The following is a 72,089-nucleotide window of genomic DNA, read 5'->3' as shown; positions in this document are numbered from 1 at the left end:
ACGGACTGGTTCACAGCTAGGGCAGAATATACTTCCCCCTCTCTTGAAAAACAATTATTCCACCCTTATTCACCAGCAGCGTTGTTGCATGCCCCAATAAGGTTAATACCCAAACCAATCAGAGATCTAGTTCTATTTAGGGACACTTACAGGTCCTGGAGGCAAATTAATAAAATATTGCACAGACAATATACATCATCCCCATTTACAACTTTATGGGGGAACCCCCAGTTCCTCCAGGGACTTGATAATGCTGAGTTCCTTGGCTGGAGAGACAAGGGTATAACTAATGTTCGTACATTATTTGACCCGGGAGGCTCAATACGCCCATACCCTGAATTAGTAGAAAAATTCGATCTACCTAACAGACAATTTTACATGTATCTCCAGTCAAGGCACTTTGTGCAGTCTCAGCCACCCTCCATGAGTTTGACCACTCAGACAGACCCAATTGTATCTTTAACACGCCCGGATTATGTGTTGGGCTATAGGATCAAATATTTATATTCAGAACTTATTTTGGCAGGGAAGGATTTCCAACTTCAAAAACTACACACTAGATGGCTACTGGATATCCCCGACCTTCCAGAGGCAAATATTTTATATAACAAATTATCACTCTCCATGAGGCATCTGCAGTCGGCTGCTTTGCAAGAAACCCATACCAAATTTATAAATAGAGCATATATGGCTCCAGCGCAGAGAGCACACTATGTCCCTACTGATACTGGGGCCTGTTATAAGTGCCAAAAATCCAATGCCTCATACATTCATAATTTTTGGGAGTGTAGGAAAATTAGATATTTTTGGGACAAAGTCATCAATTATATAAACGGTATTTATTCCCTGAAACTGCGAAAGCACCCGACTGCATGCCTATTTTTATGTTTTCAGGTCTGGGACCTCGGCCCTAGGAAACCCCAGATCATACCTGTTTTGTCCATTATTCTAACTCTAGCCAAAAAATTGATTCTTACACATTGGATTCATGGAGTTGGTCCCTCTATCACTGAGTTAAAAAAATCTATACTGAATACCCTATTTTATGAAAGACAAGCATTGAGATCGGATTTGGAGAAAGGGGCTCCGCGCTTTTATAAAAAATGGGAAATTTATGTATTGAGCCTTGACCAGCAGGTACAATTACAAATACAAAAAATGTTTGAGTCCACTACCTGGTTTCTTCTTCGACAGATATAGCTTTTATCCCCACTCTAATGTGATGTATGTTGACCCAGAGAGATCTATTTATTATTAAAAAATGTAGACAATATGGAGAGAACCGAACCTTATACTGGAAATTATGATAGGTTTTGTCTTATGTCTCCCCCCCCCCCCCCCCCCTCCATCTCCTCCCTCTTCTTCCCTAACCCTACCTTACCCATTTGTTACTATAATTAGAGTGATGTTTAGAATAATGCTAATATGTTAAGAAGATCTCACAGAGATGACATGACATTATTTTTGTATTTTATAAATTCTTTATTGAAAAATACGCATACTCCAACATTTGAAAACTTGTCATACAACCGTATTCATCTATTTATGACATTTGTTGTGTGTATTGTTCTATTCTGCTCTATTTTGCAAAACAATAAAAAATTGTTTAAAAAAAAAAAAAAAATATAACCAGAGTGACGATAAGTGAAAAGCGTTGGTTACGTAATAAGTCCGCAACCAACGTACCCTTTATACCTAGCTACGTGCGAACAAAGCGTAGCGCAGCGTAGCGTACCTTTTATTGTATTATGTATACCAAGAACCAATACCTTAATCAGAGATTCCTTCGCAGTACTTTGTCTCTAATCTGCGAATATACCTTATCGGACTATGTCCGCAATATACCTTATCGCTATTATGCGAATAAACAGACAACGACCACTGTATAGAAATATGGAGATAAGAGCTCCGTAAAAAGATTGTATTTGAGTCCCTAATGGACAAAAGGGGGTTACAGAAATAAGAATAAACAGGTATAACAAGTAATACAATATACTAACAATGAATACTAAACAGACTCTACTAAGGGGAGAGAAAACAGATACAAGACACAATCAGCCAATCAATACAATAAGGATAACTACCGTTAATGCAACCGTTACCGTTCTCATCAAATATGCGAAGTGTAGTCCGGTCAGAGCTCACTATCGTTCAGGGATGAACTATAGTCCGGTGGTCAGGTCAGGGAAAAGTAGATGTGCCGAAGAGAGTTTGGCTGCTCTGGGTCGCCTATCTTATAGGGTCAGAAAGGGGAGGTCAAAGGCCGTTCTCATTGGTCAGGGGTCGAATGTCAGGTCAGCTGTGATTGGGGGGTAAGCTGATACACCTGGTTTGGCTAGGTCCAGGGGAGTGAACTTTAAGAGTCCTTTGTTCGGTGGTTTCGGCGTCAGCAGTGATTAGAACTGGTTTCATCTGGATTTCTTTGTTACATTCTTTCAACAGAAACTGTCCCTGGATTATGGATTATGTCCATAACTATCGGGCAGTGTATATTGCGAAATATTCGCAATGACCGGAATACTTCGCATAATGAACTGAACAGAACGGTACTAAACACGATACAGATAGATGTATGCAGGGCTAACTAAGCTATGTGTGGCGTTCTAAACCTTTAACTATATTTTACTTAGGGTCAGTATGTGTTTATGAATTTATGTGTGATAGTATGGCTACTCTTCTGGTCCACTTTGCCACGCATACTCGGGTATGGAAACTTTATTTGCGCAACTCTGCGAACCAAAATGGCGGCCATACTATCCTAAAATGGCGTGTGTGTAACTCGACTTCCATAGTCCACCCTTTAACAGTAATTACAAAACTGTTACAATACAAAACATTTCACACGAAAATACAGAAATTCATAATCCTAACAGAGAAATTGGGATACATGAATTAAACATATAAGGAGAGTAAACCATCTGCTCTCGGCCGATCCAGGATCATGGATAAACGATGGGCCGCATTTATCGAACAACCTACTCAGGGTCACGAAGGATAATGTACAATTTTGGGATAAAAATAAAAACAGGGGTGGTTACAACATATACACGTTCACAAATATGGTTTCTTTAAAGGGAGGTGGTTTCGATTTTAGGGTCATATACCAAACCCTGGTCTTCCTCTGTATCTCTCGTTCTTACACTCATGATTTCGGTACGTTTTGTCTTTCCCCGGGTCACCACCTTTAAACATTTGAACAATAGCACAAAGACTATGATGGCACCACCGATACAGAGAAGGAGTTTTCCTATGCTAGCTATGATCCCTTGCGCCCATTCTCCTAAACCAGAGAACCAGTGCATTGGATTCAACCAGGAGGTCCATTCACTAACTTTGTTACCTATTTCTGCCAGGCTGATATTATGTTCCCTTCTAAATTCCCATTTAAGCTGAAGAATCTCATCCATCCGATGATCGATGACTTCTTCTGGGTCTTCAGTATTGTTGGTGATATATGTACAACACTTCACCCCAAACTGGGTAGAGAGGGTGACACAATATCCTCCTGTCATAGCTGTCAGATAGTTCAGCACCATCCGATGTTGGACTAGCTCTCTTTTATATGCTTGCAACTCCTTCCCAGTGTATCTAAAGGTGTCATCATAAATCTCTGTGATGTTATCTACCAAGCTGGCCAATGCTTGTATATATTTAAAATTTATGACTCCTCTGGCGGTATGGGTGATATCTAAAGCAATGAGGAGTTGGATACCGAACGACTCGTGTATCATTTCAGAAGCTAGGGGTTCTTTCTTGATTGTTAAATCCCTTTTATGGATTTGGTCATAATGGGTATGAGTGTAAGGAGGAGAAATACCTCTGTGTATGTTCATCATCTCATCATGTGTGAGGGTCATCACTTCCGGTAACACTCTGCCTAGATAACAAATACCAACGTAGTTCATGGAGAGCCATTTGTACGCCCTCCTACCACAAATATAATAAACATCGTCAGGGAGAAAATAAGGGACAGAGTATTTCATGATCTTGTCACACATTATCCATAAGAACATCCCCGTCCCCTGTTCCCTGACTTGTTCCTCACAGATTTCTGGCTGTAGGGTTACATTACAGTAGCCGGCTGATACTCTGCCGGCCATCATTTTACTTCTCTTCACCGTGTAGACATATTTATAGTGTCTCCCACTGGTTCGGATTTTTAACAACAATTCTTTATCAATAGGCTCTCCATCTGGACGTTGGGAGTAAGTTATTGTCTGGTTATGCCATGTCACTTCCCAAGTACCAATCGCTCTGGAACTCAAGAAGTTCATACATACCAGGGATTTATCCACTTGGTATGGGTGTAATCTAAGACTAGGGGACCTGGTATACAGGTATCTCTTATCCAATGGCCTCCCCTTATTTAATACGCTTATCTCTGAAATGTTAAGCGGGTATGGGACTAGGCCTACACTACTCCTTTTATGTAGCACTTGTGAACACACCCAGCATTCTGTTTGGTTTAAAACCTTACCCACTAGTGAGTGGTAATCACTCAAGGGATGTCGGCCGGTAGTTGCCTTACTTGTCGACTGACATCGCTGGATGCATTCTTCTTCCATTTTAGGTTGACAATATCTACAGACACAGTACTCACCAGACAATAACTCATCACATAGCCCTTGAACTACGTTTCCCTCATACCTTTTACCTTCTCCTGTCATGGGCAAAGTGTCAAGCTGGTTTAGGGATTCTACCTCACCCATATCTGGGTCCATTATTACACTGTCAGAACTCCGCTCCGATCGCTCTAGGATGTGGCAGCCACCGAGTATCTTTGGGTGAATAAAAGAACACAGAAAGAAAACAAAGACATATATGCATAGCTGTGAACCTTTTGCTTGGAGTCCTTCCATCATCTCTACCAGGGGACTTTTATTTTGCTCTGCTCTTAGACCTTTGTTCGCTCAGGTTGCTCGACCTTGGCTGCTTCTCAGTGTTCCCGAAACAATGCTTCTAGCGACACTTCTTCTCTCTCGCTCTCTGCACACTGGGACTCTGGGTTACTGGCTTTCTTGCAGTGGGACGAATGTATCCAAGTCTCTCTCTCTGCGACTTTAATTGATGTAGTGCTGGTCAACAAAACTTGGTACGGTCCTTCCCAACGGTCTATCAAACAACCTGAGCGTAAAAAATTTCGGATCATAACAAAGTCTCCTGGTTTAAGATTATGACAATTCTCTGTAGGCATATCAGGGTTCAGTAATTTCAGCTGCTTTTGTTGCTCCCTTAGCTGTTTGTTTAGCTTTAGGAGATACTGTACAGTTAGCTCATTGTTACATTTGAGATCATCCTGTGGGTCTATCATGATGTGTGGCTGCCGACCAAACAATATCTCGAAGGGGGACAAGTTGAGCGGAGTCCTGGGAGTGGTCCTAATGCTATACAGCACAATAGGCAATGCCTCTGGCCATAACAACCCTGTTTCAGCCATAACTTTACCCAATTTGTTCTTAATAGTACCATTCATTCTCTCAACTTTGGCGCTCGCCTGGGGACGATATGGAGTATGAAGTTTACTATTAATCCCCAGGAGTTTACACATGATTTGGAAGACCTCTCCTGTGAAATGAGTGCCTCTGTCACTCTCAATGACCTTTGGGATACCATACCTACAGACAAACTCCTGACATATTTTCTTTGCTGTAAAGGTAGCAGTGTTGGAGGCAGCGGGGAAAGCCTCCACCCAGCTAGAAAACATGTCAACACAAACTAATACATATTTCAAATTCCTACAGGGTGGTAACTGTATGAAGTCGATTTGTATTACCTGGAAAGGGCCTTCTGTAGGAGGGATGTGGGATGGCTCTGTTGGGATGGCTTTTCCAACGTTCATCCTCAAACAGGTGAGGCATGACATTGCCACTCTACCTGCTTGAGAAGCGAACCCTGGTGCACACCAGTAGGCTTTTACCAGCTTGCACATACCTTCCTTCCCAAGATGTGTCAGCCCATGGGCCGCCTCGGCTAGACTAGGAAGGTATGCTCTGGGGGCCACTGGTTTCCCGTGTCCATCTCTCCAAAGTCCGGTAGACTCTTGGCCACATCCCTTCGACTTCCATACTGCTCTTTCCTGTGGGGAACACAAATTCTGCATGTCTATCAGTTTGGATGTGGATACCATGTTCAATGTACAAAGGTTGGTGGGATGGGTGAAAATATTTACAGGGCATGCGGCCCTTTTCGCTGCCTCATCAGCGCGGCTGTTACCAAGTGACACCGGGTCCTTCTCTAATGTGTGAGCTTTGCACTTGATAACAGCCACTCTGTCTGGGAGCTGAATAGCTCCCAGAAGTCTCCTAATATATGTCGCATGCGCCACTGGTGTGCCAGCCGCCGTCATGAAATTTCGGAGGCGCCATAGGGCTCCAAAATCATGGACTACTCCGAAAGCATATCTGGAGTCGGTATATATGTTGACTGATTTTCCTTGGGCCAGTTCACATGCTCTGGTCAGTGCCACCAGTTCCGCTACTTGTGCTGAGTGAGGTGGTCCCAAGGGTTCAGCTTCCACAATACCTTCTCCATCTACTACTGCGTAGCCTGTGCACAGCTCTCCCGTGTCCGTCTGTCTATGACAGCTACCATCTGTGAATAAGGTTATGTCTACCTCACTTAGGGCCTTATTCTAATCCACTCTTTCTGAAAAAATCCTTCTTAGATGGGCAAAACCATGTGCACTGCAGGGGGGCAGATGTTACTTGTGCAGAGATAATTAGATTTGGGTGGGGTTTTACTTCAAAGTGAGATCTATATTGCAGTGTAAAAATAAAGCAGTCAGTATTTACCCTGCACAGAAACAAAATAACTCACCCAAATGTAATTCTATCAGCACCTGTTAAATCTGGCCCCCCTGCAGTGCACATGGTTTTGTCCACCTAAGAAGGATTTTGTCAGAAAGAGTGGATTAGAATAACCCCCTTAATGGGCTGTCGCTTATGTCAGGACGTGCTGTGAAGGTCTGATTCAGGTAGGACATGCAATCATGTTTGTCCTCACTCTCACTAAACTCTGCTTTACCATATTCAGCAACATTCCCATCACCCTCCACCCTTTGTGCCTTGGAAGGCACATGAGGAAGGAATGTGGCTGGGTTTAGTGTGTTGCATCTTTTGATGGTAATATTTACTGGGGCCATCAGCGCCAGTTCCCACTTAGTGAACCGTGCTGAGGACACATGACGTGTTTGGGCAGAATTTAGGAGGGCAGAGACAGCATGGGGAGCATGAACAGTTAAATCGTGTCCCAACACTACGTCCTCACTCTTACTTACTAGTTGTGCTATTGCAGCCACACTTCGTAAGCAAGTTGGGAGTGAGCGTGCTACTGTGTCCAGCTGGCCACTGTAGTACGCTATTGGTCGGTTGGCATCACCATGCTTTTGTACAAGTACTCCTGCCGCACACCCACCTGATTCAGTTCCGTACAGTTCAAAGGGTTTTCCATAATCTGGCATTCCCAGTGCTGGGGCCTTTGTTAGGCTCACCTTTAGTTCCTCGAAAGCCAGTTCAGATTCCTCAGTATGAGAAACCCGATCTGGCTTAGTTGAGGAAACCATCTCTTGTAGTGGTAATGCCAGAATAGAGAAACCTGGGATCCAATTGCGACAGTATCCACACATGCCTAGGAACGTACGGATCTGATGCTGGGTCTGTGGCAGTACCATATTCTGAATCGCTTGGATTCTGTCGTCGGTGAGGTGTCTCAGCCCTTGGGTAAGGCAGTGGCCCAGATACTTAACCCTGGTCTGGCATAATTGCAGCTTATCCTTAGATACTTTATGTCCTGTCTCTGAGAGATGCATCAGCAGCTGTCTAGTGTCATCCACTGATGACTCCAGTGACTCAGAACACAACAATAAGTCATCAACATATTGTATCAGTATCGAACCACTCATGGGTTGAAAGGATTGTAAACAATCATGCAAGGCCTGGGAGAAGATGCTGGGGCTGTCTATGAATCCTTGGGGGAGTCGTGTCCAGGTATACTGTACTCCTCTGTAAGTAAAGGCGAACAGATACTGGCTGTCAGGATGCAAAGGGACGGAGAAGAATGCTGAACACAAATCAATGACTGTGAAATGAGTACAATGAGGTGGGATTTGCATTAGGATGACAGCTGGGTTTGGCACTACGGGGAATTGGCTCTCAACTACCTTGTTTACCCCTCTTAAATCCTGCACTAGTCTGTAGCCCCTCCCCCCGCTCTTTTTCACAGGAAAGATGGGACTATTGGCCGTGCTGGAAGTTCTAACTAGGATTTCCTGTTGGAGCAATCGTTGGATCACTGGAAATATTCCTAGCTCAACTTCAGGTTTTAAAGGGTATTGCGGTATTTTTGGGGCTATCCTGCCTTCTTTTAAGCGGATTTCTACTGGTGCTACATTTGCCATTAGCCCAGCGTCCTGTCCATCTTTAGTCCAAAGGGAACTCGGTATTTGTGCTGTAATTTCAGCTACCCTAGATGGATTTGATTCTACAACAGTGGAATACAACATTAGCCTCTGAGGACTGTCCAGCATATCTTGCACTTCTTGTGTAAGATTTTTAGGAGTATCTAGGAATACCCCATCGGGAGTGCAATAGATGACACATCCCATTTTACATAGTAAATCTCTACCCAGGAGGTTAGTCGGGGCCGCTGCAGCCAACAGAAAAGAGTGTTTGGTATGCAGAGGCCCGATTGTAACCTCCGCTGGTTTCGTCAGTGGGTAATGTTGTATTTTTCCTGTTACCCCAATTGCCGCTACTGATTGGTTAGTGAAACCCAAGTGAAGAGGAGTGTTGAGAACAGATCTGGCCGCCCCTGTATCAACCAAAAAGGTTTGCCTTACTCCAGCTATATCAACCTTCACCTGAGGTTCCTCTCCAAGGTGTTGTGTTAGTCTAACTGGCTGTAGGATACAGGTATGACCTGTTTCCTATGGTCTGACCTGGGTTGCCCTTAGCACAGTGTCAGCCATCAGATGGGGAGGAGGCATGTTGCGTGACCTGTCTGTCTCCTCCCATTGTCTAGGGGCTGGGTATCTCCGTGTCTCACCTCTGTGAGATTCCCATTCTCGCTTATGTGTTTGGTAACTCCTGTGGTTTCCTAACCTACAATGAGCTGCAATGTGTCCCTCCTTATTGCAGTTGTAACAGATAATTGGCTTTCTACCTGTGTCCCTGGTGTTTCGTTGGTATGCAGCTTTGTTTGGGGCATTAGTAAGGGCTTGGATGCTAACCATCATCAGTTTGTCAGTTTGCAGTTCCCTGTGCTTCTTAATGTTGCGGTCGTGGTCCACAGCCGATTCCCGTAGGGCATCCACTGTCATTCCACGCCAATTTGGAAAAGAGGTTTGGACTCTGGCTCTCAGGTTTTCCCTAAGCCCTTCCACCAGCACAGAGACAATCATCTCCCTCAGGTGGGGGTCGTCCTTAGGCTCGGAGACACCAGTGTACTTTGATACCTCCAGTAAGGCCTTTGTAAAATAATCAGCAGCAGTTTCGCCATCTTTCTGTTTGATGGTGAAAATCTTGCTATATTCTACTGCCGCAGGAAAATATACTCCCAACTGTAAGTTAATCAGGCGTATATTCTCCTGGTTGATCTCATCATTTATCTCCTTGTCCACTTTCAATCCACTATCCTGAATGAATTTCGGGATGTCAATGTGAGTGGGGAGACAGGCCCTCAACATGATTCTCCAATCCTTGTTGGTGGGCTCATCAGAGTTTCCCAGATCCCTTACAAATTTCCGGCACAATGCCAGATCTTTCCTTGGGTCAGGGAAATCTGTAATGATGGACCGCAGCTCTAACCGTGTCCATGGGTTTAGCATGGTCATCTTTCTGGTAGGTATCACACCCTCTCTGTCTGCCTTACCATAGGGAACCTCCAGTGTGCGTACAGGGTATGTTTGTACCACATTCGCATTACTGGGACCTGCTTGGGAGTCATTTGTGTCTGTGCTGTGTGGTGCATCATTACCTGAGTCTAATACTATGCTGTTGGCATCAGCCGTCTCCTCCTCCTGTGCTGGGGCCTCAACAGCGGGTTGAGCTTTTCCCTCAATCATATTAATTGCATGAGAGACGGCCAGTGCCAACAGCTGCTCGTTTTCCTCTCGGGTTTCCTTGTAAGGGGATAAGACAGGGTACAGGTTAGCAACGGATACATTATTACTTATTCCTTTCTTATGCGTCATTATCCCCTTCGGCACATATGGGGGTGGGGGAGCTGATTCTATTATGGCAGCGGTTGCATTTATATTTTGGCTGATTGTGTCAGGTATTGCCAGACCTCTGCTTCCCCATTGTTCCTGTCCTTCCTTCTGCCACAATTTAAGAATATCTATATGCTTCACTCTCTCCTTACGACTGGAGAGTAGGCATATTTCATCTTTTACTGCCGATAAGATTTCCGGATCGAAGCTACCAACACTGGGAAATTCTAACTTGCTGCCTTGTGTCATTTTTCTCCATTTATTTTGGTAAACAACTGCGAGTTCACCGTGCTTCCTGCACATAATAAAAGCAGCCGATCCTTTTGGCCGGCTTGCTTCCTCCCTAACATGCACGTTATCACAGCGTGACCCGTTATTACCCATAGTTACAGGAATAAACGTTCACAGCTTAATAGATATCGGTGGGTTATTACTTATCTGAGAGCTCCCCAAACACTCACTTCTACAGCTTCCTAGAACATCCCACAGTCAAGCAGGTGCGAAGGATACGAGGTACGATACTCAATCACCAAGTCTTTCAACTAGCAGCGAACTTCTAGCCAACTTGCTTGGCGCGGCACAATTTTTCCAGGGTATAACAAACTTGTTTTCCTATACCCCCAAAAATTGGATTTCTAAAGTAGCTAATCGGAAACAAGTGCGTTCCGATGTATCTTCTTGTACCCTCCTAGCGGAATCAATTCCACTGAAGGGGCAGTTCCTATGGGCACGTCGTCACGTGAACCCTAACCTTGTCCTACCTGGACTGTCCTACACTGGACTACACTGCGCTTGAGTCGTGTCGTCACACACCCGTTCGCCTCAGTTATGTTTCACACTGGGCGCTGGTTACACCTTGGTCTTATGCATATATTTGAAATATTTCTGTACAGAAAATCTTCCCAGGCCGGTAGCTTGTCACTAGATACTTATGCAGGTATAAATCCCTTATAATACGCTATAGGAATCTATTAAAATAATGCTTGAGTTGCTTGCTTATGAAAAAATGAACAAAAGAAAAAAAAACTTATTTTTTTTTCTCTTTATTAAATCACCACCTTATCCACAGTATATTGCTATACTGTTTAAATAAAGCTAGTGGTTCAATACTGTTCACCTTTGAGTTCCTATGTGTGCTGCATGTGCAGTACCAATGAACAGCCACGTGTGTACATGCGCTGTTCACAGGCCGCCGGTGAATCGGCCACCCACGTGTTCTATAGTGTATTTGCAAGGTTGCACTCGGGTTTCACTATACGCAGTAATTGCGCCTAAATGTGGAATAAATCCCTTAACTCCGTCCGAAAGTTACGTATCAAGATGCGAAATAAATCCCGCACTTAATCCGTAAATCACGTACAAAGATGCGAAAATTTCCCGATATGGGCACGTGCGCGCGCACCTTGCTTAATACACAATAGACGCTTTACGTTACTGCAAAAGGCCCAGGGCTTGTCGCCACGTGGCGGAGTCTCTGGTTTTGCAGTAACTAACAATAAAAGTTATAGTTTTGCACAGAGGGGATCCTCTATGTACTATAATAAACACAGACTCCACGTGTGCGAATCTTATCGCACGTGGTACATATACTGTAATAAACAAGCAACCCAAGACACTATACCCCGTTAAACTACTTGTGGCAGGCAGAAGTACAGTTTACTAAACACTTGGGTATGATATACTTTAAAACACGTGGCTTTCACTTATTGTACTCCGGGTTCAGCGCTAGCACTTCCCGAACCCCGCACTGCCGCGGACTCGGCCTATCCAGCAATGGAAACAAATAAATACTTCCACCCTTTTGCTGGTATAGGTCGGGTCGCACGCCTGGTACTGAGTTCCGGAATGTGGAGCGGACGGACGATGCCCCCAATTGTTAATGGTGATTAAAATATAACCAGAGTGACGATAAGTGAAAAGCGTTGGTTACGTAATAAGTCCGCAACCAACGTACCCTTTATACCTAGCTACGTGCGAACAAAGCGTAGCGCAGCGTAGCGTACCTTTTATTGTATTATGTATACCAAGAACCAATACCTTAATCAGAGATTCCTTCGCAGTACTTTGTCTCTAATCTGCGAATATACCTTATCGGACTATGTCCGCAATATACCTTATCGCTATTATGCGAATAAACAGACAACGACCACTGTATAGAAATATGGAGATAAGAGCTCCGTAAAAAGATTGTATTTGAGTCCCTAATGGACAAAAGGGGGTTACAGAAATAAGAATAAACAGGTATAACAAGTAATACAATATACTAACAATGAATACTAAACAGACTCTACTAAGGGGAAAGAAAACAGATACAAGACACAATCAGCCAATCAATACAATAAGGATAACTACCGTTAATGCAACCGTTACCGTTCTCATCAAATATGCGAAGTGTAGTCCGGTCAGAGCTCACTATCGTTCAGGGATGAACTATAGTCCGGTGGTCAGGTCAGGGAAAAGTAGATGTGCCGAAGAGAGTTTGGCTGCTCTGGGTCGCCTATCTTATAGGGTCAGAAAGGGGAGGTCAAAGGCCGTTCTCATTGGTCAGGGGTCGAATGTCAGGTCAGCTGTGATTGGGGGGTAAGCTGATACACCTGGTTTGGCTAGGTCCAGGGGAGTGAACTTTAAGAGTCCTTTGTTCGGTGGTTTCGGCGTCAGCAGTGATTAGAACTGGTTTCATCTGGATTTCTTTGTTACATTCTTTCAACAGAAACTGTCCCTGGATTATGGATTATGTCCATAACTATCGGGCAGTGTATATTGCGAAATATTCGCAATGACCGGAATACTTCGCATAATGAACTGAACAGAACTGTACTAAACACGATACAGATAGATGTATGCAGGGCTAACTAAGCTATGTGTGGCGTTCTAAACCTTTAACTATATTTTACTTAGGGTCAGTATGTGTTTATGAATTTATGTGTGATAGTATGGCTACTCTTCTGGTCCACTTTGCCACGCATACTCGGGTATGGAAACTTTATTTGCGCAACTCTGCGAACCAAAATGGCGGCCATACTATCCTAAAATGGCGTGTGTGTAACTCGACTTCCATACGACCTATAGGAACGGTCCCCAGTGACTGGGGTTATTACATCAGCAGGTATGCGACCAATAGGAACGGTCCCCAGTGACTGGGGTTATTACATCCGCAGGTATGTGACCTATAGGAACGGTCCCCGGTGACTGGGATTATTACATCAGCAGATATGTGACCTATAGGAACGGTCCCCGTGACTGGGGTTATTACATCAGCAGATATGCGACCTATAGGAACGGTCCCCAGTGACTGGGGTTATTACATCAGCAGGTATGCGACCTATAGGAACGGTCCCCAGTGACTGGGGTTATTACATCAGCAGATATGCGACCTATAGGAACTGTCCACAGTGACTGGGGTTATTACATCAGCAGGTATGCGACCTATAGGAACGGTCCCCAGTGACTGGGGTTATTACATCAGCAGATATGCGACCTATAGGAACGGTCCCCGGTGACTGGGGTTATTACATCAGCAGGTATGCGACCAATAGGAACGGTCCCCAGTGACTGGGGTTATTACATCAGCAGGTATGCGACCAATAGGAACGGTCCCCAGTGACTGGGGTTATTACATTAGCAGATATGCGACCTATAGGAACGGTCCCCGGTGACTGGGGTTATTACATCAGCAGATATGCGACCTATAGGAACGGTCCCCGGTGACTGGGGTTATTACATCAGCAGATATGCGACCTATAGGAACGGTCCCCGGTGACTGGGGTTATTACATCAGCAGATATGCGACCTATAGGAACGGTCCCCGGTGACTGGGGTTATTACATCAGCAGATATGCGACCTATAGGAACGGTCCCCGGTGACTGGGATTATTACATCAGCAGATATACGACCTATAGGAACGGTCCCCAGTGACTGGGGTTATTACATCAGCAGATATACGACCTATAGGAACGGTCCCCAGTGACTGGGGTTATTACATCAGCAGGTATGTGACCAATAGGAACGGTCCCCAGTGACTGGGGTTATTACATCAGCAGATATGTGACCTATAGGAACGGTCCACAGTGACTGGGGTTATTACATCAGCAGATATGCGACCTATAGGAACGGTCCCCAGTAACTGGGGTTATTACATCAGCAGGTATGCGACCTATAGGAACGGTCCCCGGTGACTGGGGTTATTACATCAGCAGGTATGCGACCTATAGGAACGGTCCCCGGTGACTGGGGTTATTACATCAGCAGATATGCGACCTATAGGAACGGTCCCCAGTGACTGGGGTTATTACATCCGCAGGTATGTGACCTATAGGAACGGTCCCCGGTGACTGGGGTTATTACATCAGCAGATATGCGACCTATAGGAACGGTCCCCAGTGACTGGGGTTATTACATCAGCAGGTATGCGACCTATAGGAACGGTCCCCGGTGACTGGGGTTATTACATCAGCAGATATGCGACCTATAGGAACGGTCCCCAGTGACTGGGGTTATTACATCAGCAGGTATGCGACCTATAGGAACGGTCCCCGGTGACTGGGGTTATTACATCAGCAGGTATGCGACCTATAGGAACGGTCCCCAGTGACTGGGGTTATTACATCCGCAGGTATGTGACCTATAGGAACGGTCCCCAGTGACTGGGGTTATTACATCGGCAGATATGCGACCTATAGGAACGGTCCCCGGTGACTGGGGTTATTACATCAGCAGGTATGCGACCAATAGGAACGGTCCCCGGTGACTGGGGTTATTACATCAGCAGATATGCGACCTATAGGAACGGTCCCCGGTGACTGGGGTTATTACATCAGCAGATATGCGACCTATAGGAACGGTTCCCGGTGACTGGGGTTATTACATCAGCAGGTATGTGACCAATAGCAACGGTCCCCAGTGACTGGGATTATTACATCAGCAGGTATGTGACCTATAGGAACGGTCCCCGGTGACTGGGGTTATTACATCAGCAGGTATGCGACCTATAGGAACGGTCCCCAGTGACTGGGATTATTACATCAGCAGGTATGCGACCTATAGGAACGGTCCCCGGTGACTGGGGTTATTACATCAGCAGGTATGCGACCTATAGGAACGGTCCCCAGTGACTGGGGTTATTACATCAGCAGGTATGCGACCTATAGGAACGGTCCCCAGTGACTGGGGTTATTACATCAGCAGGTATGCGACCTATAGGAACGGTCCCCAGTGACTGGGATTATTACATCAGCAGATATGCGACCAATAGGAACGGTCCCCGGTGACTGGGGTTATTACATCAGCAGGTATGCGACCTATAGGAACGGTCCCCAGTGACTGGGGTTATTACATCAGCAGATATGCGACCTATAGGAACGGTCCCCCCAGTGACTGGGGTTATTACATCAGCAGGTATGCGACCTATAGGAACGGTCCCCAGTGACTGGGGTTATTACATCAGCAGGTATGCGACCTATAGGAACGGTCCCCAGTGACTGGGGTTATTACATCAGCAGGTATGCGACCTATAGGAACGGTCCCCAGTGACTGGGGTTATTACATCAGCACATTCCCTTGAGCTGATGTTGACATAACCTATTTGCTGTTCTGCGTAGACGGCTTTCTAGCTGGACTGCACAGAGGAGAATGCCACCCAGTGGGATCTACAGAGCAAACATGGAATCCAGAGCAGACAGCGCAAAAGTGATGCAATTTGTGTCTCACATTTCTCTGTGTTTGGTACAACGGGCGGATTGTACATCACTGGCACACACAATATCAACGTCATGTATCCATCATACATGGGAAGCTACTCTCTTATAAAGACAAGACATTTGTTGTCATGGCAATGGTGTCCACCCCACCCCACATCACAGCTAGGCAGAGGCGCCGCTGTGAATCAGGCTGCAGCCCGGGGATAGCAGCAGCAGGACCGAGCCCTCCTGGCCGCTGCATGCTGCCACTGTTAGCTCACTGCTGCCCCGGGGAGGAGGCTGCATTATGTCTGTAGACCGCAATCGCGAGTCCGGCTGGATGAGGTAGCCCGAGGCCAAGGAGAATGGCTCCGTGCTGCTGGCCTCTAGCTCAGCCATCCCCGCACCGAAGGGGTTCTCCGCAGCGCCGACGTCTCCAGCCCAGGCTGCTGGACTATGAATGCTCTGTGCTGCCCTTCCTGGGCAGGCTGGGCTCCTTCCAGAGATGGCTGGTGCTGCTCACCTGGATCCCGAAGAGTTGTCCAGGCCCCCAGAGCCGGAGGGGCCCAGGACTCAAGTACCCCCAGACCCCCCCCCCCCTGTCGGCGGCCCTGCATACACCATCTCAGTGCTGTGTCCGCAAAATGTTGCAGGCACTAAAGGTGCCCATACACGCTGCGAGAATCGCATACGTTATGGGCTAGATCGCATCGCATTGTACGGCATGCATGCAATGTGTGTGCGATGCGATCTAAAAGCAGTACAAAAAGTATGTGCAGCACTCGTGACTGAGGGGGAAAGGAGGGGAGAGAAGGAGGAGATGGAAGAAGAGGGGAGGAGATAGAGGGGGCGGAGTGTTGATGACTGGCAGTGACACTGGCACAGCACACTGAGAAGAGGGAAGGAAGGGGAGGCGGCGCTGCTGCCTGTTCGTCATTTGATTGACAGCTGACAGGCGCAGGGAGCAATGGGTAGGGGGCGGATCCGGACACGACATGTCATCCAGGCATTCACAGACAGCGATACATGCCTCAGCACAAGTGTCTGTGAGGAAGAGGGGGCAGGTCGCAGGAGGAGGACAGTGTGTGCGCGGTGCAGGGAGCTGCTCAGCCTCTCCATACTGCCGGCCGCTGTCAGATAGGCGCTGCGGGCGGCGTGCAGGAGTCAGTGACAGTGAGGGCTGAGGCAGCTTTAGCAGAGCAGGGAGGGAGACAGCGCCTTTTCATGGCGCCTCCCTGCTTTGCAGGAGCTGCTGAGTGGGTAGCGCCGGTCCTGGGCAGATGCGATGCGATGGCCCGGGGCTGAGAGAGCAGTGAATAAATTACATAGGAAAAGCGCATCGCACATCGCATGGCCCTAAAATGGCCCATGCAATGCAATGTGATTTTACCACGCAGAATAGCCCACTAAGCAAATAGCTTAGTGGGCGCCTTGCTAGGAAACAAGTAACATATAATATACATAATTAGAGTATGATGCTACTAATGCTAGGTCTTAATTAGTTATTGCAAAATGACTGAAACCATAAGAGTTTTAAAGTTTTAACTGGCGCATTTATCATTGTATAGCGATGCTGGCGTATGACACTGCCTGGCATCGCATTGCGGTATCATCTGATACCGCCTGTATGTATCAATTTGAGGGCGCAGGGACAGGGCTCCGAAAGGAGCCCGTCCCTGCGAAGCCCTGACCCGGAAGCCGGGGGATCTGCGCATGCGCGGTTATGCGCTGACCCCCGCCGACCCCTGTGACCGCACTGCCGATGTGTAGCCATAGGCTACAATGGGCTATCGCCATATCAGAATGGCGATAGCCCAGGAGTGTGATGCCGGGCTGCCCGATGTTGATACATTGGGCAGCTTTGCATCCCCCATAGAAACCTATGGGGGCAGAGGCGTAACTATAGCACCGCAGCCCCCGCGGCCGTGGGGGGGGGGGGCGCTGTGCATGTGTGGGCGCCGGGGGGCTGTGGTGCTATAGTTAGCCCCCTCCCGTCCGCCCATCTGCCGCCCGCCAATCCGCCGCCCGCAGCCTTACCTGACTTCACTGGTCCTGTCCCGGCTCCCTTGCTGGCTGCGGACCACAATAAAATGTCCGCCCCATATAGCAGACAGTTCTCTGAAACTGTCTGCTGTATGGGGACGGACATTTTGTGTTGGTCCGTCTCACTAGCAGAAGAATGAAGCCAGCAAGGGAGCCGGGACGGGACCAGCAAGATAGGTAAGGCTGCGGGCGGGGGGTGCGGCGGGGGGCGCCCATTAACGGCGGGGGGGCACCCAAATCATAGTTACGGCACTGTATGGGGGATGTGGCCGGCGGCGCTGCAGGGGGGCGGTCCCCTTTAATACATTTCAGTGATACATAATATTTGCGGTTAACCCGTTTTCGGGGATTTAGCCGCAAATGTTACTTGATAAATGGGCCCCATAAGTGAGGTTGTGGGAAACCATTTACAAGCACAACCCTTTGCCATGACTGCACTGGTTAAATAATCCAGGACAGAGTTTGAGTGACAGGAGATAGTCTGTGAGAGACAGGCTGGGGAGAGCAGGGCAGCAGTAATGTATAGCTACAGATATGTAATGACACAGAGGACTATGGAGCGCGCACAGAGGGAGACAAAAAGGGGAAAGGAAGTGAGGACAGAGCAGACATCTTTTATGACACATCTTTTGTACGATGAGTGTTTCATCTTATGGGAATAGGGAAATTAGTTAAAAATAGAGAAAAATGTTCAATTTCTCCTCAATTAAATCTGTAGTCGTGACAGATATATACAAAGAATTCTGCCATTTCTGTAGCAGGTACCAGATTGGGGGGTGGGTGGGGGGGGGGGGGGGTGACAGTGGGGGAGCACACAGGAGAATTAGGCAGGGAGGTGGTTTAGGATTTATTCGAGTGTGACGATAAATAATATAAGTTTAGGGTGAGGGTGCTGGAAAACGGGGTATGAGGAAAAGGGCATATTACATGTGTGATGCAGATATGACTGTATTAATATATTTTTTTTCTAGGTATCTCATTTCTTATAAGTAATATTAGTGTTATCATATACTTATCTTTTATTCTGCACTGATTTATTTTAAATGGTCTAAAGTATAGTGAACAACGTTGATAGATTGTAAGCCTGGGAGCAGGGCCCTCTTACCTCTTTGGCTGTCTGTTTTTACCCTGTCCTTTTTATTACTGTGTGTTACCAATTGTAAAGCGCTATATATAAGGGCAGACAAAGGGACGGATGTACTAAGCTTGAAATGTGATAAAATGGAGAGTGAAAAAGCACCAGCCAATCAGCTCCTACCTGTCATTCTTCAAACACAGCCTGTGATATGGCAGTAAGGAACCTATTGGCTCGCTGTTTATCTCTCTTCGTTTTATCACTTGTCAAGGCTTAGTACATATGCCCAAAAGGGGCCCATTTATCATATATCTGTGGCTAATTCCCCAAAAACACCCATATTGGGGGTTAGCCGCAATCAAATATTAATTATCACCAGAATTTATGTAGGAGGGGCCACAGCAAGAACCTCCGATGCCCCTCTTGCTGCCGCATCCTCCATAGAGGCCGGCATTACCCCATGGCGAAGCTGCCCGGTGTATCAACATCAAGCAGCATCGCAGTGGGTCCGGGGGCTACCGCCATTCTGAGATGTCAGTAGCCCATTGTAGCCCCTGTCCCATGATTACACATTCACATGAAGGATCACATATTGCAGATCCTGGACGGTAAATGGCTCCCAGATAGAATTGCATATGTGGTCCAATGATAAATGGGACCCAAAGGGGTATATTCAGTATATATTCATATATGCGGTTTTCAACATGAATACATCGGAATGGGTTTCGATCTATTTAATATTAGCTTTTTTTTCAGCATGTTGAAATGTTTTGACATGCCAAAAAGCAGGTGGATTGACAGAAGAGCCGCTACTTCACCTGCTTTTGACGGAAACACATCCAAAGCTGCTGTGTTTCCATCATTCTCAATCCGGCATAACAAGATGCCGGATTGAGGCAGGGAGGACAGCGCCGGGTGAGCAGCAGCAGCTTACACGGCCTCCTGTCCGCCGCAGCCCGCACCCTCACGCCGCCGCCCGCACCCTCCCGTACATACCCGCCACCGAGCCGGGTAAGAGCAACTCATCCGGCTCCATCCAGGCTCTCTCTCCGGTTCTCGCCGTCTCCCGCTGTCCCCCACCGTCTCCCGGCCGGGTGAGTGTCAATCATCAGCCAAATCCGACATCCGGATTTGGCCAATGAATTGAATAATGGCAAAATGGATCCGGCAAAATGGATCCGGCATCAGTTGAATATTGCCCAAAGTCTGTTACATTAAATGCAATGGGGAACATTTAGGAACATTAGAGGATAGCATGGGAAAAGGTCATGAGAGATATTTGGAGAGGCAGAGAAACCGGTTGTGAATGTAAATCTCGGTAATATAGTCCGCTATGTCTCGGCAGACTGCTCCTTTCTTGACCTTTGTACAATGTATTGCCTACGCTGACGTGTCAGGCTGCCTGGCTATAGTGAATGTACTGACTGTGTCTCACTGAGCATAAGCCTTATAATAAGGTGTTTCTGTGCCGAGATCTGTTACTGCAGGGTTACTGCTGCATCTCCTTGCTTGGCCTGAAGTCATGTCTCCCCCAGAGGAGTGATACAACCTACCGATCGCCTCATCACAGTATTGAGGTTAAAACGCTGAGCCATGAAGTACATCCAGGTACTCTGCCACCACAGCACAATAACTGCTTTACCGTTATCATGTCCTGTTATAGCATTGTAATGAGTATAAGCTACGAATGGATATCCAGCTTGTCATATAATGCAAGCACATGAATATGTTCTAGACACAAATCAATACGCCACGCCACGCAGGATGGGGGATGCGGCCTGCGCTCCTTCCCGTTAACTCATCAGCTGCCGGATCGGCCAGAAAAACATGTTTCTATCAGTCCGCTTACACGGGACACAATATACTGGGGGTTAAATTATACTTGGGTATTTTTGAAAAATAAAAGGGAGATTGTGAAAGGGAAACGTGTGGCTCATGACTGAATGGGTCCTGTACCACCATGTGTCTGGTTCAGCTGGGACAGGGGCGCCATCAGCCTCGGCCAGCTGTCCATCTTCCTGTTCCACCGCATTAGGCTCTGTCCTCTGTGTCCCCTAGACAGTACTGCATGCTCTAGAGCAGAAATGTTCAACCAGTGTGCCGCAACTGGTTATCAGGTGTGCCGTGGACGTTTAGCCAAAGCTGGCTGCCCCCCGTGTGTGGCTCCTGCAGATAGCTGGGTATTTGCCGTACGTCGCCCTGCTTGCTTCCAGTTGGGGGCGCAGAGGCAGAACTCTGGGAGGCAATGGAGTCATCTGCCGCCGGGCTCCGGCTCCCAAGGGGGCACCTCTCCTCTTCTGCAAGTTTGAATCAGTTAATTGAAAGCCATTGATATCACTTCTGTGGCTGAATCCCCCTCCCAGCAGGACCATAGAAGTCAGTTTCTTTATTTTTAAACATAATATACATAACATACATACATACATACATATATATATATATATTTACTGTATGTAAGGTGCAGTGTGTGTGTGTGTGGGGGGCACCAATATTTATCTTGCCTCCGGGCAACTGGGACGAACTTACGCCACTGGGGGGGCGCGTGTCCAGTGGTGACTTATAGGTCACAGACGCCACATCGGCCTTCCCGCCTGTCTGCTCGTACACTGCTGATGCAACTCAGGGCCGGAGAGAGGGGGGAGGAGCGGGTACTAATTACCAGGCCCGGGCTTGCTGGAGGGGCTCAGCGGGGGCCCTGGTCTGACCCCCTCCCCACCATTACTTTCCCCTCCGTCCCTCCCGAGCAGCAGCAGCATCACACACCTACAGCACATGCTGGGCTGACAGCAGGCTCAGCATGAGCGCCTCAATGACAGTGTGAGAGCTTATGCTGAGCCTGCTGGTAGCACAGCATATGCTGTAGGTGTGTGCTGCTGCTGAGGTGTGTGTGTGTGTGTGGGGGGGGGGGGGAGGTGTGTGGGGGGGGGCAATAACACTCCCCCCTTCACTTTAGAGTGTTTTTTCACCCCCCTTAAACATTTTGGGGGTGTAGCTTAATCGTGGGCGGCCTCCTCTGGGTCCACGTCTTCTACTCCTCACGCTGCTGCTCCCCCACACACCACTGCTCCTGTGCCGCTGCTCCACGTCCACACTCCACATAGTATATGTGCACAAAGTATGTGTTGCAAAATGAACATGAAGGAGAAGCGAGCCTCTGTTTGTAAAAAAAACATTTAGTTAATTAATTTTAATGAAGGGTCCCAGCTGCCAGATTAGAATTAATGAACAAATGTGCAATGTATGTAACTGTTATATACACTGCACATTTAATTATGGCCTCCTCATCTATTCTTCTACTGCTGGTTATGCGGCATAAATAATGTATTTGTACTACAGTGGGGGGCAGCTGTGTTTGTTTAATTACTATGGGCCTTGGGTTCCTGATGGCGTGCCTTGGCAATGGTCTCGTCGGTGTGCCGTGTGTTGGGAAAGGGTGAAAATCACTGCTCTAGAGAGCCCCCTAGTGACAGATCAGTGCAGGAAGGAATCTGACACAGCAGTTCCTTCCTCCGAGAGAAGTGTGTGACCTTACCCGAGCGGTAATGGAGCGGAGCCTGGTAAGATCGCCTTGTGACTTTGGGCCTTATTCAGATCTGAGCTCAGTACAAATTTGTTTGGAAAATGGGCAAAACCATGTGCACTGCAGGTGGGGCAGATGTAACCTGTGCAAAGAGAGTTACATTTGGGTGGGGTGTGCTGAAACTGAAATCTAAATTGCAGTGTAAAAATAATGCAGCCAGTATTTACCCTACACAGAAACAAAATAACTCACACAAATCTAACTCTCTCTATCAATGTTAGCAAACAGGAAGGACATGCGGTAAAGCAGTGGGTAATAATGTTTATTGGTCACAATGCCAAGATTCCTACTTAATGTTGCGATACAGGTGGTGCAGAAAAGAGTCTATATTGGTGAAGGAGGAGGGGGGGGTGGTGGTTATGTGGATCGAGTGGGAAGGATGGGAAAGGGTGATAGAATGTTGATGGGCTGCCCCCAACGCGTTTCAGCCTTTCAGCCTTTGTCAAGGATGTGGAGTGATTTACCAATCCAATGATATTAATCCTCTGAGGGGAAGTCACACCCTCTCAGAGCGATCTTATTATTGGTCCGTTAATTTGTCAATCAATTTGGTTTTCCTGCTGACAGGGGTCTGATGTAATTGTGTCATTTTGCCTGGTACAAAGTTGCAGGCAAGTGATAGTAATGTTGTACTAATAGTTTCTGGTTCGTATATATATATATATATATATATATATATATATATATATATATACACATTTATCCTCATATTAGGGGTAATAACCCACTGGAAATATTTAAAGATGCACTTGTTCACTCCATAATGTTGGTATAAGGAGTGCCACTAGGATATAATAATTAATTAGATGCTTAAATATAACCATGTGATTTATTTTGGTAAGTCATTAACCATTTTTAAGGCTATTTGGCGAGTAAACCACTTGGAAAGTCTCTGCGTAACCTTCTGGGGAACATTGTATTCAAAGTAAAAATCCAGTAAAGTTCCCTTTTATTGAGGGATTGGGTGTGTGTGTCTCTCTGTAGTGGAGGGATACACTGTGTTTATCATAACCTAGACATTTGTTACGTATATGTTTGTATATGGGCGGGTTGTCCCCCTACGTACTCCAACCCACAGGGGCACCTCAACAGATAGATGGCACCTTGGTTTTCACAGTATAATTTCTGTTTGAGGTGGAATGTAGTCCCTGTTGTGGTCGACGTCCAGGTGTGTGTCGGCTTAGTACAGTAGTTTTTGTTGTCATGTTCCTACATCCTGTACATCTTCCACAGTAGTGGAAACGTTTGTTGGATGTCAGCGTAGTTTGTGTAAGGGTTTGTGGTTTAATGTGGTTTCTAACCGGTTTTTGTTTTAGGTCCGGTGCCCTACTGAAGACCACCATAGGTCTGACCTTCAGGATGTCACTAAGGTCATGATCTTGTCTTAAGGTGTGCCAATGTTTTGTTAGGATGTCTTTAAGTGTTTTGGCGGATTGGTTATACTGAGTAATGAACTTGATGTTTTTATTGTCCTGGGTGTTAGTCCGGTCCTTCGTTTGGAGTGTTTCTTTGCGATCCAGTAAGTCTATTACTCTGTATGCCTTATCTACCACACGATGGTCAGATAGTGTTTCCTTGAATTGTGCCTGTAGTTCACTGGCTTGTGTTTTAAATTCTTCGAGTTTTGAGCAATTTCGTCTAAGTCTGCGGAAATGGCCCTTGGGTATGTTCTCTAGCCAGGGCCTATGGTGGCCACTAGTGTAAAGAAAATAGCTATTAACATTGACGTTTTTCTTGTAGGTTCTGGTGAGAATATTGCCATTGTCACTTATTCAGTTAGATATAAATCCCTTGTGGGAACCTCCTAACTTAATGCTTTGTTCTATTATCCTGAAAAAGCCCAAATATTCCCATAGAAGCCCAGTGGACCCCGCACCTTCCCCTATGGTCCCCTCCCCCGTCCTTCCTTCTATCACCTTTATTGTTTCTCTTCCCTATTTGGACTCTCTTCATTTCTAGACTATATTCCGTTTTCTCTTGTTATGTGAGACAGTATACATTGTTCTGTTTGACTATCTGTGTATGCTTCAGCTGACACGTCATGTTCACCTCTTCATCTTATTTTATTTTTTTATTTTTTTTCCTTATTATTATGATTGTGGTTCAAGGTAAACGTCTCCTACTATACAGGCCTCTTTTGTTATCTTTATCTCTCATGCACAGATTTTTTGATTGTTTCCTAAATGTAATAAATATTACTTGCATATAAAAAAATTTGTTTCTCTAAATAATGTATTTTGCATCGTCACTCACCTAAAACAACATGGACTTTGGGGCTTATGTAAAATGTAAACACTGGAGAATTCCAAGGGGCAAAGGACAGAGGGGCAGCTCAATATACCCTACAAACTTGTTCAACCAAAAACCAAAGTGAAGACAATGAAATACAAAACAATTTTTAGGATATATCCAGAGCGCTGTCTGTGTTAATTTCTCCTTCTTCTCCAGTTCTCACAGATTATGTTTTATGTGGAACAAAGAGAAGAATTAAATGTGTTGGATTGTCACTTTTCTTTTAGAAGGAAGATACAGAATTGCTTGAATAAAACGTACCACACTCACAGTAAAGTGTGTGTGTTAAAACTCATAAAGGTATCTTTATAGTGGGGTGGGTAGCCTTCACCAAAGTACACCACGTGTTCAGAAAGTTTTTATGCGTACATTTTCACTCACTAAAAAATTCAAGATGCACACATGTAATGGTTTCTTTTGAGTAAGCGTACCAATAACTCACAATTCACAGGGAAGTTTTCAAACACATCTGGGTTTCTTTTTTCTTGAGTTTTGGGACAACCAATAGTGAAGATTTCAATAAAAACTTTTTATTATTACTTAAAAATTGGATCAAACTTCAAATACACAGTAGAGACAAGACAGCAAGGCAAGTGGAGGATTTAAAAGACTCTCTGTACAACAAATAAAGACCTTCCGGATAAGTCTCAAATGTCGGTGAGTATGCCACAAAAATACTTCGGGTAAATGTCCAACAGTGACAGAAAGTAGTCCCAAAAAAGTACAAGTCCAGATAGCCACCAACGCGTTTAGATTTCCAATCTTTCTCAAGGCCTGTCTCTGGACTGCACTGTGTCCATATTTATACCTACAAACCAGGAAGGGGTGGGATCAGGAAGTGCTCTCACTACTGTCTATGTAGTGAGTGGTCAGGCAAAATGTCAATCAACGGGGTGGGATGTAATGATGCCTAAAGATATATGTTAGACAAGGCTTCCCATTTGCTGTATGGGCTGCCCGTTTTAAAGGGCGGCAGTGCCCTGCAACAGGCCCGGAGTGGTCCCTCCGTTGCGTGCCATGTGACCTCCGCCTCCCCACTGACGTTAGCACCACTATCGGCTCTTGGAATGCATAATATAAATATGGATGGAGCGCACAGCCATTTTTATATATATATTACTTGCTCTCCGAGTTGTGAATGATCCCGATGTAATATTATAGAGTAACTCCGCGTACCTTCCTTTCAATTAATCCATAGCAGGATTGACAACATCAATATCTATTTTTATAAATATAAATATGGGATTCATTTAGTTTGGAACACACGGCCATCTTTTTTTTGCGTTCCAAATGATAACATATGAAAGTGCTTGTGCTTTGGCACTGTAAAAATATGTACTCATAATAAAATATACTTATTTTAAAATGCACTCATATTAAAACATTAACAGTAAAGAAAAGAGGGGGATCGACAATAATAATTACTAGATTCATAATTTTTTTAAATTGATTATGATTCATAGTAGTAATTATTATTGTTGTATATTGTATTTCACATCCTCCACTTGCCTTGCTGTCTTGTCAGTGTATTTGAAGTTTGATCCAATTTTTAAATATTTTTTGGCAATAATAAAAAGTTTTTATTCAATTCTTCGCTATTGGTTGTCCCAAAACTCAAGAAAAAAGAAACCCAGATGTGTTTGAAAACTTCCCTGTGAATTGTGAGTTATTGGTACGCTTCCTCAAAAGAAACCATTATATGTGTGCATCTTGAATTTTCTAGTGAGTGAAAATGTACGCATAAAAACTTTCTGAACACGTGGCGTACTTCGGGGCTTGTGTAATAGCTTGCGTGCTGCAGGCTGTGCGGGAATTCAGGCGAGTGCGCCCGTAGTTTCAATGTGGAGATAAAGAAACAGGTGGGTTTTGCCATTTAAATGATTCCTGCTTTAAAATAACAGGCATGTTCGCTGAAATTCCGACATCTTGCAGGCTATAACATAAGTCCCTTTTATTAATTAACATTTGCAATAAAAAAGGCAAATATCACAAGACCCATAGGCATATGCACATACTACTGATATTTTAGTCATGACCAAAACAATAGTTTCCGACTTTTTCATCTACTGTATTTCCTGTTGTATGGAATTCTGGTCCTAGTGCTCCCTCTGCTGGTGCATTCCGGGAATCACATAAACACATGCTCCATGATTTTTGCATCCTCATCTTTGGATGAGATCTCCACAACTCCATCTTGTGATATGACGATGGACATGATCTTCTCAGACAGGGCCCTGTAGTTATTATTGGAGCATTCCTCAGCAATCTCTACCCATCCTTCCAGTGTGCAGACCACATCATTGAGAATCACCTGCTCCAAAGCCGCTGTGGATCCAGATAGACAGAACAGAAATGTTATATATCTATATATAAACGTGGTGCCTAACGCACAAACATACTGTAGTCAACTATCTATCTATCTATCTATCTATCTCATATCTATCTATCTATCTATCTATCTTATTCCATCTATCTATCTCTCATACCTGCCGACTTTTGAGCTGCCCAGCACTGTTAGGCAGGGGGTTGGGGCCATATCCCGGAGTGAAAAAGAGGAGGTTTGGGGGCGTGGCCACACAGATGCTGCCCTGTTGGGGGGCGTGCCTACATTGTTGCGTCATTTTAGCCCCCCCCCATCGGGCAATGCCGGTATTTCACGCATTGCACGGCGGGGGGCGGGGCTAAAATGCCGCGATCGCGGCATTTTACCCATGGACCCCCCCACTGAGGGACACATCGCGGGAGCTGGGGGGGGGATATGCGGGAGGATTGCCACCCTTTCCGGGGGGCCGGGAGGGGGACCTGATTTCCGGGACCTCCCAACCATTCCGGGAGGGTAGGCAACCCTGATCTATCTATCTATCATTACCATATCTATCTATCTATCTATCTATCTATCTATCTATCTATCTATCTATCTATCTCATATCTATCTATCTATCTATCTATCTATGTCATATCTATCTATCTATCATTACCATATCTATCTATCTATCTATCTATCTATCATTACCATATCTATCTATCCATCTATCTATCTATCTATCTATCTATGTCATATCTGTCTATCTATCTATCTATCTATCTCATATCTATCTATCTATCTATCATTACCATATCTATCTCTCTATCTATCTATCTATCTATCTATCTATCTATCTATCTATCATTACCATATCTATCTATCATCTATCTATCTATCTATCTATCTATCTATCTATGTCATATCTATCTATCTATCTATCTATCATTACCATATCTATCTATCTATCATTACCATATCTATCTATCTATCTATCTATCTATGTCATATCTATCTATCATTACAATATCTATCTATCTATCTATCTATCTATCATTACCATATCTATCTATCTATCTATCTATCTATCTATGTCATATCTATCTATCTATCATTACCATATCTATCTATCTATCTATCTATCTATCTATCCATCTATCTATCTTTCTATCTATCATTACCATATCTATCTATCTATCTATCTATCTATCTATGTCATATCTATCTATCATTACAATATCTATCTCTCTATCTATCTATCTATCTATCTATCATTACCATATCTATCTATCTATCTATCTATCTATCTATCTATGTCATATCTATCTATCATTACAATATCTATCTCTCTATCTATCTATCTATCATTACCATATCTATCTATCTATCTATCTATCTATCTATGTCATATCTATCTATCTATCTATCTATCTATCTATCATTACCATATATATCTATCTATCTATCTATCTATCTATGTCATATCTATCTATCTATCTATCTATCATTACCATATCTATCTATCTATCTATCTATCTATCTATCTATGTCATATCTATCTATCTATCTATCTATCTATCTATCTATGTCATATCTATCTATCTATGTCATATCTATCTATCTATCTATCTATCTATGTCATATCTATCTATCTATGTCATATCTATCTATCTATCTATCCATCTATCTATCTATGTCATATCTATCTATCTATCTATCTATCATTACCATATCTATCTATCTATCTATCTATCCATCTATCTATCTATCTATGGTGATTCTGGTTGGTTTGCAAAAGCAAACTCCTTTTTTAATGGGCAAAACCATGGGGGTTATTCTGGTTAATTCGCAGAAGGGTACGGGGACCGATGTTTCTATACTGCGCATGTGCAGGGGGGGGGGGCAGAGAGGGGCGTGGGGCGACGTGCCACCCCATTAGCATATGGTAACACCCAGCATTTCCCGGGCATTGCCATGAGAACTGGGTGATCTCATGCTAATGAGGCCGTGATGCGGGTGCGGGGGGCGTGCGTATGACATCACCGGATGTCAGCTGCCCGCCCACTTCCTTTTCGAGCTCCATGCATATGTAAGTAGCTTCAGAATCACTTTTATATGCGTGCGCCTTTGCCATCATTCGATGGTCGCCGATCATCGAATGATGTGGGCGGATCCCACAAGGCTGCGAATGTATGTTACTGTGTAAAATCCATTCACAGGCCCTCCGAGCGAATCACCCTTGTGAATGGGTGGTGCCAGCTAATCAACCAGAACCCCCCATGTGCACTGCAGGTGGGGCAGATGTAACAGGTGCAGAGAGAGTTAGATTTGGGTGGGGTTTGTTCAAACTGAAATCTAAATTGCAGTGTAAGAATAAAGCAGCCAGTATTTACCCTGCACAGAAACAAAATAACTCACCCAAATCGAACTCTCTCTGCACCTGTTACATCTGCCCCACGTTATCCCTGACCACTGAAGCCAAAAAGTCCCCTAGGGATTTAGGGTAAGGTTTTACTCCACTGTAAATGCCCCCATACATTAGTCCGATTCTGAGGGGTCGGGACCAGAAATCAGCCCAAATCGGATGTTTTCCGGTGGTCCAACCTCGGAGCCTCCTTCTGGCGGCAGGAAACGGGATCGCATGCGATACATCGCAGTATTGTATGGCCAGCTTAAGGCTCTGGGCCACCCCTTTCTCCCCAGAGTATGCCAAATCTGTCCCCCTGGGAAACACCCACTAGGATCAACTTAGTCAGAGGCCAATACATCTACCTGTATGTTTATGGGGTATAAGTCCCCGATCCCATGTGATCTCGTTTGTCCCGACGGCCGTTTATCAGGCACGCAAAGCATAATACCAATAGCAGTGGGTATCGGGGTAAAGGACGCTGGGCTATAACTAATAGTATACCACCCTATGTCTATGGGTCATTAACCTGTAGAGAATAAAGTTAAACACTCCTGGAACATGTCAGCTGGAATGTCACAGTGACTAGAATACAAATCCAATTCCTAATGATGACGTCATTTGCTGAAACCATGTCGGCTATTTTCCATGTAGTAAATAAACTGAGAGCAGATCGGAGGGTGCAGATCGGAGGGGGCTGATCGGAGGGTGCAGATCGGAGGGGGCTGATTCACTTTCCTCCAATATCAAATCATTTTCCTTCCATATTAATGAATTTTCCTCCCTTATTCTGAGAAACCCCAAGTTACAAAACAAGGAAGCTGATTGCAAAACCTTCATTACCGATCAGATCAATTGTTTCCACCCATTATCGTGTTCCCATGGATGACATTTACTAGATATTGGGTCACTGGGACAACAATGACCACCATCGAATCAATCCTTGATGTGGAATTACTCTAGGCTAGGGGAAAATACCGATGTATAATTAGCATTTTGTTCTGTTAGTGATTAGAACTCTTTGCTCAGTGTTCACGGAATTATTGCTATTTGTACCACAAGTTTTGTACAATATATACACTACCGTTCAAAAGTTTGGGGTCCTCAATTTTGGAAGCATCCTGTCCTACCCCCCGTGGACCTAATAAGGCCAAGCTTACTTACAACTTTACCATGGAGACCTTGTATTGTCCCTACTCGTCCTCGTCCCTCACCCCCTACGTAGCTTTTTTTAAACTTTTTGCTGATATCTAGTGTTGTTGTTCGGATCTATACATCTAATATTTGATGATTTTTCTAATGTCGAATGTGATTTTTGTACATTCTGTGTCTTCAGATTTGAGGAATGCTTCACGTTCCCCCTTTCTCCTGTATGTATCTTTATTGTTCATCTCTAACCCCCCCCCCCCCCCCCCCTCTTCCATCTCTTTGGTCTCTGTCATCCCTCCCATCTATCTCTCATATTTGCCCCTCTCTCATTTTGCAAAACCTTCCTCATCTACGTCCCCCTTTCCCTCATCTACCTCTTTTTCTCTGCCCCATCTCCCTCTCAACTCTATCCCCCTCTGCAGCTGTCACCTGTTACCCCTCCGCCTGTCTGTCTCACTTATCACTGCCCCCTCTGTCTCTCTCTGTTATCTCTCTCACACACTCTCATACCTCCCAACAGTCCGGATTTCAGTGGGACAGTCCCGACTATCAGGGCCTGTCCCGCTGTCCCACCCGCGGGCGGCAGTGTCCCGCGGTGAGGGGGGGCTGTTGGGAGTCCCCCCTGTCGGCTACTAAGCAGCGGGGAATAAACTCTGTGCGCATGCGCACAGCGTCTATTCCCGCAGCCAGGGGGCTGGGGGCATGGCTAGAGGCTCACAGAGCCTCTGGGTCATGCCCCCATAGCGTCAAAATGGGGGCGTGGCCTCGCAGGAGAGCCGCGAGTTCAGGCCATGCCCCCGAAATTAGGCCACGCCCCAAAATTTCCAACGCGCCTCCGGCGCGCAGCAGCTGTGTCCCGCATCGCTATCGGCAGAAGTTGGAAGGTATGTGTGGTGACCAGGGTGCATAGGGAGTATTCTCCCCTTACCTTGCGTCTTCAGGGCACTTCAGGTTCTTCAGATTTTCCGTGGACAGGAAAGGGACACTTCAAGGAAAGGGGAACAACGTTCTGTGGTACAACTCAGATTTATTATGAGATAAAGACGTCCTGTGCCCACTGACCCTCACAGCACAGCAGCACTAAGGACTTAAGGCATATTAACAAGTACAATAGTTGTGAACATGAACTGGCTCTATTAGTATTTACCGAATAGAACAATAAAGTGTGACAACCTAATCACACTACACAGGTGCCCACTAGGGCCTACAGACTCCACGTGTTCAAGGTACCGTGACGGGGTTCGGGGTCAAACACCCCCGCTTTGAGGTTACTACTGGGTCAACTAGTCGACACGGCACCATTAACACTGAAGGCTACCTTTGATGTATTCACACATTAAACCGCGCATGGTATATCACAACAATGGTTATAACAGTAAGCAATAATCAGATAACTGGTGCACCAATCTAACTGACGGACTGGGGTAACGTCACCTTGCATGGGGTTCAGTCCCGGTCAACCTGTGCACAGGGGCTTGGGAAATGTCTGTCCAGTGGAGCCGTCCGGTATTCGTAATGGGCTGCGTTAGGCCTGCGCCTTCCTGCTGGGAAGCGTCGCGTGGGGCAAGTGGCCCACTAACCTGGGAGTCCAGCAATCAATTTATGGCGGTGTAGTACTTCCATTAGGCCACAAGGTGGCAGTGGTTCCTCACTAATAGCAAAGGATAGCTAGCAGTGAAGTGTGAGCTGGCTAGGTCCTGCAGCTCGCGTTTAGGCGTTCCCTCCTCTGCGTATGGGTGGACTGGTGGGTGGTGGGGCACACCCTGGTGCAAGGTAATGGAGTGGCCGTCTCTTAGAGCCAGAGTCTGGGCGCAAGGGGGTAGTTGGGGTGACTACCCGGCAGGTCAGGGTCTGGGAGCAAGGGGGTAGTCGGGGTGACTACCCGGCAGGTAACTGGGGCGGCAGGTTGTGGGATCGGGCGTTGGGCATAGGTGGGCAGGGGTGACTGCCTGGCCGGGTGTAGGTACCTGTATGCCGCTTCCTGGTGCAGGCTCCCGCCCGTCGCGCTCTGCTATGCGGGGGCTGCGTCCTCCTCGTCAGGACGGCGGCACACCAGTGTGGGCGCCACAGCCGTGGCGTTGCCGCACTCGGTGGCTCCTCCGGTCCCCTTTCTGGATGCTAGCAACGCTGTCTCTTCTTCCCGGCCGCCGGGTCTGGGTGACGCGCCACTCGGCGCCGTCTCCTTCCGCGCCGTGCAGGGACCGTCTTCCTCCCGATGCCACACTCTTCTCCTTGCTGCTGCGCGGCGTGGATCTCGGGCCCTCTCTTCTCCGGGTCGCGGGGACTTGGCACTGCAGCTCTCTCCGCACACTCTTCAGGCCGGCACCGTGACGCCCAGTCTCCTCGCACGCTGCTCCTTCTTCTGCCCGTGAGTCTCCTCCCTGCCCCTTCCTCTAGCCTATTCCCTACGGGCCTGACCTGCCAATCACCCCCGGAGGCGCGAAGTCCCAGGGGAATATTTAACCCTGTGCGTCCCGTATGAGGTGCTGGCTGTCTTAACCCCTGGTGCCCTGGATGGGGTTAACTGTCCCCAGTGGGGCTTTGGGGCACCACATTCACCCCTGCTTTTTCAGATGCGTGTCCTCGCGCATGAAGTCATAGTGGAGCATTGTCCTTTACCATCCCAATCACATATTTACGATAGTAACAATAACAGTGCTTTACAGCTTACAGTACATACACAACAGGTTAGAGGCAAATATCTAATCCTGGTACCGCCGGGGAAGTGTACCCCGAGTACCCCTTTCGGAGCGCCTTAGCTCAGGCTCGGGGGCCACCTCCTCAGACGCGCGAGGTGCGCGTAATTGAACTAGCGGCCTAGGCTGGGTTTGCCGTGGCATAATGGACCAGCCCACCGACATCAATAGCTCGAGAGGGTCAGTGGGCAGCAGAGGCGAGAGGACCGCTTCACCCTTCGGCTCTTCATCCCCACCATCCTTTGGTGCTTCCTTTAGCTTCTGGTCCTGTCTTAGGCGGAGCCTACGCTGACTTCTATGTGCCGATGCTGGAGGGGCGCCGTCGAACTTTGAGGTCTGGCCACCCGCCACTATCAACATGGATTCGACTGCGCGCGAGTTTAGCCCCCGCTTTGGGTTCACTTCGGTATGTGACCGCTTCTTCCTCATTGGCTCGCTCTGTACTCGGACCTGAGAACTCTGTTGGCCACATCCGTACACTTTCCCGTTACTTCTTCCTACCCCGTCTTCTGTTTCTTCGGGGTACACACCACTCCGTTGGGGCGGATCTTTCGGGGGGTAGTACCGTGGATGACTTCTGTGGCTTGGGTATTTCCAACGGCGCTCTCTTCTTGCGGCATATCGGGTGCCTCTGACTGGAACGCCACCAGGGCCAGTGACGTTGATTGCCCGGAGGCCCTTTCTTCCCCTGATGATGTCGAACTCCACCGGCTCCCCGGCTTCAAGACTTCTGTAAAAATCTCTTGCATTCTTCTTCGGGATAGCTGTGAAGTGGACGAAGATATCCCTTTCTGTATCAGCACAATTGATAAAGCCGTATCCCCGTCGTACATGGAACCAGACCACCCTTCCCTGGCTCTTTACGCGGGCTGAAGGGTAACGATCCGATGTGGCAGGTAATTCGCTCGCATCTATATAGCATTGTCTGCCGTAGCAAGCCTGCCCATCTTCTGGGGCTGGACCTAAGCTTCCCGTCCTCCCCGAGGTTCGGCCCTCGACCTCGGGGTGTTGGGGTTTAAATCTTCGTCCCGGTTACCGTCTCTCTCTGTGCTTCCGACCTCCTGGCTTCGGTAGTACGTCGGACGTCCCAGCCCATCAAACCGGTCGGGAGGCTGCCGTCCACCTTCTCGGGGCGGTTCCCACCTGCTTCGGGCCGGACTTTGTCTTTCGGATCTCCATCGTGGTTCTGCATAGCTCGGTGCCGGTGCACTTGCCATCCGACGCATTTCTCTCTGCATCTCCGCCATCGCAACGGCCAGTTCCTCCATTTGTTTCTGGAGCGTTTGCATCGCGTCTCTGTCGGGCTGCTGGCCACCTTGCACCGCCAAGCCTTGGGTCCGTTTTGCCCTGTCAGCGGAACTGGCTGTGGCTCCGGTTGGGTCCACTCTTTCTTTGAAGCCGATCAGTTCTGGATACTCCTCTTCCCTATTTTTAGGGTTTCCAATGATAGCGAGGGCAGCCGTCTTGAAGTCCCGGAAGGTCTTGCCAGGCATCTGCGACCTCAGCAGCCGTAACTGGATCTTGACATTTTCTTGGGCCACCCCTTCGACAAATTGAGCTGTTAAGGCCTCGTCGGCGTTTCGCACCTCCTCCGGGTCCACCGCTCTAATAGCCTTTAACGTCTCCTGTAGGCTCAGGGGGTAGTCCCGTAGGGACTCATTTGTCCGTTGTTTGTGGCCATACAATTTCATCTTCAGCTCAGGGATGGTCTTTGTTTCGAATGTCGTGAAGATTTTCTTTAGCATGTCTGTCGCACTTTTTCTATCTTCCATTGGCCATGAGGCCACTTCTCTGCGCGCCGACCCAGTCAGCTGCCCCATCAGGATTTCCACCTTCTGCTGTTCACTAGGCTTATACATCCGGAACGTGGATTCTATGTTGTTCCTGAAGTCTGCAAATGGGGTTTTCTGTAGCTGGTCATCGTCTCCGCTATAGGTCAGGAGCCACGGGGCTCCGAAATAGTAAGGTAGGGTGATGGCCGCGGCCGGTGTTGCATCATCTGCGTCTTGAGCGTCCTGTTCTTGATTCTGTGGGTTTGGCGGCTGTGCCGCCCCTCCGCCTTGTTGCTGTTCCATTTTTCACTGGGTTGTCGCTCTCCTTGTACACACGGATCCTGTTCGGTTTGACGCCAAAAGATATGTGGTGACCGGGGTGCATAGGGAGTATTCTCCCCTTACCTTGCGTCTTCAGGGCACTTCAGGTTCTTCAGATTTTCCGTGGACAGGAAAGGGACACTTCAAGGAAAGGGGAACAACGTTCTGTGGTACAACTCAGATTTATTATGAGATAAAGACGTCCTGTGCCCACTGACCCTCACAGCACAGCAGCACTTGGGACTTAAGGCATATTAACAAGTACAATAGTTGTGAACATGAACTGGCTCTATTAGTATTTACCGAATAGAACAATAAAGTGTGACAACCTAATCACACTACACAGGTGCCCACTAGGGCCTACAGACTCCACGTGTTCAAGGTACCGGGACGGGGTTCGGGGTCAAACACCCCCGCTTTGAGGTTACTACTGGGTCAACTAGTCGACACGGCACCATTAACACTGAAGGCTACCTTTGATGTATTCACACATTAAACCGCGCATGGTATATCACAACAATGGTTATAACAGTAAGCAATAATCAGATAACTGGTGCACCAATCTAACTGACGGACTGGGGTAACGTCACCTTGCATGGGGTTCAGTCCCGGTCAACCTGTGCACAGGGGCTTGGGAAATGTCTGTCCAGTGGAGCCGTCCGGTATTCGTAATGGGCTGCGTTAGGCCTGCGCCTTCCTGCTGGGAAGCGTCGCGTGGGGCAAGTGGCCCACTAACCTGGGAGTCCAGCAATCAATTTATGGCGGTGTAGTACTTCCATTAGGCCACAAGGTGGCAGTGGTTCCTCACTAATAGCAAAGGATAGCTAGCAGTGAAGTGTGAGCTGGCTAGGTCCTGCAGCTCGGCGTTTAGGCGTTCCCTCCTCTGCGTATGGGTGGACTGGTGGGCGGTGGGGCACACCCTGGTGCAAGGTAATGGAGTGGCCGTCTCTTAGAGCCAGAGTCTGGGCGCAAGGGGGTAGTTGGGGTGACTACCCGGCAGGTCAGGATCTGGGAGCAAGGGGGTAGTCGGGGTGACTACCCGGCAGGTAACTGGGGCGGCAGGTTGTGGGATCGGGCGTTGGGCATAGGTGGGCAGGGGTGACTGCCTGGCCGGGTGTAGGTACCTGTATGCCGCTTCCTGGTGCAGGCTCCCGCCCGTCGCGCTCTGCTATGCGGGGGCTGCGTCCTCCTCGTCAGGACGGCGGCACACCAGTGTGGGCGCCACAGCCGTGGCGTTGCCGCACTCGGTGGCTCCTCCGGTCCCCTTTCTGGATGCTGGCAACGCTGTCTCTTCTTCCCGGCCGCCGGGTCTGGGTGACGCGTCACTCGGCGCCGTCTCCTTCCGCGCCGTGCAGGGACCGTCTTCCTCCCGATGCCACACTCTTCTCCTTGCTGCTGCGCGGCGTGGATCTCGGGCCCTCTCTTCTCCGGGTCACGGGGACTTGGCACTGCAGCTCTCTCCGCACACTCTTCAGGCCGGCACCGTGACGCCCAGTCTCCTCGCACGCTGCTCCTTCTTCTGCCCGTGAGTCTCCTCCCTGCCCCTTCCTCTAGCCTATCCCCTACGGGCCTGACCTGCCAATCACCCCCGGAGGCGCGAAGTCCCAGGGGAATATTTAACCCTGTGCGTCCCGTATGAGGTGCTGGCTGTCTTAACCCCTGGTGCCCTGGATGGGGTTAACTGTCCCCAGTGGGGCTTTGGGGCACCACATATGCACTCTCCCTGGGGGTCTTCGCTGGTCCTCTCTTTTTTTTTTCTTGTGTGCATGAGCAAATTAGTAACATGAAGAAAGACTAATTTCCCCTGATGATATCTGGTGAGTATCAGTATACAGGTAACAATTTCATAGTGATCCAAAAGGATCGATCTGGACTCTCCAATTGTCCCTGCCTACAATAATGCCTCTTGTAACATCTCATGAGGCTAAGGCCCACAGAAGTGTAGAATTCTGATAATACAAACAGTGGCCTAGGCCCAGAGCATTATGCTATAGGCAAGGGGCATGGCCCACCCCACAGGTGATGTCACTAGGGTACACCCCACATGTGATGTCACTAGGGCATACCTCCCAACTTCTGTGTTGGTGACAACGCGACAGAAGCTGTTAGCTGCATCGGAGACAGATGGTTGTCCCCGCTGTCATTGCGGGGATAGCCGGCTCTGCAGCAGAAGGGAGACCAGCGCTGGATCCTGGATCGGTGAGTATGTGGGTGTAAAAGTGAGGTGTGTGTGTGTGTGTGTGTGTATGTAATAAAGTTTTACTTTTCTGTGTGTGCGTTTTCTTTTAACATTCTTTTTACAGGTGGACTACAAGTCCCAGCCTGTGGGGGAGGTCTGCTGGGATTTGTAGTTCTCCTGTATAAAGCAATGTTAGGATTGAAAGATTTTACACCATCAGGCAGGCGTCCACTGGCCAGGGACGCCGGTGACAGCCCCGGGCTTCAGCCCTGGACGGGGAAGCCTTGGGGGGGGGTCCCCACTCCTCCAGGTACCCCGTCCAAGGCTGACCAGCCACGGTGCTCATGGTACGGCTGGGGGACCTTATGTAAAAAGTGTCCCCCGGCTGTGGCATGACACTGCGGGCTGTTGGAGCCCGGTGCTGGTTTCAATATACGGGGGACCCCCAGATTTTTTGTCCCCCGTATTTTTGGAACCAGGACCGGTCCAAGAGTCCGGGGCTGGTTTTAGAAATACGGGGGACCCCTACACTTTTTGTCCCCCGTATTTTTGGAACTAGGTCCGGCTCAATGAGCCCGGGGCTGGTTATGCTCAGGAGGGGGGACCCCACGCAATTTTTAATTTTTTTTTAATACAAAACCAAAATCGCACATAAGTTCAAATGCGCACATTTTCATGGCTAAAAATCGCACATTTTCTTGCCGAAAATTCGCCCATTATCGCACTCAATCGCACTTTTTACCCTCTAATGCGCATCCCATTAAATATGCGAATTATGAACAAAAAATGCGAATTCAGAAAGTGCGAAGTGCGGCGATGTGGAGTGCGATAAATATATGCGCTTTTCTCGCGTTCCATAGAATGTCACCCTTACTCTCCCCACACTTGTGTATGTTCTCCAGCATTTATAGTGAGACGTCAGATCTGTACATATAATTACAGGGTACATTATAACACTTACTCTCCCCACACTTGTGTATGTTCTCCAGCATTTATAGTGAGACGTCAGATCTGTACATATAATTACAGGGTACATTATAACACTTACTCTCCCCACACTTGTGTATGTTCTCCAGTGTTTATAGTGAGACGTCAGATCTGTACATATAATTACAGGGTACATTATAACACTTACTCTCCCCACACTTGTGTATGTTCTCCAGCATTTATAGTGAGACGTCAGATCTGTACATATAATTACAGGGTACATTATAACACTTACTCTCCCCACACTTGTGTATGTTCTCCAGTGTTTATAGTGAGACGTCAGATCTGTACATATCATTACAGGGTACATTATAACACTTACTCTCCCCACACTTGTGTATGTTCTCCAGTGTTTATAGTGAGACGTCAGATCTGTACATATAATTACAGGGTACATTATAACACTTACTCTCCCCACACTTGTGTATGTTCTCCAGTGTTTATAGTGAGACGTCAGATCTGTACATATAATTACAGGGTACATTATAACACTTACTCTCCCCACACTTGTGTATGTTCTCCAGCATTTATAGTGAGACGTCAGATCTGTACATATAATTACAGGGTACATTATAACACTTACTCTCCCCACACTTGTGTATGTTCTCCAGTGTTTATAGTGAGACGTCAGATCTGTACATATCATTACAGGGTACATTATAACACTTACTCTCCCCACACTTGTGTATGTTCTCCAGCATATGAAATCCGTACTCCTTATGGTCCGTGCAGAGCAGCGACAACACGGCCTGTCCAACAGACAGTGCCGCCGGCTTTTCATTCCACTCTCTGGTCAGACCATTGATGAGCTCCGTAGTCGGGCATTCCTTCAGCAAGAACAAGTAGTCATCTGCAGAAAGCCGATTTATTCATAAAAATACTTATCAGAATGGTCTTATTAATAAAACTAATATGTAACAAATATACATATACACACCAGGCATGCATTGTCCAATATTACACATATATAGTGGCAGGTGCTCAATTAGTTTAGTAATACCATTCAGGTGCATGGGGGGTTAATACAATAGCTTTGGCTTCCTATTACTGGGGGTGCACAGGCACCCCCTAATGAATGTCTCCCCCTAATGACCAGCCCCCTCCTACACAGACTGCTGCAGCAACAGGGAGCTAGCACCACTGTCTCTGTCCAAAGATGGCCACCTCCTTGGACAATACAGACATTAGAGGTTAGCTTGACCTCTAGTGTTTGTCAGATGAGTGCAGCACGCCCAGTGATACCCAGCTGGAGTGCTGTTAGAAATTACCTGCCCTGTCTCCTCGCCCATCAGCGGCACCATGGGGGAAGCGACACCTCCCTCCCCCCGAAGCCGCACTGTGGAACTGGAAGCTCACATGTTCCAGCTCAAGCCGGAGCCTCTCGGGGGTGCATTGTGTACAGCCTGGATTCTTCCTGCAGCAGGCCTCCTCTACGCCCTGTCCCTGGATCCACGGGACACCCTGACACCCTGCAGCTGCCCCCCACAGATGCCCAGGGATCGCTGTACATTCTGTGTGTATGCCCCCCATTCAGTGACCTGGGGGAAACAATATATGTTGTCCAACATTACCTACTAGTTACCAGCAGACAACAGAACAGTAATGTCAGCTCTATCTAATGGCCGTTGGTGCACACAACACTTAAATTCAACACATGGAGGTGAGGAGCAGTGTTAGGGGGGTAGCTTATTTGGCAATTTCACTGATATAATCTCCCATCGCGAGATTATATCGCCCCCGCATTTTTTTGGACTTCTGGTATCACGGATAAAACCACCAAGGTTTTATCGGTGGTTTGGTTTAACGCTAACCCGGCTTTTACCATAGAAAAAAGCTGGTTATTGGGGAACCGCTATCCTATTTGATTTTCTCCGATAACTAGCGGGATTTTCACTGCTGCTATCGGAGAGTCACTTCACCTACTCTGAGTAGGTGATAAGATTTATAAAAAAAGAAAATAAAAAATCAATATATAATATATACAGCCACTGAAATTAATACAGGTTTATTGGGCACGAACATCGCAAAATTGTATGTTTTTTTTTTTTCTTGGGGGGGGGGTGGGGGGGGGGGGTGGGGGGTGGGGGGGGGGTGTTTAAATGGTCAGGATTAATTGTATTTTTTTATTCTTTTACATTGTTTTTTTTTGTTGTTAAGGAAAGTTGTAGAAATATTTTATTTATTTATTTACCCACAATGGCAGGTATTCAATGCTGTTTGTGAGTGGTGACAGCGAGCAGGTCTTCCTGCTCGCTGTCACCACTCACCCTGACAGTATTCAACACACCTCCCTCATACGCCAATTCCCCCTCGATCCGCGAGGGAGAATTGGCGGATGCGGCTCCAGAAGCAGCGAGACTCGCGGCTAAAAACAGCGAGTTTTCTGCATTAGCCGCGGGTCTCGCTGTTTTGGGGAATTCTCGCCGTCCTGTGACGGCGAGGATTTCCCCAGAACGTTGAATAGAGCGAGCAGCCGGCGCGGGGGTTAAACAGTGAGGATCGCTGGTTTTCTGCAATCCTGAGCGAAGCAAGGATTCAGGAACCAATAACAACCTGTAGTGTCCCTACTTGGCGACCTGACCACCATAGTCGTAGCTAGAAATTAAATGCTTGTAATGTCTTTATGTAATATATGTAATGTCTCCCTCCCCCCTTTTCATCCCTGCTTGATGCTGCACTGTAATCCACAAAAAATTCCTAGTGTGCGCAAGCACATACACTATGCATATACTATGAGTCACAGGTTCTCAGAGAGCCGTTGGCTCTCTTTGCCCTTCTGTTCCTCGAGAGGTTTCTGTCCTCCCTCAGCTTGCCAACTTTTCTGACACCTCCTGCTTAAAACCCAAAAAGTCAGAAGGATCGTGAGGCCCCTGGCTCTTTGAGAACCTGTGACTCACAGTATATCTCATTTTAAGAGGCTATATTTGTATATTGAGGACAAAAGAATGTTACATCCAGCACTGTCATTCATCTGTTATTGAGTACACCTGCCGAAGCTTTGTTTGATCATTTGTTAAATAGGTGGTCCAAATCTTTTTCTACAATTATTGCAGTAGATTACTGCACTAGTTACCACCAACCCATTGTTGTATTAACCTAGAGGATATACCTCCATTAATGCAGTGCGAAGACACACTATCTTTGGATTGATTCATTGCCCCTGATGAAGTCCTAAGAGACGAAACGCGTTGGGTCGTGGATTCATACTGTATGTGGCATTTTATGAAAGTGTGGATGCTGGAAAACTCTCAATAAATGTTCATTTGTTTTTAACAATTATTTTGTTTTATTGTATGTATATAGCCACAAAGTGGTATTTTAGTATAGCGCACCTCTATTCCTTTCTCTCCATTTCCTCTTGTTTGTGCCTTTATTAACAGCAAGGTACTATAGGGGTGCTGCTTTTTCCTAAGCGCATGACTAGGGCCACATTACTTTCTCTAGATAGATATAGACCTTTTATATATAGATACTGTACAAATATATGTGAATGTTACTATAAGCTCTAATACGATGTAGTTAGTAATATTTATTGTGGAACTGTAATATATCAGCTACCTTAAATGACTATGTGTTTTTTGTTTAAAAAAGTTTTTCTGTATCTTTGATGGATAGATGACACGTATCAGTTAGCAATAGCTTACCCAGTAAGAAGCGTTTGCTCTGGTACGTGTAGCCAATGGCTCCTTGGATCTGGCCTTGTAGACACATACAGAGAGCAGCCTTCCTGAGGCTGGAACATTTCCTGTAGATGAGCTGGCCCAGGGCTAGGCATGTGGTCTTGTGCTGTGGCTCTTTCTCTCCGTAATCCCAAATGACATCCCCAAGAGCCTCGGAAAATGTTATCCTACAACAGAAAAAACAAGGCCAGAAATATCTTATCATGAGGTAAGGATTACAAATATTTTTGGGGATTTTTATTAAAGAATACACCTCTGCCCTTGCCCATGTAGTCTAATATACCTGTGCAGTTTTCTGGTGTAACTGGTATAATATCTCCCTTCTGCTATACCCCCACTGCCACCCGCAACCTCCTCTGTACACTGATGCTAGAGAGGGCACATGATGGACTTGTTATAAATGGGTTGGGTCCGAATTGTCAATTGACATGTGACAACGTCAACATTTCGTCCTGGTGGCTTAGTGGTGATTTACCTGTTCCTGGTGGATGCAGCAGTGGCTTCTGGGTCCTGGGTGTCATGAGACCATTACTTCCAGGTCAGACCTCCCTAACCTTCCCTAGTAGCTTAACCCTAACACTCCCGCAGTAGCCGAATCCTCCCGCCCACAGCCACTTGGTGATTCAGGTAGAACATTCATTTTATGCGTGCAGTTGGTGGAGTGAGGCCAATCCCAGGACGTTTTTTTAAACCATTGATTTGCAAATAAAAAATGCTCAATCCCGGCGATTGCAGGCCCAGCATTTGCATAACATACAAGAATCCTATACAGAATGTTGATTTTTAGAAACTATATTCTACCTAACCAGGTAAATGATGGTTTCTTACCATTTCACACTGTATTGTCATTATAGAGTATCCCTTATCCAAATATCCGTTATTCAAATTATTCCGAAAACCATACATTCCAGAAAGGGGAAAGCACTACTGGGGACATCTGTAACAGCACTACTGGGGACATGATATGTAACTGACACTACTGGGGACATGATATGTAACTGGCACTACTGAGTACATCTGTAACTGGCACTACTGAGTACATGATATGTAACTGGCACTACTGAGGACATGATATGTAACTGGCACTACTGAGGACATGATATGTAACTGGCACTACTGGGGACATGATGTGTAACTGGCACTTCTGGGGACATCTGTAACTGCCAAAATTGGGGATATGATATGTAACTGGCACTACTGGGGACCTGATATGTAACTGGCACTACTGGGGACCTGATATGTAACTGGCACTACTGGGGACATCTGTAACAGCACTACTGGGGACATGATATGTAACTGGCACTACTGGGGACATCTGTAACAGCACTACTGGGGACCTGATATGTAACTGGCACTACTGGGGACATCTGTAACAGCACTACAGGGGACATGAAATGTATCTGGCACTACTGGGAACATGATATGTAACTGGCACTACTGGGGACATAATATGTAACTGTCACTACTAGGGACATGATATGTAACTGTCACTACTGGGGACATGATATGTAACTGGCACTGCTGGGGACATCTGTACCAGCACTACTGGGGACCTGATATGTAACTAGCACTACTGGGGACATCTGTAACAGCACTACAGGGGACATGAAATGTATCTGGCACTACTGGGAACATGATATGTAACTGTCACTACTGGGAACATAATATGTAACTGTCACTACTGGGGACATGATATGTAACTGTCACTACTGGGGACATGATATGTAACTGACACTACTGGGGACATTACATGTAACTGGCACTACTGGGTACATCTGTACCAGCACCCACCGAGGACATAATATGTAACTGGCACTACTGGGGACATTACATGTAACTGGCACTGCTGGGGACATGATATGTAACTGGCACTACTGGGGACATGATATGTAACTGACACTACTGGGGACATTACATGTAACTGGCACTACTGGGTACATCTGTACCAGCACCCACCGAGGACATAATATGTAACTGACACTACTGGGGACATTACATGTAACTGGCACTACTGGGTACATCTGTACCAGCACCCACCGAGGACATAATATGTAACTGGCACTACTGGGGACATTACATGTAACTGGCACTACTGGGGACATTACATGTAACTGGCACTGCTGGGGACATTACATGTAACTGGCACTGCTGGGGACATAATATGTAACTGTCACTACTGGGCACATCTGGAACAGCACTACTGAGGACTTGATATATAACTGGCACTACTGGGGACATGATATGTAACTGGCACTACTGAGGACATGATATGTAACTGGCACTACTGAGGACTTGATATATAACTGGCACTACTGGGGACATGATATGTAACTGGCACTACTGAGGACATGATATGTAACTGGCACTACTGAGGACATGATATGTAACTGGCACTACTGGGGACATGATATGTAACTGGCAATACTGAGGACATGATATGTGTAACTGGCACTAAATATGTGCAACAAAATGACTGCTTCACATTTAATTTCAGTATCTGAGATAGTTCACAAACTTTGTTTCATGTTTTGAAACCTTGTTTTATGCACAAATAAAATATATTTGTGTGTATTTCATGTGGTTGATGTGTTTGTACAACATAAAAGCAAGATACCTCAAGATACATCATTGAAATATAAAAATATTCTGAAAAACGGAATAATCCGTTATCCAAAATTCTTCTGGTCCCGAGCATTTTGGATAAGGGATACTCAGCCTGTATTGGGATTGAAAATTCAGGGAAAAGATCAATTGTAAACTAAAATTGGGGCATTGTTATAAAAGCGTAGTCTGGTAATGGGAATGCGTCTTACCTTTGCTGAGTTACCCAATGAACAACAAGTTCTATGTGATCATAAGACAGAGCACACTTAACCCCTTCCAGTGTGAGCGCTGCATTCACAGGATGTTTGCCAACACCACTGGTCTCCATAAGAGCCTCAAAGAACATCAGCAGAGGATGAACCTGATCCCTACTGACTGCAACAGCTGCAAAAAGACAGAACATCTCCTTATAGCCACTCCATGGTGGGGTTCGGAGAATACACATCTTCACCAGTCAGTTCTGTGGATGGATGCTGCTTGTTTCGGCTTCAGTGCTGAGCGTACACCACGATGAGCCATTCATGGTCATAATCAACTCAGGGGGAGATGTATCAAGCAATATAGATTTATAAAGATAATATTTGTACCTTTTAGTGTGTAGTAGGGCAGGAAAGGATTGCGTTATTAGTGGCGGGTGTATTAGACTTTCAAGCTTCGCAGCAAAGACAGGAGAACAACCGTCTATTAACCTCCCCCAAACGGACTGCTGCCAACATACAACAGTGAGTTAACGGTCGCCGCCTCCACCACCTACTGCATGCTCAGCCTGGACACACCGCACGGAGAGGTAGATGTATGAAGCAGTGATCAGGGAGGAGAAGTGAGATAGAGAAGAGGCCCATCAACCAATCAGCTGCTCTGTATTATAGATGTTACTTCCGTGCTGATTGGTTGCTATGGTCCACTCCAGGAGAGGGGCGGGAAGGGGGTGAGCAGGGGGTGGAAGCAGGGGAATGCCCAACTGGAGTCACATGACGTCAACATTCGCTCCAAATTCTTAAGATAGCGGGTCCAGGTTGACTTTTCTTAGCGAAGGCAGGAGAAGTGATTCGATGGTGAGCTACCATCTAAAGATTTCTCCTCTTTGCGGCCACATGTGAGGGGCTGTGTAAGTGTACATAGCCCCTCGCATGCTAGTGAGGGGCTGTGTAAGTGTACATAGCCCCTTGCATGCTAGTGAGGGGCTGTGTAAGTGTACATAGCCCCTCGCATGCTAGGGAGGGGATGTGTAAGTGTACATAGCCCCTCGCATGCTATAGAGGGGATGTGTAAGTGTACATAGCCCCTCGCATGCTATAGAGGGGATGTGTAAGTGTACATAGCCCCTCGCATGCTAGTGAGGGGATGTGTAAGTGTACATAGCCCCTCGCATGCTAGTGAGGGGATGTGTACACTAGTCTAGAGCATGTGTTTTTGTTTGTATTGTTTTATTGTACTAATGAGATTAAAGGTAAGGCGTATAATCCGCTACATAAAGTTTCTCCGCCGCCATCTTCCTGTTTCTCGCGCGGCTGCCGCATGAGGACCAGCGTTTCTTTACCTTTAAACCTCTCCATGGTATCTGTATTTCTGAGGATCCCTCTGGGGCTCTGCGCTGCAAAGATTGCGGCCGTCTTATACTGACCACTGACAAACAGCTCATTAAATCTGAGAGAGGAGACAGAACAACCTGAATGTCCAGCAGCTTAGAGCGTAACAATGGGATCATCTGCCACAAGGGCGTCACATTAATACGGCTAATCAGCTCGTTCTGCCACTGCAAGATTGTGTCTGGTCTGAAACAACTTTTCTAACTACCAAGAGAAAATCATTTGAATAAAGGACCATACACACTGGGCAATTATAAGCTGAAAGCATCAATCCCACCGTCTATGTGTCACACTGAATGCACAGGGGATCACACGTCTATGTGTCGCACTGAGTGCTCAGGGGAACACACCGTCTATGTGTCGCACTGAGTGCACAGGGGATCACACTGTCTATGTGTCGCATTGAGTGCACAGGGGATCACACCGTCTGTGTGTAGCACTGAGTGCACAGAGAACACACCGTCTATGTGTCGCACTGGAAGGGGGAACTCACCATCTATGTGTCGCACTGAGTGCACAGGGGATCACACCGTCTGTGTCGCACTGAGTGCACAGGGGATCACACGTCTATGTGTCGCACTGAGTGCACAGGGGAACACACCGTCTATGTATCGCACTGAGTGCACAGGGGATCCCACCATCTATGTGTCGCACTGAGTGAACAGGGGATCACACCGTCTGTGTTGCACTGAGTGCACAGGGGATCACACGTCTATGTGTCGCACTGAGTGCACAGGGGATCACACCGTCTATGTGTCGCACTGAGTGCACAGAGGTTCACACGTCTATGTGTCGCACTGAGTGAACAGGGGAGCACACCGTCTATGTGTCGCACTGAGTGCACAGGGGATCACACCGTCTATGTGTCGCACTGAGTGCACAGGGGATCACACGTCTATGTGTCGCACTGCGTGAACAGGGGATCACACCGTCTATGTGTCGCATTGAGTGCACAGGGGATCACACCGTCTGCGTCGCACTGAGTGCACAGGGGATCACACGTCTATGTGTCGCACTAAGTGAACAGGGGATCACACCGTATGTGTCGCACTGAGTGCACAGGGGATCACACCGTCTATGTGTCGCACTGAGTGAACAGGGGATCACACCATCTATGTGTCGCACTGAGTGCACAGGGGATCACACTGTCTATGTGTTGCACTGAGTGCACAGGGGATCACACCGTCTATGTGTCGCACTGAGTGCACAGGGGATCACACTGTCTATGTGGAAGGTTTGAGTGGTGCACCTTGGGGTGCCTTCCTGCGCTCTGTTACACCTAGCCTTGAGGAAGTGTGCTGGGGATTTCAGCAGTATTTATATAAATATCACATACACTGTTGGTTTAATTAATAAATAATGGGTTTATTGAAATCCTCCAAAGCTTAAAACATAGTTTGGGACAATTGGTCCGTGCATTTACATCTATATCATAGTGGAGCAATGTATATGCAATACAATACAGATATCATTAAAAAACAAATGTTAATAAGAAATGAGCTGTGGATAAAAGGTTGTTATATACAGTATAAATAATGGACACAGTATCTGTATAAAATGGTAAAATGACCTAGTACCGGTACACATTCCACAGTGGGGATGGGGTGGGGTAGGGGTGACTTACAAGGACTAACATAGACTAACACGGTCTTTGTGGTACCGGTGGAATGTATCAATATACATGTGCCGTATGCTGTGGCTTCTGTGTTAGTCTATGTTAGTCCTTGTAAGTCACCCCTACCCCCTATACATTGCTCCACTATGATATAGATGTAAATGCACGGACCAATTGTCCCAAACTATGTTTTAAGCTTTGGAGGATTTCAATAAACCCATTATTTATTAATTGAACCAACAGTGTATGTGATATTTATATAAATACTGCTGAAATCCCCAGCACACTTCCTCAAGGCTAGGTGTAACAGAGCGCAGGAAGGCACCCCAAGGTGCACCACTCAAACCTTCCACTCTCTAAAGAGGTATTTTGTAGTATATCTCCAACACCCCGCAGCCGACAAACCTCAGCCAAGTCTACAGCGCAGCCACCCCAAAACACCCCCTGCACGCCACACACTGTCTATGTGTCGCACTGAGTGAACAGGGGATCACACCGTCTTTGTCGCACTGAGTGCACAGGGGATCACACCGTCTATGTGTCGCACTGAGTGCACAGGGGATCACACTGTCTATGTGTCACACTGAGTGCACATGGGATCACACCGTCTGTGTCGCACTGAGTACACAGGGGATCACACCGTCTGTGTCGCACTGAGTGCACAGGGAATCACACCGTCTATGTGTCGCACTGAGTGCACAGGGGAACACACCGTCTATGCGTCACACTGAGTGCACAGGGGATAACACCATCTATGAGCCGCACTGAATGAACAGGGGATCACACCATCTATGTGTCACACTGAGTGAAATCACACCGTCTATGTGTTGCACTGAGTGCACAGGGGAACACACCATCTATGTGTCGCACTGAGTGAACAGGGGATCACACCATCTATGCGTCGCACTGAGTGAACAGGGGATCACACCATCTATGCGTCGCACTGAGTGAACAGGGGATCACACCATCTATGTGTCACACTGAGTGAACAGGGGATCAAACCGTCTATGTGTCGCACTGAGTGCACAGGGGATCACACCGACTATGTGTCGCACTGAGAGGAAGGGGGAACTCACCTTCTATGTGTCGCACTGAGACGAAGGGGGATCACACTGTCTATGTGTCGCACTAAGTGCACAGGGGATCACACCGTCTATGTGTCGCACTCAGAGGAACGGGGATCATACCGTCTATGTTTTGCACTGAGTGAACAGGGGATCATTCCGTCTATGTGTCGCACTGAGTGCACAGGGGATCACCCCATCTATGTGTCGCACTAAGTGAACACGGGATCACACATCTATGTGTCACACTGAGTGCACAGGGGATCACACCGTCTATGTGTCACACTCAGAGGAACGGGGATCATACCATCTATGTGTCCTGTTGAGTGTACAGCTAAGTGAGGACACATCACCACATGATTTACCAGGTGCCATATTGCATGCAGTTTGGGAATCCTGTACTAGGAATGACAAAAAAATTACCTTTCAACGTATTCTAGCACAGATTCAGCTTCTAAGACCTTGCTTGGATCCAGATCATCGAATGCACTGGAGGAAGATGTGTCATCTGTTGGGCAAGAAAGGGCATTGAGTTGGTAACTATGTCTCTCTATGACTGCTTAGAATCAGATTGATATCACACATATAATAATACGGTGTTTGGAAGATGACTGCTATACTGTAGGTCTGTGTGTGCAGGGATCTTCTCTATGCACATGTAGGCTGTAATGTGTTGTGGAAGGAATCTGGACACCCTGTCTGTGGGCCAAGCAGCAGGATGGTCCTGTCGTCCAGCTCTGAAATATTCCTTTGTGCATGAAGTATGGAAGATCCCACTATTACTATAGGCAAGGCTGAACACAGGGCCTGATTCACTGCTGTGGGGAAGTATGTAGACGTCGTACCTGCTGGAATTTGTATTGGGATGCCCACTGGGCTTGTCTCAGATCTGCCCCTTGTGTGCAAAGACGCAGGCATTGGATGTCCGTGAAGTATGGCCATCAAAAGAAGACAGAGCTATGGTAACTTATAAGGGGGTAGTAATCACAAGATATGCCCCCCCCCCAAAAAAAACACCTGTGTCTCATTCACTGCTCCCCTGTTTCCTCCAAAAATCCTCACTGCAACCACTGCAGCACATTCGCAGTGAGACATATACAAATGCGCAGTAGAAAAAAAAACATTTGCTGACATTGCGCGCGTCTATGAACCAGGCGCACACTAATACATAAGGTCACAGGTCACCCTAACTTTAGCCAGTTGTTTTTCTTTAAGACATAGGGGGGAGGGGGGGGGGGGTTATTCAATCTGTGATTCTGACAGTTGGAATTCTGGGCAGTTTTTGCTCAGCACGACTGTAACTTGACAGCCGGAATTCAATGTTCAGGCTGTCGACTGTCAGAAAGTGGGCGAGTTGGCTAAAATGGGCGCGGATTGACGAAAATGTCCGTGAATTCAACAATCTGCTGCCATTTCCAAACAAAACAGATCCCACTTGTTTCAGATCTGTTTTGTAGAATTCTGCCTTCGATGTCGGAAACCGCAGCATCGGATTGATGGCTGAGAGTGAATACCCCACTTACACAGGTTTGATATAATGTGGGAGACTAAATACCTCTCATTTCATGTTCTTTGGCCATCGTGTGACCTAACGTCTCGTAGAGTGTCATACTTTTATCAGACCTCGACCAGGACAGTATTGTATCCGCAATTACTCGTTTCTTCCTGTAGCTACAAGGAAAGGAGAAAATCACAAATGTATGAATGTGGAACACTATATAACTATATAGACAGAATGATAAATCTTTGTAGGCCAGCTTTAAATATAAAAAAAATCATTAACAACTGGGCAATTTAAAGTAATGATTTAAAAATGAGCTCACACACTGATGTTTTACCCAAATCTGCCTCTGCCCTTCTGTGTCACCGAGCCATGGCAAGGGTTAACACAGGGGGGAGTCACATGACACCAGTAGCACCAAGAGGGGGGAGCGGGAACTTTTTATAAGGGCCCGGGTCTAATGGAGGAAGTCAGGGTCCGTTTCAGAGAGAGAGATAACTGCCACTGCAGCAGCCTCTCTCTCCTGCTATGCTGGCACCTGTATACACATGATATTTGGCCCTGTCCAGAGATGGTGGGGACCAGACAGTTCTTCTGCACTTCTCTCTATGGGAAGAGGCAGAGTAAGTACAGTATATAGGATTAGTGATAAATTATCAAAAATTACAATTTTTTTTTCTTAAAAATGGTTGATGGTTAATGGTAGAACTTCTTTAAACAATACAGATACAAAGACCATATACTGTATTTTGTTTCCAATGCATGAAATACATGAAAATGGTAATATTACTTTTTGAATGTATAATATATAAGCAAACTTTATTATTGATCTATTAAGAAAATCTATTTTTTATTTTAATGATTGTTCACATAATCTTATATACTGTATATACCTGTAAGGACCATATAAAGCAGCTGTAATCTTACACGCATATACAGAATATATATATATATAAAATATTATTATATGAAATGGGTCATCTGACGTATGCAGGTATTTGTCTACCCAGTAATGTGACTGTAACGAGCACCCATGACCCATGCTACAGGTGACGGCACTTGTGAAATGGGAATACCTGTCCATTAATGATCTGTTGAGTGATTCTGCCTCCTCCTTGTCCTGTACAGCGAGGATGAGCGTTAGATCCAGTTCTTGCTTCCTCTGTATCGGGACATATTTAGCTTCCATGTCCCTGTGTAATGTCTGCCTCCTGTCTTCTAAGTGCTGCTGGTGTTTTATAAGAGCATCAATATTGAGAGAGTCTTCGATTGTCATACCTGTAAGGTGGAACCACTGGTCATATTATATCGGTGCCTGGGGGACACAGGTCATATTATAGCGGTGCCTGGGGGACACAGGTCATATTATAGCGGTGCCTGGGGGACACAGGTCATATTATAGGGGTGCCTGGGGGACACAGGTCATATTATAGCGGTGCCTGGGGGACACAGGTCATATTATAGCGGTGCCTGGGGGACACAGGTCATATTATAGGGGTGCCTGGGGGACACAGGTCATATTATAGCGGTGCCTGGGGAACACATGTCATATTATAGGGGTGCCTGGGGGACACAGGTCATATTATAGCGGTGCCTGGGGGACACAGGTCATATTATAGCGGTGCCTGGGGGACACAGGTCATATTATAGGGGTGCCTGGGGGACACAGGTCATATTATAGCGGTGCCTGGGGGACACAGGTCATATTATAGCGGTGCCTGGGGGACACAGGTCATATTATAGGGGTGCCTGGGGGACACAGGTCATATTATAGCGGTGCCTGGGGGACACAGGTCATATTATAGCGGTGCCTGGGGGACACAGGTCATATTATAGCGGTGCCTGGGGGACACAGGTCATATTATAGCGGTGCCTGGGGGACACTGGTCATATTATAGCGGTGCCTGGGGGACACAGGTCATATTATAGCGGTGCCCGGGGGACACAGGTCATATTATAGCGGTGCCCGGGGGACACAGGTCATATTATAGCGGTGCCCGGGGGACACAGGTCATATTATAGCGGTGCCCGGGGGACACAGGTCATATTATAGCGGTGCCTGGGGGACACAGGTCATATTATAGCGGTGCCTGGGGGACACAGGTCATATTATAGCGGTGCCTGGGGGACACAGGTCATATTATAGCGGTGCCTGGGGGACACAGGTCATATTATAGCGGTGCCTGGGGGACACAGGTCATATTATAGCGGTGCCTGGGGGACACAGGTCATATTATAGCGGTGCCTGGGGGACACAGGTCATATTATAGCGGTGCCTGGGGGACACAGGTCATATTATAGCGGTGCCTGGGGGACACTGGTCATATTATAGCGGTGCCTGGGGGACACTGGTCATATTATAGCGGTGCCTGGGGGACACAGGTCATATTATAGCGGTGCCCGGGGGACACAGGTCATATTATAGCGGTGCCTGGGGACACAGGTCATATTATAGCAGTGCCCGGGGGACACTGGTCATATTATAGCGGTGCCTGGGGACACAGGTCATATTATAGCAGTGCCCGGGGGACACAGGTCATATTATAGCGGTGCCCGGGGGACACAGGTCATATTATAGCGGTGCCTGGGGGACACAGGTCATATTATAGCGGTGCCCGGGGGACACAGGTCATATTATAGCGGTGCCCGGGGGACACAGGTCATATTATAGCGGTGCCCGGGGGACACAGGTCATATTATAGCGGTGCCTGGGGGACACAGGTCATATTATAGCGGTGCCCGGGGGACACAGGTCATATTATAGCGGTGCCTGGGGGACACAGGTCATATTATAGCGGTGCCTGGGGGACACAGGTCATATTATAGCGGTGCCTGGGGGACACAGGTCATATTATAGCAGTGCCTGGGGGACACTGGTCATATTATAGCGGTGCCTGGGGGACACAGGTCATATTATAGCGGTGCCCGGGGGACACAGGTCATATTATAGCGGTGCCTGGGGGACACAGGTTATATTATAGCGGTGCCTGGGGGACAAAGGTCATATTATAGCGGTGCCTGGGGGACACAGGTCATATTATAGCGGTGCCTGGGGGACACAGGTCATATTATAGGGGTGCCTGGGGGACACAGGTCATATTATAGCGGTGCCTGGGGGACACAGGTCATATTATAGCGGTGCCTGGGGGACACTTGTGTGACCCTCTATGAGCAGGCTTACACTACACTATTTGGAGATACGTCTGCAATGTAAAGTGCTCGAAGAGAAGCTGGAAAATCTGTCACACTGCGAGGCTGAACGTCACATTAGTTAGATCCAGTCTCCATCGTTACACACATTCCCATTTCATGAGATTCAGTATAAATATATGCAATGTACTTTCACTTTGAGCTGTGACCGTTTTTACTTCCCTTTGAGCTGTGACAGTTTTTCGCTTTTTGTTACGACATCTTTTAGCACACAAAGGAGAAATATGGTCTGTCGAGTGGCCTCCAGTGGTACTTCAACTCATAGAGGTGAGGAGTTGTCAGATTATATATATATATATATATATATATATAAATAAAATAATTTAGAATGAAACCTGATCTCATCTAAAATAAGCCCCCTCTACCCCATTATCTCATTGTAATAATCTCACTCTGCTACACTAAGCCAGTCTGTACTCCATACACCATCGTTCCACCCAACTTCTCCCACGGCCAGTCCATGACATCGCTTTACTGTCACGAGGACCCTTCACAATCAGATCTGATGCAGGTGACTGACTACACGGAGGAAGTGTTCATTCTAGCCCCCTGCACCTTGTAAGATCCTCGCAGTACCGCCTTCCTGCCTGCGGTGTCAAACGTTGATCGTTGAGGCTGACTAGAAGGACGGACTGAAGACATACCTGGGATCAGTGCTGAGGGGTTTATAGGTCTTAGTGGGGGTCCTGTCTTCTCTATTGGAGGGGTCTTTGTTCTCTTCTCATCCAGTAATTTCTGTAACTGACGTTCAATTCTGTCAGAATCCTTATTAATGATGTCAATTCTACAATGTGAGATACATACATCAGGAGAGATTCCGTGTGAGATACATACATCAGGAGAGATTCCGTGTGAGATACATACATCAGGAGAGATTCCGTGTGAGATACATACATCAGGAGAGATTCCGTGTGAGATCATTATATACAGCCAGAAGGGGGAAATATACCACATCACATGGGATGTTGCTATAGGCAACCAGTCAGATATGATCTTCTATGTTCTAGAAGGTGCTAAATAAAGAAGTAGATTCTGATTGGTTCTCCACAGCAACATCCCATGTGACATAGACCTCCCAGCTTAGTACACTTTCCCCTACAGTATATGTCTGCGTTGATATCCGGATTGCTCACAGACAATGTCCAGGTCGACATCAAAAGGTCGACATTGACAAACGGACAATATGCACAAGTAAAAGGTTGATATAGCAATAGCCAACATATTTAAGTCAACAGGAGTTTTGTGAGATTTTTGGGACTTTTTCATTCTTTACCATCCACCTGGACTCTGATTGGGAACAGTCCGCATGGGGAGCAAAGCCAGCCATGGGAGGGAGAGCGGTACAATAACTGGGGATCCATCTGCTCCGGTGTCCACAATGACAGAAAAAACCTTCACTAGGGGAAGTCATGTGACATCAGCTCCGCCCCCTATCAGCCTGATCCTATCACAGCCGCAGAGTAAAGGCCCCCATACATTAGTCCGACTTGTCCTAGGGACAAGTCGGACCTGATTTCCCCTGCAGCTCCCCGGGAGGGGGAAGCACGATTAGGCACTTGATGTGCCAAGGTTTGCATATGATAAATCGCATGGATTTATCATATGCAGTCCCCGGGAAGCTGCAGGGGGAGGGAGCTGTGCGGGGGACGGCAGCGGGATGCCGTCTAATTGAGAGCCGAGCAGGGAGAGGCTACATAGGGACCCGGGCAGGAGGAAGCTGTGTTGCGGTGGGGTGACAGCGGGAGGGGAGCAGGGAGAACTTGGTGACATGACGCTGGCTGCCGGGCAGCGCCGCAGCGGCGGGAGCCGGGAGGAACAGATAACTTGAAAAAAAAAAAAACGCCCATAGAGATGACTAGCAAGCCAATCAATGGCTTGCTAGTCAACTCTATGGGCTTTTTTTTTTTTTTTTTAAGTTATCTGTTTCTCCCGGCTCCCACCGCTGCGGCGCTGCCCGGCAGCCAGCATCATGTCATCAAGTTCTCAACTTTCCCTGCTCGCCTCCCGCTGTCACCCCACCGCAACACAGCTTCCTCCAGCCCGGCGCCATATGCAGCCTCCCCCTGCTTGGCTCTCTATAGCCGGCATCCCCCGCCCGCTGCTGTCCCCCTGCACGGCTCCCTGGGTGGGCTGCACATAAGATTTGGCAAATCTTATGTGCAGCCCGTCCGACCCCGATGCGCACAGGACCGCGCATCGGATCGGAGGGGATGTCTACAAGTGCGATTTGGGCCGATTTCACTGCCCAATTCATCCGAATCGGGTGCAATCATTCCCATATTGCATAGTGTATGGGGGCCTTAAGTCCTGGGCTACACACAGACTGCACACACTGGGGAATCATTACATGGTGAGCGGCTGTTATCTGGGAGTGTCAGGTAATAAGCAGGCGTGGCCAGGTGTGTGAGGGGAAGTCATGTGACATCAGCTCCACCCCCAATCAGCCTGATTCTATCACAGCTGCTGAAGTCCTGGGCTACACACAGACTGCACACACTGGGGAATCATTACATGGTGAGCGGCTGTTATCTGGGAGTATCAGGTAATACACAGGCGTGGCCAGGTGTGTGAGGGGAAGTCATGTGATGTCAGCTCCGCCCCCGATCAGCCTGATCCTATCACAGCCGCTGAGTAAGTCCTGGGCTACACACACACTGCACACACTGGGGAATCATTACATGGTGAGCGGCTGTTGTCTGGGAGTGTCAGGTAATATGCAGGCGTGGCCAGGTGTGTGAGGGGAAGTCATGTGACATCAGCTCCACCCCCGATCAGCCTGATTCTATCACAGCCGCTGAGTAAGTCCTGGGCTACGCACAGACTGCACACACAGGGGAATCATTACATGGGGAGCGGCTGTTATCTGGGAGTGTCAGGTAATACGCAGGCGTGGCCAGGTGTGTGAGGGGAAGTCATGTGACATCAGCTCCACCCCCGATCAGCCTGATTCTATCACAGCCGCTGAGTAAGTCCTGGGCTACACACAGACTGCACACACTGGGGAATCATTACATGGTGAGCGGCTGTTATCTGGGAGTGTCAGGTAATATGCAGGCGTGGCCAGGTGTGTGAGGGGAAGTCATGTGACATCAGCTCCGCCCCCGATCAGCCTGATTCTATCACAGCCGCTGAGTAAGTCCTGGGCTACGCACAGACTGGGGAATCATTACATGGTGAGCGACTGTTATCTGGGAGTGTCAGGTAATACCCAGGCGTGGCCAGGTGTGTTATGTTAAACCTGACCTGCCATGATGCAATATGGGAGCTTGTTTTAGGACAATGACAAAGTTTGTGGCCATGAAAGCAGCCCAATGCCTGATAACAATTCAATGTGAATCAATGGGAGCATTATTAGACATGTTGGTAAAGTTGATGGAAATATGAACATTATTGGTCATTAATTCAGTGGTGCCTGACATATTCCTGTGGGCCCAGTAACCAGATCTCATATATTAATGATTCTCAGTCAGTATCACAAGAGTGCAGCATCAGTAATAACGGCGGGAATCGCTTCTCGGCCTTTTGGCTAAGATCAAGTGTAGTATCTGTTCTTATCAGTGGGTATGGACTGGCCTCTGGCAGAGAATAGAGAAAGGTGGGACTGAGTAGCTGCTCTGATGGGCGGAGGGTGTGGGACCCCTCTGTTTTTTCCCGGGAGCAGTGAAAAGTCTCACTAAGTATCTTCACCTCTGCCTTTGGTAGGAGGTGTTGTTTCCGTAAATCCACTGGTAAGAGGGGGGGAGAAACACTGGGCCTAGTAGATTGACTCTCTTGACGGGGTTCGTAGCCCCCGAAGGATGAGTCAGCGAAAGGCTCAGTCTAGTATCCATTCCCAGGGAGCGGAAAAAAGCTGAGACCGAGTAGATTGGTCCAGGTTGGCTAACCACCAGCCTGGGCACAGCGAAAAGCTCAGCCTAGTATCTTAACCCTGGGAGCGGAGAAACACTGGGACTGAGTAGATTGCTCTTCCGAGGGGGGTGCAGCCCCTAAGGGAGTCTTTCGAAAAGCCCAGTGGAGTACCCATTCCCATGCCGGGGGCTGGAAAATGCCTGCTGGTGAGACAGAGAAAAGCTTGGTCGGACGCTGAAGGGTCGGCTGCCTGGAGCCCGAGGCTGCACTGTGCCCCCGGGGAAACTCGGGGGTGCCTGATTTGCACTGGTGATGTCCAGCACCATGCACTGAATGGCACACACACTGCGCACTTCCCTCTAGGTTAGGCTACACGTCCTTACCTCGTCCTTTTGGATGGGGTAGGACAATTTTTTACATCCCCACCCCGGCCTTCTGGCTAGGGCCTCTTTTATTTATTTCTTTGATTTGCACTTTTGAGCACTTCACGTTTTTCGTTAGTTTGTCACGTTTTTTTGATTTGGGTAGTGCGGCTGTCCCTAACAGGCCTTCCGTTCCCCAAACGTGGCTGGGACTCTTCACCTTTTGGGGAGAGTCCCGGTCCCCTCGAGGGCAACCCCGAGCCGCAAGGCGGAGGGAAGCCTAAGCGGGTCTCTCCAAACCTTCGGGTGCGGAGGACCCACCGTCCAAAACCCTTCCGGGGGTGGAGGAAAAGCGGGTCTCTCTGAGCTTCGGCGAAGAGGACCCACCGATCCCTTTTTTCCCTTCCTTGGCCTTATGGTTGAGGGGGGTTAGGGGAACCATGGGGCCTTTCTCCTTTGGGAGAGGGCCCACACGTTCGTACGGCTGCCCCCTTTGCACGTGTTTAGGCACAGCACTGGTGGTGGTGGGAGCACACCTCGGGCTCCCTGAGTTTCTTCAAACTCATCAGTAATAACGGCGGGTAGGTAACACACCCGGCTGCCAGCATCAGTAATAATGGCGGGTAGGTAACACACCCGGCTGCCAGCATCAGTAATAATGGCGGGTAGATAACACACCCGGCTGCCAGCATCAGTAATAACGGCGGGTAGGTAACACACCCGGCTGCCAGCATCAGTAATAACGGCGGGTAGGTAACACACCCGGCTGCCAGCATCAGTAATAACGGCGGGTAGGTAACACACCCGGCTGCCAGCATCAGTAATAACGGCGGGTAGGTAACACACCCGACTGCCAGCATCAGTAATAACGGCGGGTAGATAACACACCCGGCTGCCAGCATCAGTAATAACGGCGGGTAGGTAACACACCCGGCTGCCAGCATCAGTAATAACGGCGGGTAGGTAACACACCCGGCTGCCAGCATCAGTAATAACGGCGAGTAGGTAACACACCCGGCTGCCAGCATCAGTAATAACGGCGAGTAGGTAACACACCAGGCTGCCAGCATCAGTAATAACGGCGGGTAGGTAACACACCCGGCTGCCAGCATCAGTAATAACGGCGGGTAGATAACACACCTGGCTGCCAGCATCAGTAATTACGGCGGGTAGATAACACACCAGGCTGCCAGCATCAGTAATAACGGCGGGTAGGTAACACACCCGGCTGCCAGCATCAGTAATAACGGCGAGTAGGTAACACACCAGGCTGCCAGCATCAGTAATAACGGCGGGTAGGTAACACACCCGGCTGCCAGCATCAGTAATAACGGTGGGTAGGTAACACACCCGGCTGCCAGCATCAGTAATAACGGCGAGTAGGTAACACACCAGGCTGCCAGCATCAGTAATAACGGCGGGTAGGTAACACACCCGGCTGCCAGCATCAGTAATAACGGCGGGTAGATAACGCACCCGGCTGCCAGCATCATTAATAACGGTGGGTAGGTAACACACCCAGCTGCCAGCATCAGTAATAACGGTGGGTAGATAACGCACCCGGCTGCCAGCATCATTAATAACGGTGGGTAGGTAACACACCCGGCTGCCAGCATCAGTAATAACGGCGGGTAGGTAACACACCCGGCTGCCAGCATCAGTAATAACGGTGGGTAGGTAACACACCCGGCTGCCAGCATCAGTAATAACGGCGAGTAGGTAACACACCCGGCTGCCAGCATCAGTAATAACGGCGAGTAGGTAACACACCCGGCTGCCAGCATCATTAATAACGGTGGGTAGGTAACACACCCGGCTGCCAGCATCAGTAATAACGGCGGGTAGGTAACACACCCGGCTGCCAGCATCAGTAATAATGGTGGGTAGGTAACACACCCGGCTGCCAGCATGAGTAATAACGGCGGGTAGATAACACACCCGGCTGCCAGCATCAGTAATAACGGCGGGTAGATAACGCACCCGGCTGCCAGCATCAGTAATAATGGCGGGTAGGTAACACACCCGGCTGCCAGCATCAGTAATAACGGCGGGTAGGTAACACACCCGGCTGCCAGCATCAGTAATAACGGCGAGTAGGTAACACACCCGGCTGCCAGCATCAGTAATAACGGCGGGTAGGTAACACACCCGGCTGCCAGCATCAGTAATAACGGTGGGTAGGTAACACACCCGGCTGCCAGCATCAGTAATAACGGTGGGTAGGTAACACACCCGGGTGCCAGCATCAGTAATAACGGACGGTGGGTAGGTAACACACCCGGGTGCCAGCATCAGTAATAACGGTGGGTAGGTAACGCACCCGGCTGCCAGCATCAGTAATAACGGTGGGTAGGTAACACACCCGGCTGCCAGCATCATTAATAACGGTGGGTAGGTAACGCACCCGGCTGCCAGCATCAGTAATAACGGCGAGTAGGTAACACACCAGGCTGCCAGCATCAGTAATAACGGCGGGTAGGTAACACACCCGGCTGCCAGCATCAGTAATAACGGCGGGTAGATAACACACCCGGCTGCCAGCATCAGTAATAACGGCGGGTAGATAACAAACCCGGCTGCCAGCATCAGTAATAACGGCGGGTAGATAACACACCCGGCTGCCAGCATCAGTAATAACGGCGGGTAGATAACACACCCGGCTGACAGCATCAGTAATAACGGCGGGTAGGTAACACACCCGGCTGCCAGCATCAGTAATAACGGCGGGTAGGTAACACACCCGGCTGCCAGCATCAGTAATAATGGCGGGTAGGTAACACACCCGGCTGCCAGCATCAGTAATAACGGCGGGTAGGTAACACAACCGGCTGCCAGCATCAGTAATAACGGCGGGTAGATAACACACCCGGCTGCCAGCATCAGTAATAACGGCGGGTAGACAACACACCCGGCTGCCAGCATCAGTAATAACGGCGGGTAGGTAACACACCCGGCTGCCAGCATCAGTAATAACGGCGGGTAGGTAACACACCCGGCTGCCAGCATCAGTAATAATGGCGGGTAGGTAACACACCCGGCTGCCAGCATCAGTAATAACGGCGTGTAGGTAACACACCCGGCTGCCAGCATCAGTAATAACGGCGGGTAGGTAACACACCCGGCTGCAGCATCAGTAATAACGGCGGGTAGATAACACACCCGGCTGCCAGCATCAGTAATAACGGCGGGTAGATAACAAACCCGGCTGCCAGCATCAGTAATAACGGCGGGTAGGTAACACACCCGGCTGCCAGCATCAGTAATAACGGCGGGTAGATAACGCACCCGGCTGCCAGCATCATTAATAACGGTGGGTAGGTAACACACCCGGCTGCCAGCATCAGTAATAACGGCGGGTAGGTAACACACCCGGCTGCCAGCATCAGTAATAATGGTGGGTAGGTAACACACCCGGCTGCCAGCATCAGTAATAACGGCGGGTAGGTAACACACCCGGCTGCCAGCATCAGTAATAACGGCGGGTAGGTAACACACCCGGGCGGCCAGCATCAGTAATAACGGTGGGTAGGTAACACACCCGGGTGCCAGCATCAGTAATAACGGTGGGTAGGTAACGCACCCGGCTGCCAGCATCAGTAATAACGGTGGGTAGGTAACACACTCGGCTGCCAGCATCAGTAATAACGGCGGGTAGGTAACACACCCGGCTGCCAGCATCAGTAATAACGGTGGGTAGGTAACACACCCGGGTGCCAGCATCAGTAATAACGGTGGGTAGGTAACGCACCCGGCTGCCAGCATCATTAATAACGGTGGGTAGGTAACACACCCGGCTGCCAGCATCAGTAATAACGGTGGGTAGGTAACACACTCGGCTGCCAGCATCAGTAATAACGGCGGGTAGGTAACACACCCGGCTGCCAGCATCGGTAATAACGGCGGGTAGGTAACACACCCGGCTGCCAGCATCAGTAATAACGGCGGGTAGGTAACGCACCCGGCTGCCAGCATCAGTAATAACGGCGGGTAGGTAACACACTCGGCTGCCAGCATCAGTAATAACGGTGGGTAGGTAACGCACCCGGCTGCCAGCATCAGTAATAACGGTGGGTAGTTAACACACTCGGCTGCCAGCATCAGTAATAACGGCGGGTAGGTAACGCACCCGGGTGCCAGCATCAGTAATAACGGCGGGTAGATAACACACCCGGCTGCCAGCATCATTAATAACGGTGGGTAGGTAACGCACCCGGCTGCCAGCATCAGTAATAACGGCGAGTAGGTAACACACCAAGCTGCCAGCATCAGTAATAATGGCGGGTAGGTAACACACCCGGCTGCCAGCATCAGTAATAACGGCGGGTAGGTAACGCACCCGGCTGCCAGCATCAGTAATAATGGTGGGTAGGTAACACACCCGGCTGCCAGCATCAGTAATAACGGCGGGTAGGTAACACACCCGGGCGGCCAGCATCAGTAATAACGGTGGGTAGGTAACACACCCGGGTGCCAGCATCAGTAATAACGGTGGGTAGGTAACGCACCCGGCTGCCAGCATCAGTAATAACGGTGGGTAGGTAACACACCCGGCTGCCAGCATCATTAATAACGGTGGGTAGGTAACGCACCCGGCTGCCAGCATCAGTAATAACGGCGAGTAGGTAACACACCAAGCTGCCAGCATCAGTAATAATGGCGGGTAGGTAACACACCTGGCTGCCAGCATCAGTAATAACGGCGGGTAGGTAACGCACCCGGCTGCCAGCATCAGTAATAACGGCGGGTAGGTAACACACCCGGCTGCCAGCATCAGTAATAACGGCAGGTAGGTAACACACCCGGCTGCCAGCATCAGTAATAACGGCGGGTAGGTAACACACCCGGCTGCCAGCATCAGTAATAACGGCGGGTAGATAACACACCCAGCTGCCAGCATCAGTAATAACGGCGGGTAGATAACACACCCGGCTGCCAGCATCAGTAATAACGGCGGGTAGGTAACACACCCGGCTGCCAGCATCAGTAATAACGGCGGGTTGATAACACACCCGGCTGCCAGCATCAGTAATAACGGCGGGTAGGTAACACACCCGGCTGCCAGCATCAGTAATAACGGCGGGTAGATAACACACCCGGCTGCCAGCATCAGTAATAATGGCAGGTAGGTAACACACCCGGGTGCCAGCATCAGTAATAACGGCGGGTAGGTAACACACCCGGCTGCCAGCATCAGTAATAACGGCGGGTAGGTAACACACCCGGCTGCCAGCATCAGTAATAACGGCGGGTAGATAACACACCCGGCTGCCAGCATCAGTAATAATGGCGGGTAGGTAACACACCAGGCTGCCAGCATGAGTAATAACGGCGGGTAGGTAACACACCCGGCTGCCAGCATCAGTAATATCGGCGGGTAGGTAACACACCCGGCTGCCAGCATCAATAATAACGGCGGGTAGGTAACACACCCGGCTGCCAGCATCAGTAATAACGGCGGGTAGGTAACACACCCGGCTGCCAGCATCGATAATAACGGCGGGTAGGTAACACACCCGGCTGCCAGCATCAGTAATAACGGCGGCTAGGTAACACACCCGGGTGCCAGCATCAGTAATAATGGCGGGTAGATAACACATTGTCATGAATCATCGCCCAATCTCGCTAGCACCTGTCTGTTAGCTCCGCTGCTCTTTTTCTGTGGTACATGAGTGTTGTGGGTTCAGATGCCAATTTCTTTAGCTTGGCACGAAGATGGGTGGCATCCATTGCTCCCTGTTTGATGGCATCAATAAACTCATCATATTCTTTCTTGATTGAAGTAAGTAGCTCTTTATAGTCAGTGCAATACTCAATCACCTGGAAAAGGAACATGTTTTACATTTTAAATGGACATTTAAATTCAAATTTAAAGTAAAACATTTCCGTTTTAAAAATAAATAGATGTGCTAATACAGTATAATGCAGGTCACCTTATCGAAGACTTGTCCATAGATAATACACTGTTGCTCTGCATCAAACTGTCCGGCATCCGACAGCTTCTCTACCTCCGTGTCTATGAATTCTTCAATGCTGATCAGGAACCTCCTGTCGGTGGCGCTAGGGATGGGCGGGAGAACGGGAGTTCTTGCTTTTCCAGGTAAAGGCATCATAGTTACAGAGGATAGATCAGATCCGTCTTCACACCTAGGGTAAGAACATATACATTGCACACCGATTCTTGAAATAAATATTAGCTTTGCCACCTCATCTTATATCATGTCCCGTATTCAATATGCCGGCTGTTCACCCTATTCAATATTACGGGGGAACCCTCGCTGTTAGATGATGGTGAGGATTCCCCCAAACAGCAAGGCTGCATTTAGCCACGAGCCTCGCTGTTTATGCGGCTGTTTCCACATTGCTGCGAAAACCAGCATCGTGGAATCGGCGTGTGCAGGGGGGGTCAGTTGAACACTGACTGTGCGAGCTGTGATAGCTAGCAGTCAGCACTCGCTGTCACAGCTCGCAAAAGTAAATGAATATACCCAAAAGTATTCTAAGTATGGGAACTATCTCTTATATATTTAGCCAGATCTGTCACTCATCCCCTGTGTGTATAACGTTCCCGCCCAGCGGGATACACAAACCCGCCCACCCTAGGAAAAAGACCAATGTTCTATGAGTATAACGTTCCCGCCCAGCGGGATACACAAACCCGCCCCACCAAGGGAAAAGACCAGTGTTCTACACACCACCACCCCCTTGACATCACCTCCCCCCGCCCAGCCAGGGCTACAGTACACGTCCACCATCCACCATGGTGTAGGTGAGCGGCAAACCCCCCCCCCCCCCCCTGGACCCCTGCGACCCCCCCCTCCCACGATTCGCGGCCCCCCCGCGCACGATTCGCAAACCCCCCTCCCGCCATTCACGGCACCCCCCAGCCTCCCATGATTCGCATGCCCCCCTCCCGCGATTTGTGGACCCCCGCCCCCTCCCGTGATTCGCGGACTTCCCTCCCACGATTCACCACCCCTCCCGCAATTCACGGCACCCCCCTGCGCCACCCCTCCCGCGATTCGTGCCCACCCCCCCACGATTTGCAGATCCCCGCCCCCACCCGCTATTCGCAGATCCCCGCGCCCCCCCTCCCGCAATTTGCAGACTCCCCTTCCGGCAATTCCCCCCCCCCCCCAGATAACAGAATATCAGGCGGCACTCCGACGACTTGAAAAAAAGGTACTTGTGTATTATCTGTGCGCCCGATTTTTTAATCGCATGCCACTACTTAAGGCATGCGATGCGATTTTTCATTGTAAAGACCCGATTTTTTATTGTATAGTCACCCATGGGTGATTTCATACCCCCACTATCCAACTACGCATGGAGCTGATTTTATATAGTGTGGCGAGCGCAGCGAACCACCGAGCCCCGCAAGGGTACGCGGATTACTTTACATGTATTCTGCGTCCGCTCGCCACGCTTCGGGTTCGGTGGCTTGTTGCGCTCGCCACACGATATAAACTCAACTCCATGCGTAGTTGGATAGTGGGGGTATGAAATCACCTATGGGTGACTACACAATTAAAAATCGGGTCTTTACAATGAAAAATCGCATCGCATGAATTGTATGCCACTATATTGCATGTGATGCGATGCAATGAAAAAATGTCAGATAGAGGAGGGAGACGTGGTACACACCTGGGGGCTCCTAACTGGCATCCGGCCACGGTCCCTGTCGCATCATCAGGGATCTGGGGACACCAATCTGTTGCTATGGTGGATGCCAGGGGGCGTGGCTCACTGAGAACATGGTTTCCAGGGATTCTGGGAAATGTAGTTCGCGCTAGCGGCGTTACTCTGCCCCTACTACCCCCTGTACCCCTCAGGCCGGCGCCCCGTGTACTCAGCCCAGCACCGGTCCTATAACCGGGCCCCTTCCCATCTGTAATCCAGCGGCAACACCTAGATACTACAAGTCCCAGTAGGCACCGCGCGGCTCAGGCCCCCGTGCAGAGCTGGGGCAGCTGTCCCGGGTGCTGGGCACAGGGAGCGGGCGGCGGGGAACACGTATGTGCATGTGCGCGGGTTACATGTTCCCGGCAATGTGACACATGCTGACAGGCAGCGGCGTCCATCAGTCAGGCACCGCCCCGGACAGCCCGCCCCGCCCACTGCCCTGCCCCGCAGCCTGAGAAACCCCGCAGCCGCCGGAAGAGGCCCTCTCTCTAGGATCCGCCATTGGCAGGAGGTGAGTGTGGCGCCGCCGCTCCCGGGTACCGGGGCATATAGCGGGGAATTCCCGCGGTACCGGCGTGTCTGACCCGCTCCTCTCACCCGCAGGGATCCGCCGCCGCCATCATGCAGATCTTCGTGAAGACGCTGACGGGGAAGACCATCACCCTCGAGGTGTGTGATCCGCCCGGGCCCCGCTCCACGTGTGCCCGGAGGTGGCCTCTGTGTCCTGCGTGACCCATCCACGCGTCCCCCCGGCTCTCCTTTGTGCTGGGTGGGGGAGCTGCCAGTGTGCTGGGGGAGCTGCCAGTGTGCTGGGGGAGCTGCCATGGCAGGCCAGGTGTTACGGCTCGGCCTGTGTGATGCAGCGGCTGAGATTTCCCTGATGCCTGGTCTGCATTGTGCTGCATACTCCAGTTCTCTACCCCTGTGTGTGCTGCATACTCCAGTCCTCTACCCCTGTGTGTGCTGCATACTCCAGTCCTCTACCCCTGTGTGTGCTGCATACTCCAGTCCTCTACCCCTGTGTGTGCTGCATACTCCAGTCCTCTACCCCTGTGTGTGCTGCATACTCCAGTCCTCTACCCCTGTGTGTGCTGCATACTCCAGTCCTCTACCCCTGTGTGTGCTGCATACTCCAGTCCTCTACCCCTGTGTGTGCTGCATACTCCAGTCCTCTACCCCTGTGTGTGCTGCATACTCCAGTCCTCTACCCCTGTGTGTGCTGCATACTCCAGTCCTCTACCCCTGTGTGTGCTGCTGTACACCCCTTCCATCCTCACTTCTTTCCTTCAGACCTCCTTGCCTGCACCTCATGCCTCCTGTCTGTCGCCCCCTCCCTGTAGCCCAGGGGTGCTCAAACTCTTTGCTCTGGGACCCAATCAGACCATAAATATTATTACAGGACCCCAGCAAGTTAGCACAGAATGGTTGCCACCTGTGTGCATGGATGCACCAAACTATGCAAGACGTCTGGAGTAAAAGACAATGCAACTCATTTTCAGACTCCATGGCTCACTGACTGAGATCAGAGAAGCAATCAGCCTGACTGCAACATGGAGTTGTGACCCACTTTGGGGTCAGGACCCACAGATTTGAGAACCGTTGCTTTAGACCAGGGGTGGCCAAACCTGTCCTCAAGATCTACCAATGGTGCATGTTTTCCAGGCAACCTGTGGCTCTATAGTAGGAAGGAATGCAGCAGGTTTGAAATCTGACATAGTATTGACTACAGCTGTGCACCAGCTAGGTGATATGGAAAACATGGACCGTTGGTAGATCTCGAGGACCGGTTTGGCCACCCCTGCTTTAGACTGTAAAGACCCTCTTCCCTCCTACTCTCAAAGCCCTCCTCTTGCATTTCCATTACAGCTCTATCACACACAGGACTCGTCCCTGGTGATTTGGACTGAGCCCCATATGTAACCTAGATGTAGTTTTCCATCAGAGATTAGACAGCTGACTACACCTTGCCTTCCCCAACCATGGCCAAATGCACAGTGCCGATGGTGTCTCGTGACAATATTCTTACCTGTACGGTGTATTTGGCCGGACATCGCTCTCACTTGCTGTGTACACTCAGGGCGATTTCTGCCTAACCTTTTAGGCGATTTTGACAACTTAGTCAAAATCACCTGGAAGAATTGCCCTGTGTGTACACTGCTTTACTCGCCTATCTATACTCGATCTCTTCTCACTTGTTCATTCATACCCCTTTTCCACTAGCCTAAATATCCTGTTTTTTTTTTTTTTGCACTGAAGAGCGCAAAACTTGGGATTTTAGGCAGGTGGAAACGCTCCCAGTTGAAAATTACCCAGGTCGTGAGACTCAGCATTTCTATCCAGGTAGCAGCCAGGGTTGAACACTGGTTCAGTCTGGGTCAGTGTCGATGCGACCTGGGTCCCGTTCACTACAATGCAAAAGCCGGAGCTGGGAGATGCTCTCATCTACCAGCGCCGTCCCCAACCCACCTCCCAGATGACATCACCCACCTGGCATTCTGCAGGATGGGGACTTTAGTGTGAATGGATTCGCTAGCCGGGTATAAAATTCTGGGTGCGAACTGGCTTGATGGAAAAGGGGCATCATTTTGACCTCTGACACCCTGCCCCTGGTAACATGCACACTGCTCCACTGCTTACATACATCTCTGCTGTATTGTGTACTAAGAATTGTGCAGCTAATTGTTACCTGTGCTCTGGTTTTTAGTTCAGTTACTGTTATGTTTTGTATTCTTGTAATGTGACCTGTGTATGGTGCTGCGAACCACTTATGACGCCCTAGCATGTGTTTGTTACATACTCCACGCATATGTTTGCTACATTTTACATTCATACATGTACTAATGGCATGTGTTCTACCTAATCCAGTCATACACATGTACTGGTACATACTCTACATGTGCTGTACAGATGGCATGCATGCCTCATATTTGGATCTTGCATCCAGCCCAGGCGTGCATGCTATCTATGCCATCGTACATGCCCTGAAGAGATGGTATGCGTGACACACAGATCTGCAATTGCAGATCTATAATGTGATAGTATGTAATAAAGAACAGCCAGATGTGCTGATAAAAGCTGTATGTACAGTCGTTAGATTTATGTAGCTATAAAACCCTTTTTCCTTTTCTAGGTTGAGCCGTCTGATACTATTGAAAATGTCAAGGCTAAGATCCAGGATAAGGAAGGTGGGTTCTAGTACTGCTGTATTCTTGTGGTCACATGGTCATGTCTGACCACTCGTTGGTTACTACGTAAGAGCAAGCAAACTTGTGCTGTATGTCTTAGCGTTGTTTATAAGTGGATGTCGACAGTCTTAAGACGCTGAAGTGATGTCATTGTAGTACCACAGGCTGTCACCATGGTTTATTGCTATGAACCGTTAATGTACAAATGATCCCACATAAGACAAGCGGTGGCTCCATGGTGACCTTATGATGTGTTGTTCCTGCAGGTATTCCTCCTGACCAGCAGAGGTTGATCTTTGCCGGCAAGCAGTTGGAAGATGGCCGCACACTCTCTGATTACAACATCCAGAAGGTGGGTCTTTCCTGACAACACACAACTGTTCTGTTGCTTGTTCAGTAGTTATTTTATGATGCTACTGTTAGCTGCCGGTTCAACTCAATGCAATGTATCATGCGTTTGATTGGAAATTAACTTTATTGCTGTTCATTTCACACAAAGACCCCAACAATTGTTGGGACATAATTTTTTTTTTTTTTGGCCTTACACGCCTAATGAATGGGATATGGTCAGTAGGACGACGTGGGGTGTTTACTTTTTGTTTTTGAGCCGAATTGTGCCGACAGGCAATATTTCATGCCCCACCATCCACTAGGGGTGGTGTGAGAATAAAATAGTGTGCCTAGCGTAGCGACACTCCGTGCCCAAAGCATCGCGAGTGCAGCGGTGCCCATTTTGTGGTTAATTGAACTGACCCCTTAATTTGTTAAAGAACTAGATGAATATTCTATTTATGTACCAAAAAAACCTATTGACCCCTTCGGTACATCCAATGCTTTTCTTATAGCTTCCAACAGCCTTCTAACTATTCTGACATCGTTCCAACATATTTTGAGGGGGCTCAGATTGCCTAGTGCACTTCTCACTGGCTATGCATTAACACCGCCATGGCTGCAAATTCCTGCTAACAACTGAATTGGTCGCATGAATATAAGTCACGATGTGTGAGTTTGCGCTTCCAAACTCTTGCAGAACTGAATCTGACCCCTAAACTAATTAAACTCTCCACCTAAAATTAAACTATCGGTCTGAGACTTTACATTGAGTTTACACTATTTACCTCTTATGGAGGTATTTTTTTTCCATTTAAATACCATTTGCCATGCAAATGTGACAGATCTGTAATATAACTTTTGACCCTGACCCTTTAATAGCTGATTTTGGTGTGGGAATGAGTGACCTGTCCACTTAAATAGTTGTGACCTGGCTTAACCCATTGTTTGTTTTTTTGGTTGAAGGAGTCCACCCTGCACTTGGTGCTGAGGCTCCGTGGTGGTGCTAAGAAGAGGAAGAAGAAGTCTTACACCACACCCAAGAAGAACAAGCATAAGAGAAAGAAGGTCAAGCTCGCTGTGCTGAAGTATTACAAGGTAAAGACATTGGACTTGTGCTGCCGTATTCAGGTCACTCTGGGCTTTTTGGTTACTTCTGGATTGCAGACTATCATCCATCCAGTGTTCTCTTTAAGAAATGTATTGCAGGACTTTCATAGTCCCTTCCCTAGCGGGTCATACTAAGCCATTGAGAGAAAAAGTACCAAACAGCTAATGTACCTAACATACCATTTGGGAGCTGGTACTTTATCTCCATCAATTATCTATTGCCAAAGCTGGCCATACATCTACAGATTGTCAGATCTGGCTGTTTGGAACAAGCACCTCCTAATATTTGAATGGCAGTTTTCCAGCATTTCCAAGCAAATGGTCAACTGTCTCATTCATTACTAGAGCCGGCCTAGTCTTTGCAGGGGCCGGCGAAGTATCTTCAGCCCCGGCCGGCTCCCGCCAGGGGCACACGAGTGAGACCCTTGCAGCCGCGAAGTGGAGACGGGCAGGGAGAACGCTGCCCAGCCGCCGTGATACTGGGATGGGCGTGCGTCCCAATCCTTATAGCCAGCGCTCGCCAGAGGAGAGGATCTGGCAGCCACCGGAATTGAAAGAGGCCGGCCCCATCTGTATGGCAAGCAATAGTGTGTAGTCCACATAGTCTAATTTACCTTCCCGACTGGTATTTGGTCATTTGAGGTTCGGACACCTGAGGGGGCGAACCCAAATAGCCAGTCTCACTATTGGACATTTTGGCAGCGCACTCAGTGATGTTTTGGCTACTTCACGTGGCAAACCTGGTGCAATAAGTAGCTGGCAGTCCTGCTCGATCATAGGGACAATGGAATAGCTCATGGTAGGTTTACAAACAACTGAATCTCCTCTGTCTCTTCAGATTTATAGGAGGTAACTGACAAATAAGGGCCCTGTTTGGAATAGAACACATGACCCCTGTGCTGACCACTGTTACTCCAAATGGAAAACATTTCTAAACGTTTAACATTGTGCTGGCATTGAAATGTGTTGCGCAGGAAGCAAATTCATAGGCTGTATATTAATGCGCAACAGCTTACGTGTGCTTAGACATACAGTAAGTGTAGCATGTGTGTATTTTTATTGTAATAACGGTCTATGTATTGTTGTAGGTCGATGAGAATGGTAAAATTCACCGCCTGAGGCGTGAGTGCCCATCGGACGAGTGCGGCGCTGGAGTCTTCATGGCCAGCCACTTTGATAGACATTACTGTGGAAAGTGCTGTCTGACATACTGCTTCAATAAGCCTGAGGACAAATAAATGTACATGTGTTAATAAAAAGTCCAACCATGGTTCTGGGTGTTCTTGTGTTTATGTAAAGGCTCAGGTTTGAGAACTTCTCTAACACTTTCCTCTGGGACATATATTGGGCTCCTGGTGCTGTAGCTGCTGTAACCAGGCTTCTCAGTAGCCATCACTACAATTTATATTTGTGAAAAGCCTGAGAAATGCTTCTGGCCGTAGTCTCCTATAGATGTCTAGTGTCCATAAGTGTGTCTCTGGAACACTGCCATCTGTTAGCAGCGAGTGAAACTAAATCTCTCACACCTGCAGAGGCAATCACAGGGTAGCTTTCGAAGCATTTGCTTTGAGCGGGTTTGCTAGTATTTAATGTTGCTGTTGGAATATGCACTTTGCATTGGGCG

At 48.1% G+C, this 72,089-nt stretch overlaps 2 protein-coding genes and 1 pseudogene across 2 annotated transcripts; 2 read left to right on the top strand and 1 right to left on the bottom strand.

Annotated features, from left to right (window-relative positions):
• Positions 1-26,807: 26,807 nt before the first annotated feature.
• On the bottom strand, positions 26,808-66,212 carry CLHC1 (clathrin heavy chain linker domain containing 1). The gene is made up of 12 exons (XM_083175209.1): positions 65,802-66,212; positions 64,091-64,304; positions 63,790-63,977; positions 54,594-54,733; positions 51,816-52,017; positions 50,794-50,909; positions 49,662-49,746; positions 46,511-46,617; positions 45,180-45,354; positions 42,331-42,533; positions 39,357-39,536; positions 26,808-27,198 (listed from the first exon to the last, which is right to left on the bottom strand). The coding sequence occupies exons 2-12, from the start codon at positions 64,268-64,270 to the stop codon at positions 27,002-27,004; spliced, it is 1,773 nt and encodes a 590-aa protein (XP_083031335.1). The 5' UTR covers positions 64,271-64,304; positions 65,802-66,212; the 3' UTR covers positions 26,808-27,001.
• Positions 57,456-57,591, top strand: LOC146066059 (U2 spliceosomal RNA; annotated as a pseudogene).
• A 26-nt stretch (positions 66,213-66,238) lies between the features above and the next one.
• Positions 66,239-71,735, top strand: RPS27A (ribosomal protein S27a). The gene is made up of 6 exons (XM_083175210.1): positions 66,239-66,351; positions 66,444-66,509; positions 68,971-69,025; positions 69,292-69,377; positions 70,322-70,453; positions 71,554-71,735. Exons 2-6 carry the CDS (start codon positions 66,462-66,464, stop codon positions 71,701-71,703), a joined length of 471 nt encoding a protein of 156 aa, XP_083031336.1. The 5' UTR covers positions 66,239-66,351; positions 66,444-66,461; the 3' UTR covers positions 71,704-71,735.
• Positions 71,736-72,089: the final 354 nt, after the last annotated feature.

This window comes from Crinia signifera, chromosome 3 (assembly GCF_055691185.1).
Source record: "Crinia signifera chromosome 3, ASM5569118v1, whole genome shotgun sequence".
Lineage (NCBI taxonomy): Eukaryota > Metazoa > Chordata > Amphibia > Anura > Myobatrachidae > Crinia > Crinia signifera.
This window is presented reverse-complemented; position numbering and strand designations above follow the sequence as displayed.

Coding starts and splice junctions, on each gene's coding strand:
- CLHC1 (XM_083175209.1), bottom strand. CDS start 64,270: ATGATGCCTTTACCTGGAAAAGCAAGAACTCCCGTTCTCCCGCCCATC. Junction 52,018..54,593: donor CCCCTCAGCACTGATCCCAG/GTATGTCTTCAG, acceptor TCCACCTTACAG/GTATGACAATCGAAGACTCT. Junction 42,534..45,179: donor CATTGGGTAACTCAGCAAAG/GTAAGACGCATT, acceptor TTTCTGTTGTAG/GATAACATTTTCCGAGGCTC.
- RPS27A (XM_083175210.1), top strand. CDS start 66,462: ATGCAGATCTTCGTGAAGACGCTGACGGGGAAGACCATCACCCTCGAG. Junction 66,510..68,970: donor GGAAGACCATCACCCTCGAG/GTGTGTGATCCG, acceptor TTCCTTTTCTAG/GTTGAGCCGTCTGATACTAT. Junction 70,454..71,553: donor CTGTGCTGAAGTATTACAAG/GTAAAGACATTG, acceptor GTATTGTTGTAG/GTCGATGAGAATGGTAAAAT.